The sequence below is a fragment of the Ambystoma mexicanum genome, chromosome 5q (genome assembly GCF_040938575.1).
Source record: "Ambystoma mexicanum isolate Mex_15411 chromosome 5q, UKY_AmexF1_1, whole genome shotgun sequence".
NCBI lineage: Eukaryota > Metazoa > Chordata > Amphibia > Caudata > Ambystomatidae > Ambystoma > Ambystoma mexicanum.
This window is the reverse complement of record NC_090933.1, coordinates 964,642,791-964,714,879: the sequence shown is the minus strand read 5'-3', so window position 1 is coordinate 964,714,879 and position 72,089 is coordinate 964,642,791.

Here is a 72,089-nt window from a genome sequence, read left to right as displayed (position 1 = left end):
GAGTAGCCCCAGAATCCTCGTGAGTAGCCCTGTTGGCAACCCACAATTCAGCAGCCTTAGCTAGCTTCCTGGAATCCAATTCCTTTGAATCAGCCAAGTGCTGTCTGAGCTCAGGAGAGCAGGCATCATAAATTGACTCCAACATTACAAGATTCTTCATTCCCTCATAAGTGTTAACCCTGTAACCTTTAATCCATCCCTCTAAGTTTTTCAAACTTTCACTCACCCAGGTAGCCCAAGGGGTACCATCATACTTTTTGAGTGTCCTAAACCTCTTAAGGTACTGGTAAGGGGTCCTCCCAAATCTAGCTATTAAAGCTAGCTTCACACACTCATAATCCTTCTTATCCGCCTCCCCCAACTCCATTACCACATCAGTTGCAACAGGGGGGAGCCTAGAGAACAACCAAGGAAGTAGCTAATTCCCTGTGATGCCCTGGAGCCCATGATTATATTCAAACATTTTCAACCAATCCAACACATCCAACTCAGGTTCATACATACCCACTAATTCCTTAGGCATCCGGGGTCTTTTGGGACTGGAACACCGAGAGGAACCAGAAGAGAGAGAAGCAGTTTCCACAGACAACTTTTTCATTTCAAGTTCATGATTAAGCTCTATTTCTTTGAGCTTCAACTCAGCTTGCTTCTGCTCAGCTTGGGCATTGATTCTCCTGAACTCTAACTTTTGGTTTCGTTCAGATTGAGCAATAAAACGTTTGTATTCTAATTCAAGCTTCATTTTTTCAAGTTCAAAATACTCAGGATTACATGTGGGACCTGGTATAGGTCCAGTAGGTACAGTTGGTAAGGAAGACAGAGGTTCAGGGTGGCTAACTGCATTAGGCTCACTCTCCTCTTCTGACTCATTATCACGATTATCAATACTTTGATTCAGATCAATACCATCACTGTTATCTACATTTGCTGGGGACGTAGATTCCTCTGTACCACCCAGACTTTGATTTTCTAACAATCTTTCTATAAGTTCGATTTTCTTGCCCTTTCCAGAGAGGTTCTGATGTCAACACAATACTTTCAAGCAATCAGCAGTTTTGGCAGACAATGATTCTAGGGTATAACTTTCCATAGTAGACAGGTTTTGAAAATCAGCTTTTTAGTGCTAAGCATTGTGGTTAGTTGTCCTAAAGTATCTAAAAGCACACTAAAGTGTATACTCAATACAAATCCCACTGTTGTACACCAGTGTTAGGCAGTAACCTGTGCAGTTCCCTTAGGGACCACTGCAAAAAGTTTAAGACCACAGGAGTTAGCAGTAAACCCAATTGGTAGCAGCCTGCACCACCCAGATTTACCTGGTAGCTGTGGCTCAGCAGTCAGACTTCTCTCAAGAAGAGTTAGGCAGTAAACAGAGCATACACAATAGGGCAGATAAATACAGTAGAACAAGCAAACACTGACCAGAGCTTTGGTTTAAAAGAAATATAATTATTTATTTAAAAACACATCTATAAAAACACACTGTCACTAATATCAAGCAATTTCAAAACACAGTTACTAAAGTATATACACTCCCTTTGAAGAATATTAGACAAGTCCTAAGTAAAGCACCAATTATTTTCAGACAGCGGGGAGCGCTTAACGCAGATGGCACTCTAATAATTTGGTTAAAAGGGAGAGAGCATAAATTGAAACAGATCCCAACACTTTCAAAAGAACACAGCAAGAGAGGAAGGCAGAATAAAACCGTGAAGTTAGAGTTCAGAAAGCCGGATCCACTTTCAGACGATCAGAACGAAATGTGTCCAAGGTCACACGGTTGAAAAGTGCACAAAAGTCTCGAAAAGGTTCAGAAAGAAGTTGGACCAAAAGAAAGGGACCAGTTAGATGGTCAAAGGACCAGCCCAGCCTAGAAGGTTAAGGATTTACTGTCACCTTGTAGCAATCTATAGAAAGGGAGGCCAGGCGGACACAGTATCTTGAATGGGGAGAACACTCCAGCGGGGGCAGTTGTTCCTGGCAGCAGTTGCAAGTCAGTGCTTCGTCCGGCAGAAGAGAAGATCTCGTCAGGGAGGGAAACGGAAGGTCGTTGTACTGCCAGGGAAGAAACCAGCCGCAGAGTTTCTCGATTCAAAGGAGCAGTCCTTTTATTCGCGGTTCAGTGGTAAGTGGCTATCCGGTTGCCGGGCTGCTTGGCATGGGCAATTTGACCACTAGACGTCCTGGTAGGCGAAAAGGAAAGCGAACTGGTTGTCCCCACCAGCTCAAGGGGAAGAGACTCTCCGGCAAGAAGATCTCCTGTGTCGTTGGGAAGTGGTGAGACGGTTCAGCAGGGCTCCACCGGTGGTGTCGTCGTTGCAGGTTGGCTCAGCTTCTCCCTCTTTGGATTTTCAGGTCCTGTGGTGACTTCTGAAGTTCCAGTCCCAAAAGCCCTGCTTTTATGCAAGAAACCCCCATTCATTTAGCCTAGCTGTCAATCAAACATGCTAAGTGGTGAGCCGGCCGGCTCACCACTTGGGCCAATCACACAAGAGTGCGACTTGAGTTTCCAAGGCAACTCAGTCCAGGGTGCCTAAACCCCTCCAACACCCCCTGTGGTACCCAGACAGAGTGGCACCACTTTTGGAGGCTTCTGTGGAGAAGCCCGCAAAAAGTGGAACAAAGGGCTCGACTTGGGTTGGAGTCACAGAAGAGAACACAAACGACATTTTAGAATCGAGTTCTGGCAAAAAATACCAACCGGTGAATTAATATTAAATAAATAACCCGGCGGTATGTTCGAGGCTATAGGAAATAAATAATTAAAGTTGGTAGCTTTGAACAATGGGAAAATCCCATAGAGATATATTTGCGGTCGAATATAAAAAGTAGTATCCACTGCCACCAGCCAAAACTCGATCAGGGGGGACGGAGACGTGCCCCCTCGAATAACAGACACCGGGGCAATCGAATTGCCCCGACCAGTACGTCCACATTATGATGGTTTGTACTGGTTTCTGTTCATAATTTGGGACTAGTAAAGCCAATGGTGACTTTACATGCCCTGGGAGACAGTAGTCAGTCCCAGGGTATAGAGTCTATGGTGGGGGGTCATTATGACACCCCTGTGTCACTGCACTGAGGGTGCTGTGTAACACACATAGTAAAAACACATGAGACCCTATGGAGTAAAAGACCCCATAGCCCATAAAACACATTAACAGTCAAAGGAACCCCTCAAATCATGTCCAAGAGTGTGAGGAAAAGAGTTTCACTCTTGGCAGGAGAAAAAAACAAACTCCAGAAATCCAGCAAAGCTGCTGGGGGACTCACTAGGTAAGAAAATTCAGCCTAAACAGAGAATTCTCCCTAACACCAACCAAGAGCAGAGCTTTTATAAAGATTGTGGACCCGCTCAAGGAACTTTGAGATCAATAAAAGGGATGGTCAGGAGGCGGGAGGGGGATTTTGTATTACCGGTTAATGGGGTAGGGTCTGTGTGAGTAACTCTGTGGGAGTAACTCCCTGTGACATTTTTGAAGTGCAGGAGGTTACTGCCACTATTAGTCTTAATAACATTGTTTTTATTGTTGCTAATATTGTTGTCAGGAGAGCTAACTATGACCAAACAATAGGTTGCAGGACCAATCAACAGGGGTTACCACTGAAATTGATCCTAGTGTTCCACTTTCTAACAGGTTCTCTGCATTGTGCACATTGGGCCCTCAGGGTATCATCCCTGCACAAGGTAGAAGCCTACAGGGTAAGCAGAAAAATGGTGGGAAACCCACTACCAGCATGGCTCCCAAGAGGTCTACATTAATGCATGGCAGGACACCCAAGTGTACTAAACAAAATGAAACAGCTCCGCAAGGAGAGGGCAGTCGTGGCTCGAGTCAGGCAATTTCATGCCACACCAATTTTGAATTAACTGACAAGGCCCCTAGTGATTTGAGCACATTGAAGGAGCTTGTAGGCAGCTTTATTATGGGACAGGTAGTTGGTATATTCCAAGAATTGGAGATTCAGATGAGACCCCTGGACAGTATCATTGGTGACTTGGGCAGGCAGCTTCATTGTAAGGCTGGGTATGGATGTAAAACATCCCTAATATATACAGGTAGTGAAGGAGCACTGAGTACTGTAGTGGGCCACTGCCTGGCCCAGCCCCTACTCCAAGTTGCAAAGGTTTGAGACATTATTTCAGCCCCAAAAACGACCAATTGGTCAAATGGGTTGGATCCACCTGATCCATCCACTTCCCTTAGAGATTTGCCACCCACTAATTGCCTGAGGCCCATATGTGAAGTTATTGATTTCCATGTAGCCTGTAACATTCAAACAGACAGTCCACAGAACATTAAGGGTATTGGGAGGGGAGTGGCATTTGGAAGAAGCCTAATGTTATAGTTATGAGACATTCCAGGGTAAGTTTGTCGTTCATGGTCAAGCACAATCTTCTCAGGCTGCCTCTGGATTCTTTTGAATGTCAGGCATCCTTGACAAATAAATGCATCCACTGGATCAGGAGCGTAAAAGGGTGTGTTTCTATTTTTTGGGAGGATTTAGTCAGGTGTTTGTGAAGGAAGGGGCCTGATGCCTTGCATGATTGTATTCAATTATTTGTGGCTAATCCCCACTTTATGGAAGGAGTTTTATCCATCGATTACAGAACATACCCACCCAAGGGAACAGCAATAAGCCTGCATGTGTATCTACCGATACATGAGAAGACCTGTGATATCACAGGCGAGCATTGGGGTAGAACGAGGACCCCTGGAGGGACCTTTGCCAAACCAAGTACGATCCTGGGACAGGGGCTGCATTGGGTGACCCTAGTCCTACCCCAGGAGTCAAAGGACTAGAAGGAGTTGATTGACATCCATTGGGCAGCATGATGGAGGTTATGACCCTCCCTACCCCACCAGTATGCTCCTCTTGTGATTCCAGCTTGTATTGTTACAAGAAACTTGGGCAACGGATTAACTGGAACTGCAGGGTTACCAGATAGTTCAAACTCCTGTACAGGCCCAAGAGGCCACCGAAGTGGTGGGCTACTCATCTGGATTGACCCTGCCCAGAATTGGAGGGTGGAACCTCGCTTAACAAAGTCCCCAGACTTGCAACATCTTACTGTTACAACCCAGGATGGACAAAGTATATTATTATTTATTGTATATAACAGGCTCTGTCACAGGAAGGACCCACTTCAAACAATACATTTACAGTTTCTGCAGGGGACTGTAATATGCAATTGGAACCCCTGATAGAGCTTGAGGGAATGTGGGATGACGAAGAAGAGGCCTGGGACATACCGTCCCTCATTGCATCTCACCCTAAGAAAGGCCATAAACTTGTAATTACCACCATCCGGATATTATACGAGATGGAGCTAACAGCCTGTAATGGGCACTTCAAAAGCGATTGTCCTGCTGATAACAAACATTTTGGACCTATGTGTACATCACTGATTGATCATTTCTTTATATCAGCTGGGGCTTTGAAGAAAACCAGGCCCTGACCACAAGCAGTCACGGCCATAGCACTATTAAATGGGCAAAACTAGAGCAGAGCAATTTCAGACCTCAGCTTTCCCAACATTGAGAAAATTTGCTCTGATGGACCCCACAGAATTGAGGTCATCCACGACTTTAGGAAAGTAATCAAAGAAATTCTCTCCTTTGTAAATAACGCTAGACAAACAAAAGGCATTGTCCAAGGTTGAGTGGATGACCAAAAGTGAACCTCTGCCAAACAAGCCCTTGCAGCCGTTTTGGTCCAGGGACCTTTTTTTGATAGAGAGATGGAGTATGAGATGGTCCCAGTGCGAGGAAATCATCAAAGCAAAGCAAGAAACCTACCTCAAGCGTAAATGGGACTGCTTTGCAACTGCCCTGGATAGTGGGGATAGTGAAATATTTTGCAAACTAGTGACAAGCGCAGATCTTGAAGAGGACATTGATACGAAGTGCAGTGTAGCTGCTGAGGCTTGGTTGAACCATTTTTCTGTAGTATATGGAGGAGGACAGCCGACCCTGAAGCCCTATGTGATGCTTATTCATCACACTTGGTTGTTGTGAGAGGGACGCTGTATAGTGTTGAAGACGTGGCACTCGCCATTAAATCACAGAAGGCCGGCAAGGCGGCAGGACCTGACAAGGTGCCGATATACATCTACAAAGGAGAACCATCTATTTGGGCCCCGGTCCTCTGGAAATGATTTAAAGTGTGCGTTAATACCAACACTGTCCCTGATCCGTGCTGATTAGTGGAAATTGTGCCGATTTATAAAAAAGAGCGAAAGGATCTCCCAGCAAATTACTGCTTTCTATCTTTGTTAGATAATTCACGCAAAGTTTTTGCTAAAGTGGTCCTAAAGTACATACAGTGCTGGGGCACACACAAAAAAATGGATAATCGGCACACTCCAGTCGGGCTTAAAGTGTGATAAGGGTTCCGTAGATCAGAGCTTTCGCATTTTTATCGTAATCCAAAAGTATAGTGTCCTAAGAAAAATGAGATTGTTCGTTTACTTTGTGGATCTTAGGAAGGCATTTGACTGGGTCTCACAGGACCTCCTCTGGCAAGTCCTGACTGAAAGAAACATGGCCCAATGCTTATCTTCCATCATTCAATCGTTGTATAAGAACAACAAGGCAGTTGTCCAAGTGGGGCTAGGTTTACAGGTTACAGCACAATTTGATGTCAGTAAAGGGGTACGACAGGGCTGCGTCTTGGCCCCTCTTTTTGTTTGCATATACATAGAGAAGGTCATTAAAATTGTGCTCGTGGAAGGCACGGATCCCCAAAATTGGTTCTAAATAAATATTCTGCCATCATTTTCGCAGACGATACACAAGGGCTGAAAACATCGTTGGCCTCTTTTACGAAGAGGTGCAGGGAACTAAGGGAACTAAGGCTGATCCTGTATACTGACAAAACCAAGACCCTGTTCTTCAAGCCCAAGTTTGGAAAGCATCAGATACTGGACGTCAGGGCCGAGGGCACTAAGTTGGGGCAAGTTATATCATACGACTATCTTGGAATACGTTACCATGAGAATGGATATTGAACAAGCCAGTTAGCTAAGTCCACAGCCACACTAGAAAAATATATTGGTGGGACCTGTGCCTTTATTACCAGGCATGGAAGAGGGGCAATAAAACCAGCCCTGGATTTGTACACGAAACAGGCCTCAGCAGCTGCCCTCTTTGGGGCAAAGTTTTTTGGGGGGTGTGCTGATGCTAAGACTGTGGCCACTGCTGAAAACAAATTCCTAAAGTCCTAAAGTTCCTAGAGTCTCCTTCTGCTATCACAGGGCACGCCTAATGCCTTACTGCATTTGGAAATCAACCTGTGCCCCATAGATGTTATTGCTGCAACAAAACCAATTGCATACTGGTTATGGTTATAGCAGACACTGGATCGTGCAAACTTTCGGAATGATCTAGTACATGTGAGTATAGAGGGTAGCATGGATTTGCCATGGCTCACTCATGTCAGACAAGGCCTGTTTGACCTGAATGAGTAGGACATATGGGTATGCCCCACCCAGATAAAAAATGGCAGGCCTTTCAGAGTAAAAAGTAAGCTATGTAAAGAACGCCATAGGGAGAACATGGTCGAAGCATGCAGAAACCTGAAGTTGGCTTCTAGCTACCTAAGGATTAAATCCGAGCGTGAGTTTGAAAAATACCTGGACCTCATCAATCCCCCATATGCCTGTGTCTGTATATTATTTTTCGATTGGGCACACTTACATTGGCAACATTTACAATGTCATGTGGTGAAGGGAGCTCAGGCTTATTCTCTCATTGTAGCATTTGCAAGGAGACAGTTGTACACTCCTTGTTTTTTCGCCCCAGGACACGGAGCCTGAGAGCGCTCTTATACCATGTTTAAGAACAGCAGGGACATGTACCACTTCTGAAGCATTAGAGCTATGTATAAGCTCGGATAACATAGATATAATACATAGAGTGGGCACATGTATACATCATGTCTGGTTATTGAGTACAGGAACGGCAACAGGTGCCACGTTTCCCTAACGAAGATGCACAAGTACAGCACTGGCAGGCTACATGCATACCTCGACCAGTACAAGTTTCCCTCACACTGGTAGAGGTACAGCATGTGCAAGGCCAGTCCAGGGTTTTCTCACAAACTGGTACAGGAACGGCATGGGCATGGCCAGTGTAAGTACAGCATGGTCAGCTCAACGCAAGCAAGCATACAAAGCACTGATAAAGACTATAGGTTTGACTGTTGTATGATGAACACATTTCCTGCATGCATGCATTCAAACAAATACAAACACACCTAGATAAAAGGGGCGTATATTGAAGGGTAGTAAATTGTGGAGAAAGGGTGCAGGGGGGTAGATGAATGTATACGGGTGTGAGGATGAAAGAATGATTATGAGGATAGATGAGAAGGACTGTAATGAAGGAGAAGTGAAGTGACAGAGGGGAAGGACTGTGAAGGTCTGTGACAAAGAGGAATGAATGGGACAACAGAGGACTGGGACACAAAAGGTTAAGCTAGTATCTCCTAGACATGTCAGCCATGGATTTGTAGTAATGCATCTACTAATAGAAGTAGGGCATCCTGAAACCATCTATCACAAACTGGTTTACATCTCTTTTGTAAATCATTAAAACAGATGGCATAACCTGCTGGTTACACTGGATTTGTAAGCCTGTGTGTAATGCCTTTCAAACATAATTGTAAGATTTGAAAGGGCAAAGCATTCCTGCAAGACATGACCATGTAGTTGCCAGACCACCAATGCCAAACCACAATACCCACCTCCACCACCTGCACAGTGAGATGTGTATAGTAAGCCTTCTCGCAGTCCACTATGGCATTTCAAAGAGTGGGATTCTTTCAACCCTGACAAAAATCTACAAAATCTCTCCACACAGAGACTAGGCAAGAAATGTGTTAGCTGGTGGAAGCCTGGGACCAATGTATCTTTACTGTCATCCATAACCCAGCACAATGCTCCTCAGGTGTGGGATGAACACACAAGGGGCCTCATCACGAGTTGGGCGTTAACGCTGGTGCTATTAGCGCCGGCGCTGATAGCCCTACCGCCAAACCCCCCGGCGCTATTAGCGCCGGATCACGGGTTTGGTGGAAGGGTTATTGCCCATTCCCCATTGGGCCCATTCGGGAATTCCCAATGGAGAAAAAGAACGTTATTTTTTTTTTTTGATTTATTATTGAATATAGTTGAAATTATATCAACTTTTTCAATTTATACATTTAGAAAATTCTTAAACATAAAAAAAAATCCAAATAAAACAGCCAAAAACTATATCATTCATATTATACAATCATCATCATTCTAGGTTCAAGGCCTGTAAAAAATTAATTGTTGCAATTCTTATACATTCAGTAGCAGCCAAGGCGACCCATCTATTTTTTGGGTCGAGTTGTGCAAAGTATGCAAAATGGTTGACAAAGTGCAATTTTCTTAGTGTACTAAGTGCAGGGCATTCCAGTATTAAGTGTTGAAGGGATTTCACAATCATAACATTTTTACAGAACCGGCACCAGTTATGATCATAAGCAATTTGTTTCCTTCTTGTTTTGACCTCACCGGTAGGCCAGATGTTAAACCTTAACCGAAGAATCGCCGATCTTAGAGCAGCAGATGGTGCTAAAAGCAAATAGGACGCAATGTTTTTATAGCGTTTTGGGCCAAAGATTGTAGGATCAAAGTCTTTATAAGTTAGACACAAAGTTCTAGTGTCGATCCAGTCCATCATATACACCTTCTTCTTTGCCAGCTCTGGATGAGCAATAAGCAGTTTTAGTGAGATGTCAGCATGTACCATGATTGTTAAAATTTTCGTAGTCCAGTATTTTGGAAACATTTCTGTAGAATTAATTAGGTAACTTGAAATAGTGGATAATGTAGAGTCACCATATGTAGACAGTAAACATTTACGAAATAGGGCACATAAGCGCCAGTTATATAGTGCACTTAGAGAAATTAATCCCAATTCATATCTTATTAACACTCCTGGAATACATTGAGGTAGATTTAAGATTGTACGCCAAAACTTGTCTTCTAATAAATTCAAAAACCCTAAAGGGACAATTAGTGTTTCCATACCATAAAGAATGGTTGCTACAACATTCTGATCCAAATAAGTAATGGCAGCTTTGATGGAAAAGTTGCAATATTTAGAAATGATTACTCGTGTCTGACAAATTGCTGTGATTAGCTTCTGCTTAATTTTATTCAGATGTGAGTCTACCGTTGGGGTACCCTCAAAAATCAGGCCCAAATAAACATAATTTGGTACCGTTTTTAGGGATATTCCGTCAATCTGCCAGTTCATTAGGTGTTTACGTGCGCCTTTAGGAACATATGCAACGATTTGTGTTTTTTACCGCCGGCGGTAATCACGCCAAAAATCAGCAATTTTGCCACAGATTTCCCCCCAGCTCATTGCTGGGGGGAAATCCGCCAAAGCCATGATCTGGCGGACCCTTAAATGCGGCGGTAATAGCGCTACTGCCGCATTTAAGGGTTACAGCCAGACTCCTGATGAGGCCCAAGGTCTCACATGCAGCACCTGTGTGGCAGCCATTCATTATACCACCACAAAGCCATAGTTATGTTATGTTATGTTATTTTGCATTTATATAGCGCCTTATATACCATTGGTCGGGCCAGAGAACATTGCGTCCCTGCCAACATTGTTTTTTGATGCAGAGGCCAAGCTCTGCTTCCCTGACTGATATTATCATTGCAATGACAATGTTTTGAAGAGGTTTGATTTTGGACCAAAATTGTACAGCTCACATTCTTTTGTAACAAAAACTTGATTTCCATTGGTTCAATAGTATAGTTGATTAGGTTTTGTTGAATGTTACTTTTTATGCAAGAGTTGAACAAAGAGAATCATTTTGCGATGGATATAGGATGCCCACATTTTATTAAATGAATTCAGCACTGCGATGAAGCCTGGGGTTTCAGTTATACACCCCCATTTCTTTGTAAATGTAGACTGTCTGAGTAGGTTACCAATAGACCTTTAGGTCGATAAATACAGAAGATGGCACTGAGCAAATGATAGGATCCCAAGAAGCTTTGCTGGAACAAGAGGCCCTTAAGGCACCCCCTGGCAGCAAAGCTCTGCTCCTTTCAGTCTACCTTCATTAAATCCAATCTTGTACGATATATCCTCCATTGGCCAGCATGAATATCACATGATCTCTCCTTCCTTATCAACAGTAGCCTGGGGGCAGCCCTGTCTCTTCTTGACCACATGCTGGATGTCATATGGTAACCTGTTCAACAGCTCACTCGTTATCCTGGACAGGGTGCATTAATGGACCTGAAAGACAATCCATGACATCCAAATGTAGAAAGTAGGTTCATATGATGGTGTATCTCTTTAATGTAGTCTTTTTGTGACTACACTCTCGTCCTCCTTCGAATGTGTGTGAAATGTACTTTTCATATTATGGCCTAGTATGATTTATTGAAGCCATATTATCATTCTGTGGTTAACCTGCTGACTCTCTCTGGCCACCATGGAAATAGAAGAGGCGCTCCATATGGAGCCCTGTCTTCCTGATCCATGGCAGCCATCTTGCCAAAGTATTTTCATTCATTGAATGGGACGCTGCGCGTGTCCTGTTCAATGAATCAAAATACTTTTTTTTTAATACCCCAGGTTTCCGGATTGGAAACCCTGGGTGCCAATAGCTTTATGACCCTTTTCGGTGGGCCGAATCGGGTCTTATCGGCCCAGGGACCCTTGTTAAAAACTTTAACTTGGGCCCTGGGCTTAGACCAGGCATGCCGGATCCGGCGGCCTTAACGCGTCTTACCCATTCCTCGTCCTTTTGTTACCAAAACATTTCACATTTTTACATGCCCTACTCTCACACTGTGCTTTGTTGTGCTCTGTCTTGGCCTTCAGCAACTTATTGTTCTGGAGTTTGACACAAATGCCAAGGGAAATAAGATAACATATCTTCCATCATTGACAAAGCTCGCTCTCAAGCCACTCTGAAACCCAGCACTGCACTCTTTTTATTACATTTGTATAAACATCCACTTAATTACATTACTTCTCTCGATAGTTAGGTCCACACAATTTGAGCATACACACATCCATGTTTCCTATTTTTGGGGATTCTAGGACCACTTTTTAAGGCCAGTCAACGCTTTACGTGTTTCTTTTATTGTTATGCATTTTCCCATGCTGATACTGAGTAAAGGTTTCTCAGGTAGGTTCCCTTTTAAAAGCAGAACTGGCCCTCAGAGAAACCTTTCACATGATACAGGTGTCTATTGACGCATCACATCTTATTAATTAAGTATTACAGGATGAGGGAAAGTATGGTTGGCTCTACAGTCTGATAAATCTAAAATCATTTGCACACCAAGGGTCTGCACTTTAAAAAATTGCCTCCGCAGGTTGTTCATTTACAACGTTTTGTTGGCAAACCTGTTACAAATATCTGCAATTACGAGCAAACATTCCTGACCAACCCAGGAATGTGCCTTTATTGCTATCTTGTTTACAAATGACATGATTTCCACATTCGCACTGGCCTTTTTGGAGTATAAATGGAACCCCACATGAGGTAAACAAGCGTGCTTACATTATTTACCGGTGTCTTCGGGGATTTGATGGGGGAGCTAATGTTCCCGTTTAAATTAGGGGCAGAGTTAAAGTTAAGATAACATTATATATTATTAAAAGATATTATGATTCATGGGAAGATTGCATAAAAAAAGGCAAAACCAAATGTACTGATGAATTTGCTGAACTATAACACAGTGTAGCTCTTGTCACCAGGGAGCCCGCCCTCTTAACTGCTCCTTCACTGCAGCAGCTGTCACAGTCGCAGGGTTTGCTTTGCCCCAAATATTCCTACTGTTACTCCCTTGCTCACTGACCCGTGTTGCACCTGGGTCCATTGGTGGGAACTCCATCACGAGCCACATGTGCTCCCATTGGAACTCTTAGCCCGAAAATCGAGGAAAGGGGAGAATTATAAAAAAGGAAGACCGATCAAAAGAAGAGTGTGGGGTTAGGAGTTGGATGGTGAACATGGAGATGGACAAGAATAGGGAATGGGGGAATAGGAAGGCATGCAGTGGTATAAGAGAGAGGGAGAGGAGAAGAAAACAACACAACGAGAGAGAGAAATAAACGAATGCAGCAATACAATGGAGAAGTAAAAAGGAGAGTTGGGAAGTGACAACCATAAGGGAAGGAGGTGGTAAAGTGCTGAAGTCTTCCAGAAGGGTGTTGCAGAGTTGGCGGATTAGCCAAAAGCCAAGAAGCCTTAGACAAAGGATTTTAAAGACTAGTGTCAAAGGGGAATTAGTCTGGTCTTGAAGAGTGGACATAAACCCTTCTAGTAATGGGCAGGGGACGTACAAGAGGACTCATACAGAGCTAGTTCTGCCCTTGCAATGGAAGGTGGTAGCAGATAAGGCAAGACAATGGGGGGCTGCAAAGAAAAACTGGTGGGAGCACGTGTACAGAAAATCACCCACTAAACCACCAGTAACAGGTACAAATAATAACCCAGGGACAGGCTCTCAGACTACAAACTGTTCCAATGTGTGGGATGAGCCACTGTTATTCAACGAACCACTGTGGAGACAGTGGGCAGGGCTTAAGCTCCTTTGCAAAGATGTTCCTTCTACACAACTCCTGTGGTGGGAAGAGCAACCCAGATGGGTAGGGAAAAGTCCCAATCCCAATAAAAGGTATACTAAAAGAAAGGACAGCTGCAGTTGTAGAGTGAGGTCAGTGTGAAGGTGGAGAACAACCAAAAGATGAAAAGGAGGAATGATATTATATGATAGGTTATTTATAATGCGCCTAATACCCAGAGCTTTCTAAGCACAGACCAGGAATCGAACCTGTGGTGCGCTGTGTCGTCTTGATTCCAAGGCGAGCACGTTGCCCCTGAGCTATCCTCTTGAGACTAACGAATGAAGGAGCAGCAGTTGGTGGAAGAGACTGTTGAAACAGCATAGGTATAGGCCTAGGAGTGTATGTGGTTCTGCAGATTGTGTGTGCGTGTTTGTGTAGAGAGAGACTAGAAATAGATTGTGTAAGGAGTGAATGTGAAGTGGATGTAACTGGGTGAAAGGGAGGAGCATAGTAGTGGATGGAGGAGGAGTGTAGTAGCAGGAGGAAAGTTAAATAGGAGGAAAAGTGTAGTAGTGGGAGGAGGAATGTAGTAGGTAGTGGAAGGATGTGTGTAGTAGTGAGATGAGGAGGGTTGTAGTGGAAGGAGAGGTGGAGTAGACAATGAGGGACAGTAGGAGTGAGAGGAACTAGTCAAGGTGAGTCTGAGAAGTGGTTATATGAAAGGGTGGAGGCAAGGAGCAGGAGGCGTGAAACATTGCAAATTGAAGAACTGGTGAGAGGAGTAAGTGGACCGAGTTGTAGTAAGAGCAGGGAGAAAATGTGACTGGGCATGATTGATCTAGCCTGAGTAAATCCGAGCAAGTGCAAAGCACTTTCCCAACTCTTCTTCGGAATACTAACAAATGGATAGAGATGCTAGGAAGTCCCAGAGATGGTCAGTGAGCCTGCATTAAAGGAAGACCAGGAATTGAACCTGTGGTGCGCTGTGTCATCTTAATTCCAAGGCAAGCACGTTGCCCCTGAGCTATCCTCTCAAGACTAATGAATGAAGAAGCAGCAGTTGGTGGAAGCCACCACAATGTAAGACAGTAGGGGTTACTGATTAGTTGCACTAACCAAGGGTTACTGATGCTTGGGTAAGGGAGGGAACCCATGGGACATTGAGAGAGAAAGGGACAGACTTAGGGCCCACAAAAGTGCAATGCAAACTGTTGGGAAGGATATGGTCCTACCTCACCGCCCTAGGGTTCGCCAAATAGAATAAACGTCATCACAGCCATGCGGGAAAAGCCCCCTCCTACACTGAACGGATAAGAGCCCTTAACATCCTGGCTGAGCGTGGTGGAGTATGTAAATTGGTGGGATCTGCTTGCTGCCTTTTTTGTACCTGACTTCCCCGCAACCACATTATTCAAGGGTCTTCCGCTTTATGTTTTTCGTTGCAGTTCAGTCAAAACTTATGTTCGAGGTTTGTTCTTCATTGTCCCAACGTTTATACAAGCATGAGGCTTGTGAGCACAGACAGTTCATATGGAGCGCAAGGTCTCTTTGCCTAGTCTAAACAGTCGGCTGTCGGACAGCCTAAACATTAACAGAACTCAAAGGTCAGAAGGCTTGGCTGCAAGTTGAAAACATAGTGCACCATTATAGAACGAAGAACACACAAGTGGAAATCAAAATGGCGTATGAATCTTAAAATGGCGGCAAAGTTAACCCAAAAATTAGAACTTTGCAATGCGGTTTTCCATGTAACACGAATAGGCTTGGGCCAATATAACTTCTAAGGAGGCACTATATAATTACCATTTAACAAACCCTCCTTTTGGCCTTAGCCAAGAGCCTTAAAAAATATTCGCTTTACTTGTAACTCCACGTTTCAATGCCCGTACATCCTGAATCACATTAATCAGAAATATCAATTGCCATTAAATCTTTGACAGTAATATCCTTCATTACAAATACATTAGTCATCTTCTCAGGTGCATGTATTTTCGGTCCTAATGTTCCTACAGTTTGCGCACAACATCCCCCTAACATCGAACATATGGCAGGAAGACATTGTATGCAACAAAAACAGAACAATAGAATACAAAGGATTACCATTAAGACTTAAAAGAGTTTCCATCCCCAAGACCGTAAAAAGTCCCAGAACCAAGCACTAAGATCCCAGTTTCCCTCGGGAACATGTACTTCTGTACTTAGTATGTGCAGATTTTGTATTGCCTTAAATATGGTAGCAGGGGAGTCAGGTACAAAAAACGCAGCAAGCAGATCCCACCAATTTACATATTCCACCACGCTCAGCCAGGATGATGTCTAACACCATCCGGTTCTGTAGAGCCACTAATCTAATCGCTTTCCGTTCTAACATCATATTGTAGAGTATGTCGGTGGTCCGTTTGATGGTTCTCTCCAATACTCTTGCTAGTCTCCCAATATCCTCGGAATTCATGATCTGTCCCCAAAATGGCACAAAGGATTTTGCTACATCACCCATGACTTGTGAAGGAGTATCAGCGTTCTCGTCCTGCCTTGGACGAGCCCTAGAGACCTCAGAGGTGCTAGCTACATATACCCCTGGTAGCAAGATACCAAAATAGGAAGTACCCTGCCAATCCCTAGGTAGCCAAGGATAAGCTTCATTGCCAAAAATTAAATAAACAGGATCACCTACATACAAAGGTCTGTCCTCACTCGTCAAGTTCGCAATATTGGTACAACCCTCAAAAGTACCCATTGAATGAGAACCATTCCTTTGTATGCAGAAGGAAAAAGAGCTGGGGCTGTGATTAATAGTGTAAGAAGGAGGCGTTGCATCCCGGTAGCCTACGGGAGCCATCTTGAAAGAAATTAGTGATTGGAAAGATCTAGAAAGTTTATCGGAATACCTAATAGATGCAACATTCAGCCTGCTCCTATTTGCGAAAAGGGAGCATCCCTGAGGCGTTAGGACTCGCCTTTCATATTAATTCAAATTAGTCCCGTCAAAATTCCCTGAGATGCTATCATTCCAAAGACCAAAGAATAATGCCCTTAGAGAGGCGTAGCATGCAGTAGTTAGAGGCAAAGGATGAATATACCAGCCCAACCCTTTTTCCCCATGTTGTGGCAAATACAAACAGATCCAGCAATTAGTTCTGTTTAAGATCGCATGAGTCGCAATCATAATTAACAAAAGCGTATTGTTGTGATAACTCTGTTTTGGGAATCCGTAGGAGATAGGGTGTGCAGATGCACGAAAGGAGAAGACATAGTGGGAACACTTTCAGTAGGTATAAAAGTTTCAAGTGCACGCACCCCTTCAATAAACCAAAACCCAAGAGCAATTACTACTGTTAGACCGATTAACATAATTACAAGGAAACAATACGTCCATAGGGACCATGTATTTTTCTGTCCAATGTCTTTGTTAGCCACACAATCGATCGGTTGCTCCGTATGAGTAAAGATAGCGACAGGCATTATTCCTCAAAAGCTCTTTCGCGTAAAGTTTCTGTGCTAGACACTGTAGTTCGTTTGCTGGTGATCTCCTGAACAATTGATCTTCATTGAAGATAAGTTTTACTGGTCCCAACCACTTACTTATGTTTCAGCATAAAAGTGGCAATGGACGAGCTCAACAGTAATTTCCTGTGGGCACAGCTATGCTGTGCTGTAAGTCTTGTGCCGTGGACGCAGATCAAACCTTAAGACTGAAAACAGTGTGTCGTTGCTTCCTGTTGGAAGTGATGAAACAGAGGCAAGGTCGTTCAAGGGTACAGAAAGATCTGAAGAAGTAGTCAGAGACAAAGCAGCAGTCTCCCCAGGCTAATAGGACCTGAAATGGTCCTCTCCAGCACGTTGCGAGGCTGGATGCTCTCTCAAATGACTTTGTGAGCACCCAGTCAACGGGTCGAATTCTGTGACCTGGCTCCTCATATTTAACTGGGAGGGCTTCTTGCACCTGTTGGTAAATCAAATACAAGTTTTGAGTTAACTGGTCACAGTATTCTTAGAAAAGTAAATGCACCACGTGTCTCAATTTCTGAGCTTTAGGCAAGTTCCAAATATTAGCTGGAATCCCCATTATTATTTGATAGGGCGAGAGCCCAGTTCTAGTCTGTGGGGTTGTCTGCATGGACAGTAGTGCTAGAGGTAAGGCGTCTGGCCATTTCAGATTACTGCTGGCACAGACCTTGGCAATCTTGTTTTTCAAAATACCATTGTGGCGTTCTACAATCCAGCACTCTGAGCGTGTCTATCCGAATGGAACCGTTTATCGATCTGTAATCCCGTGCATACTTGTAGAATAACAGCAGCGATAAAATGTGGACCATTATCCAACCAGATGACCCTTGGCAACCCAAACCAAGGGAAATATTCCCTAAGCATGGTTTTTGCCATTGTCGTAGCTGTAGCATCTTTCACGGGGAAGGCTTCAACCCACTTGCTAAAGGCACAAATGACTACCAAGACATATTTGTAGTTATTACAGCGCTCCATCTGGATGACGTCGAAATGAATCACTTCAAAAGGCACAGAGGGGGACCAAAACTACCTCTAGGTGTCGTCGTACCCTTCCCCGCATTATGCTGTAGGCAAACCATAGAACTCTGGACAAAGCGCTCAGCAGTTTTTGAGATATTGACATTCACCCAGACAGATTCTAGCATTTTACAGATTTTCCTAGCACATATGTGAGTGGGACCATGAGCCATTGTGATCATGGCAGTGACATATGCATCAGGTAGAATCCATCTTCCCTTTGAACGGTATACCCAACACCCTTCCTCATCCATCCTTGCCAAACCCTCATCCCAGTGTTTAAGCACATCTAAAGTGGCATCAGCTTGAATATTCCTTATCGAGTCAATCCCTTCATCTACTGTACAAGTATTTGTGGCTTCCTTAGAAACATACATTTCTGAATATAGGTCAGTAGCAGCCTGTTTAGCTATCTTGTCAGCAAAAGTGTTTCCTCTCCCTACATCATCTAGTACTTTCTGATGTGTGGTGCACTTCATGATTGCTAGTTGAGTAGGAAGCGCAAGTGCTGAGAGTAGCTGAACTATTAAGGTGCCATGTTGGATTTTTTTCCATGTGAGGTCAAGAAACCTCTTTCAGCCCAAAGTCTACCAAAGTTGTGAACCACCCGAAAGGCATACTGGCTGTCGGTAAATATATTCACTCTAAGCCCTTCTGAAAGTTCACAAGCTCAAGTTAGTGCCATAATCTCTGCAGCCTGCGCCAGTTATGAAAAATTCTCTTGGTTTACATGATCCTGCTTAATGTAGTGATGGCATAAGCAGCAGTGGATGCCCCATCCAGAAGTTTGAAGCAGGAGCCATCGCAAAACAGCTTCCCTTGTGGATAATTCAAAGGTGTATCTTTCAAATCAATCCTGCTTTTAGTTTCTTGCTCTGTGGTATAAAGGTAGTCATGTGACATTTTGTCACTGCAAGCAATATCTTGCGGAAGAGGTAACAATTCAGCCGGATTCAATAAGCAACACCTTTTAATTTGAATATGCAGTGCAACTAGGATCAGTTCATATCTTGTTAATCGTGCGCAAGTAAGGTCTTGTGTTTGCGTTCTATTTAATAGAACATCTACAGAGTGCGGTACTATGACGGTGAAAGCATGGTCTAGAACCATACCCTCACTCTGCTTTATGGACACAGCAGCAGCAGTGACAGCTCTCAAACATCTCGGTAAAGCGCATGCAACAGGATCAAGTGTGGAGGAAAAATAAACGCATGGTCTATTCTTCCCCCCATGTTCCTGTGTTTACACAGCCAAAGCACATCCATCACGTTCATGCACATACAACACAAAGGCCTTAGGATCAGTTCATATCTTGTTAATCGTGCGGAAGTAAGGTCTTGCATTTGCGTTCTATTTAATAGAACATCTACAGAGTGCGGTACCATGACGGTTAAAATATGGTCTTGAACCATACCCTCACTCTGCTTTACGGACATAGCAGCAGCAGTGACAGCTCTCAAACATCTCGGCACAGCCTATTCTTCCCCTATGTTCCTGTGTTTACACAGCCAAACCACATCCATCACGTTCATGTACATACAACACAAAGGCCTTATCATAATTTGGTGTGCCCAAAACCGGTGCTGAACACAGTGCAGTCTTGAGCAGATACAAAGCTTTCTGGTGTTCCAAGTTCCACGGTAGTGGCAAAGAAATGCCCTTCTTTGTCAATGCTAACATTGGTTTTTATCACTAGTGAGAAGTTAGGGATCCACTGTCTACAGTAAGAAGCCATTCCTATCAAGGCTCTGACTTCCTTCTGTGTATTTGGGACAGACATGCCAGAAATGCTCTTAATTCGTTCAGGTGTCAATCTTCTTCCCTCCTTTGATATGATATGGCATTTGTAACGCACCTATACACAAGTGTTTCAAGGCGCAACAAGGCAGGGAGGGGGGACAAAGGGAAGACAGACAATGATCTTACTAGGCCAGGTGTCATTCAGATTGTGCAAGTGCATGGGAAGAGGGGAAGGGAAAGTGCAAGGGGAAAGGGAGAGGGGAAAGTGCAGTACAGGGGTAGTAGAATAACAAGATAAATAATAAGGGCCAGCTGGTGGCAAGTGCAAGGTAAGTGCAGACAAGAGCTGGGAAGGGGGCTGTAGGGATACAGAGACAGTCCCGCAGTGCAGGGGTTGCCAGGGAGGCAGTGCAGGGGGAGAGTGGCTGGGCCAGGGACCGAGATCGGTGAGAGAGGCCCAGTTGCAGATTCAGTTCAGTTTCAATCAGGAATTTAGCAGGGGAGAGGGGAGAGAAAGCAGAAGCAAAGGGGAAGGTTTTGAGGTGCTTCCGGAACCAGAGATGGTTCTCATCAAGTTTCAGGGAGGCAGCAAGGCTGTTCCAGAGGGAGGCCCCTGCTGCAGAGAGAGATCTACCCCCAACTCGTTGCTTGGAGAAGCGGCTGACCCTGAGGGAGTTGGCGGCGGATGAGCGAAGAGCTTGAGAAGGAAGATATTTAGGAAGAGAGAGTTGAAGGTATTTTGGCCCCAGGCCCCAGAAGGCCTTGTGGACAATGCAGAGGGTTTTGAACTTAATCCTCGCAGCCACTGGGAGCCAGTCCAGAGATTTCAGTCCTGGAGAGATACGGTCCCTGGGCTTGAGGCCAAGGACAAGTCTTGCAGTCCTGTTCTGGATGAGTTGCAGAGGGCGGAGAGTAGAGGCAGGCAGATTTAGATAGAGGCTGTTACAGTAGTCCAGCTTAGAGAGAATCAGGGCTCTGGAGACAGTGAGCTTCTGGGGGAAGGAGAGGAAAGGAAGAAGACCTCTGAGGAGGTGCAGCTGGTAGTGTGACTTCTTAGAGACGTCAGATATGTGAGGAGAGAAGGAGAGTGTGGAGTCGAAGATGACCCCAAGGTTTTTTGCCTTGCAGGTAGGAGCAGGAAGAGGGCCAAAAGAGGCTGGCCAGAGAGCTGAAGGGAAGGAGGCAGTGGTTGTGCCGATGAGTAGAATCTCAGTCTTACTGGCATTAAGGCAGAGGTCATTGGCGGCACACCAATCCTGGATAGCAGACAGACAGTCAGAGATGAGGGAAGGAGAGGAGGAGGCCGAGGGTAGCCTGAAAATGAACTGGGTATCATCCGCATAGCACTGAAAGTTGGGGCAGAGAGTGGCGATGCGGTGGGCAAGGAGTACCAGATATTGGTTGAACAGCCAGGGAGAGAGGTTAGATCCCTGGGGGACACCACTGGTAGAGAAAAAGATGTCAGAGAGGAAGGACCCCAGTTGGACGTGGGAGGGTCGATTGGAGAGGAAAGAGGTCAGCCACGCCAGAGCCTGACCAGTGATACCCAGGTTATCACGGAGACGGTTGAGCAGGATGGCATGGTTGACAGTATCAAAGGCAGAAGAGAGATCAAGCAAAAGGAGAACACACAGAGTATTAGAGTCAAGGTTGGAGAGGTCATGAAGACAACCAACAGATTCAGCATTCAGATTAAGCTGGGAGATGGCCAGTTTCTCCAGGAGCTTGCCCAGGAAGGGAGTGATGGAGATCAGGTAATAGTTAGCCGGGCAGGAGGGGTCGGAAGAGGGTTTCTTAAGAAGAGGGTGCACAAGGGAGTGCTTAAGGGGGGATGGGAAGACTCCAGAGGCGAAGGAGTGATTGCAGAAGTCACCCAGGGCAGGTGCCAGGGAGTCGATGTGGTCCTTGATAGTTTTGGAGGAACAGGGGTGAACCTATTTTGACGAGACTTTCATAGATCGGACTAGTCTGGAAACCTCATCAGCAGAGAAAAGGGGAAAGGCAGGGATGAGGCTTGTGAGTGCAGACAACACTTAGATGACAGTCCATATGGAGCTCAAGTTCTCTTTGCCTACTCTAAACAGTCGGCTCTCAGACAGCCTAAAAATTAACAGAACTCGAAGGTCAGAAGGCTTGGTTGCAAGTTGAAAACATAGTCCACCATTTTAGAATGAAGAACACACGAGTGGAAATCAAAATGGTGGATGAATCTTAAAATGGCGGCAAAGTTAAAACAAAAATCAGAACTTTGCAACGCGGTTTTCCGTGTAGCGCGAATAGGCTTAGGCCAATATAACTACTAAGGAGGCACTATATAATTACCTTTTAACATTTTAACATTGTAACACGCAACCTACACCCTCCTTCTGTTGGGCCATGGATCAGTGCTGGGGGGAGAATGGAGCTGTCAGGACATTATATGGGGGTTGAAGTCATGCGTACCAAAAGATGCATGATAGTGGGTGACCTCAATATGTCAATTGGTGTGGAATAACTGGTGCCATGATAGGAAAGGATGAGCTGTGGCCTATTCAGAGGGGGAGTCACAAAGGTGTTGTCAGAACTACAGTCAACATCACCCATGATGCTCCTCGAGTGCATGCAATTGTAGGGTGGTTACAGGGGCCCTATGCTTTTTAATTAATAAAGAATGACTATCACTATGTGTTATGCAAAAAGGTCTTCAGAAAATGTTTACATGAAATATAACACAAGCAGCTATACAATCATATTAGTAAAACAAGTTTACAAATTATCAAACTTTTTTTCCACAACGTACCATATTTTTTTTCCTGTCAGTACAAAGTACCAATACTGTAGATGTTATGTCCAGTGTTAAATTAAACATTTAGCCACATACAGCTAATTCCACTCTTCACAATCGCTAACCTTTCAGCCATGACCAATTGTATCAGTGTGATATATTTTTTCTACTTTTGTTCACTCGTTACGTCTCTCCAAGTACATCATCATCAATTCTCACAAATCTCCCTTCACTGCACCTTTTACCATCCTTCAACATCACATACAGTTACTGATACCCACTTTCAACACTTTTTTTTGGCCTCTGATAAACTGGTTTGAAGTACACTAAAGCACTGTACAGTAGTGTGTATTTGAGGATCGGAGCTCTGATACCGCTGTGTTGCTGTTGTGGACAAGTATGTTCACCTCTGATCAATTGACCATGTAATGTGTTCTGTGTTCACTGCAGTGCCATAATGGTTCACAGGATAATTCAGTATCAGCACCTTCAATATTCAGTAAGCCCTAGGTCATCCACCATGGGAAGGCTTTCAAAATATCCCTGCACCAGTGTCTGCATGCCAGTGTTACATTCAAAGTCCCACTTAAGGGTTGAGTACACGACCTCTGTCATTTGTAACGCACCTATACACAAGTGTTTCAAGGCGCAACGAGGCAGGGAGGGGGGACAAAGGGAAGACAGACAATGATCTTACTAGGCCAGGTGTCATTCAGGTCGTGCAAGTGCATGGGAAGAGGGTAAGGGAAAGTGCAAGGGGAAATGGAGAGGGGAAAGTGCAGTGCAGGGGTAGTAGAATAACAAGATTAATAATTAAGGCCAGCTGGTGGAAAGTGCAAGGTAAGTGCAGACAAGAGCTGGGAAGGGGGCTGTAGGGATACAGAGACAGTCCCGCAGTGCAGGGGTTGCCAGGGAGGCAGTGCAGCGGGAGAGTGGCTGGGCCAGGGACCGAGATCGGTGAGAGAGGCCCAGTTGCAGATTCAGTGCAGTTTCAATCAGGAATTTAGCAGGGGAGAGGGGAGAGAAAGCAGAAGCAAAGGGGAAGGTTTTGAGGTGCTTCCGGAACCAGAGAAGGTTCTCATCAAGTTTCAGGGAGGCAGCAAGGCTGTTCCAGAGGGAGGCCCCTGCTGCAGAGAGAGATCTACCCTCAACTCGTTGCTTGGAGAAGCGGCTGATTCTGAGGGAGTTGGAGGCTGATGAGCGACGAGCTTGAGAAGGAAGATATTTAGGAAGAGAGAGTTGAAGGTATTTTGGCCCCAGGCCCTAGAAGGCCTTGTGGACAATGCAGAGGGTTTTGAACTTAATCCTCGCAGCCACTGGGAGCCAGTCCAGAGATTTCAGTCCTGGAGAGATACGGTCCCTGGGCTTGAGGCCAAGGACAAGTCTTGCAGTCCTGTTCTGGATGAGTTGCAGAGGGCGGAGAGTAGAGGCAGTCAGATTTAGATAGAGGCTGTTACAGTAGTCCAGCTTAGAGAGAATCAGGGCTCCGGAGACAGTGAGCTTCTGGGGGAAGGAGAGGAAAGGAGGAAGACCTCTGAGGAGATGCAGCTGGTAGTGTGACTTCTTAGAGATATCAATTATGTGAGGAGAGAAGGAGAGGTCGGAGTCGAAGATGACCCCGAGGTTTTTTGCTTTGCAGGCAGGAGCAGGAAGAGGGCCAAAAGAGGCCGGCCAGAGAGCTGAAGGGAAGGAGGGAGTGGGTGTGCCGATGAGTAGAATCTCAGTCTTACTGGCATTAAGGCAGAGGTCATTGGCGGCACACCGTCCTGGATAGCAGACAGACAGTCAGAGATGAGGGAAGGAGAGGAGGAGGCCGAGGGTAGCCTGAAAATGAACTGGGTATCATCCGCATAGCACTGAAAGTTGGGGCAGAGAGTGGCGATGCGGTGGGCAAGGAGTGCCAGATATTGGTTGAACAGCCAGGGAGAGAGGTTAGATCCCTGGGGGACACCACAGGTAGAGAAACAGATGTCAGAGAGAAAGGACCCCAGTTGGACCTGGGAGGGTCGACTGGAGAGGAAAGAGGTCATCCACGCCAGAGCCTGACCAGTGATACCCAGGTTATCACAGAGACGGTTGAGCAGGATGGCATGGTTGACAGTATCAAAGGCAGAAGAGAGATCAAGCAAAAGGAGAACACACAGAGTATTAGAGTCAAGGTTGGAGAGGTCATGAAGACAACCAACAGATTCAGCATGCAGATTAAGCTGGGAGATGGCCAGTTTCTCCAGGAGCTTGCCCAGGAAGGGAGTGGTGGAGATCGGGCGATAGTTAGCCGGGCAGGAGGGGTCGGAGAGGGTTTCTTAAGAAGAGGGTGCACAACGGAGTGCTTAAGGGGGGATGGGAAGACTCCAGAGGCGAAAGAGTGACTGCAGAAGTCAGCCAGGGCAGGTGCCAGGGAGTCGATGTGGTCCTTGATAGTTTTGGAGGAACAGGGGTGAACCTGTTTTGACGAGACTTTCATAGATCGGACTAGTCTGGAAACCTCGTCAGCAGAGAAAAGGGGAAAGGCAGAGAAGGAGGGAGGAGGGGTGGCTGCAGAAGGGCCAGAGGAAGAGCAGGGAATAGAGGGAGGGAAGGATGAGGCTTGCGAGTGCAGACAACACTTAGATGACGGTTCATATGGAGCTCAAGTTCTCTTTGCCTATTCTAAACAGTCAGCTCTCGGACAGCCTAAAAATTAACAGAACTCGAAGGTCAGAAGGCTTGGTTGCAAGTTGAAAACATAGTCCACCATTTTAGAATGAAGAACACACGAGTGGAAATCAAAATGGCAGATGAATCTTAAAATGGCGGCAAAGTTAAAACAAAAATCGGAACTTTTCAGCGCGGTTTTCCGTGTAGCGCGAATAGACTTGGGCCAATATAACTACTAAGGAGGCACTATATAATTACCTTCTAACATTTTAACATTGTAACATGCAACCTACACCCTCCTTCTGTTGGGCCGTGGATCAGTGCTGGTGGGAGAATGGAGCTGTCAGGACATTATATGGGGGTTGAAGTCATGGGTACCAAAAGATGCATGATAGTGGGTGACCTCAATATGTCAATTGGTGTGGAATAACTGGTGCCATGATAGGAAAGGATGAGCTGTGGCCTCTTCAGAGGGGGAGTCACAAAGGTGTTGTCAGAACTACAGTCAACATCACCCATGATGCTCCTCGAGTGCATGCAATTGTAGGGTGGTTACAGGGGCCCTATGCTTTTTAATTAATAAAGAATGACTAACACTATGTGTTATGCAAAAAGGTCTTCAGAAAATGTTTACATGAAATATAACACGAGCAGCTATACAATCATATTAGTAAAACAAGTTTACAAAATATCAAACTTTTTTCCACAACGTACCATATTTCTTTTCCTGTCAGAACAAAGTACCAATACTGTAGATGTTATGTCCAGTGTTAAAATAAACTTTTAGCCACATACAGCTAATTCCACTCTTCACAATCGCTAACCTTTCAGCCATGACCAATTGTATCAGTGTGATATATTTTTTCTACTTTTGTTCACTCGTTACGTCTCTCCAAGTACATCATCATCAATTCTCACAAATCTCCCTTCACTGCACCTTTTACCATCCTTCAACATCACATACAGTTACTGGTACCCACTTTCAACACTTTTTTTTGGCCTCTGATAAACTGGTTTGAAGTACACTAAAGCACTGTACAGTAGTGTGTATTTGAGGATCGGAGCTCTGATACCGCTGTGTTGCTGTTGTGGACAAGTATGTTCACCTCTGATCAATTGACCATGTAATGTGTTCTGTGTTCACTGCAGTGCCATAATGGTTCACAGGATAATTCAGTATCAGCACCTTCAATATTCAGTAAGCCCTAGGTCATCCACCATGGGAAGGCTTTCAAAATATCCCTGCACCAGTGTATGCATGCCAGTGTTACATTCAAAGTCCCACTTAAGGGTTGAGTACAAGACCTCTGTCTCAGTATGTGTAGAAAAACAATTTGGGGATGGAAGGATTGCATTGCAGTATAAACGTGATCTTGAACAGACGTTCTGTAAGAATGCATTACTTGCCATATTAAAGATATCAGTATTAGTGTGTAGTATATACTGTGGCAAGCTGCATTGTTTTTTCTCAAACTATATCCTATAGAAATTATATCCCCATTTTAGCATTATTTGTAAAAGGAACTCTACCAATAATGATATGGTCCTGAATGATGATTTTGACTCATGTTAGGTGATGTGCTTCCGATGATACTTTGGAAATCAAACTGCTTTATTGGCCACAATCGCTATGCAATAAGGAGCTGGGGTTGTTGTTCCTGGCATTGTACCGCCAAGCAACATAGTCCTCCCTGTGTGCTGAGTATTGTACATAGCTCACACCAGGCATTCTCCACTCAGCGACCTTCACTAGCTGAAAGCACTTTTAATGTTCACATCTCACATATCACTTGCAAAAAAGTCGGACATTGTTGTGTTCTGTCCTCTATGCTGTGTGCAACTCTTTACCTGACCTGACAGGATGGAAACAATTAACTGTATATTGTGCACTACTGGAGAGCCTGGCCACCAAAATGTACAGCCCATGCTCAACACAACACTTGGATGGAGGTGCATACATCATCTAAGTGCACAATACACTCTTTTGGGACTTTGCTCCTAGTTGACTGAGTTCTCAATGACAGACTATTGTACAAATCATTGCTGCCATGAGCTCAGGTTCCTCCCAAGTTTCAGCATTGACACCTTAGCAAGGACACAATGCTTTGCGAAGATCAGGTGTCACCTGAGAAATACAGTGTTTGAGCTTTGGGATGCTGGTCACATTGTTGTGTAAGTACAAATAAATGTTTGGGTGGGTGGTGATAGCTCAGAGACATGGCCACTTTTGCAAACATCATATTGCTCCCTTGTAGATGTGCGACTGTAAAGTATTGTCCTTTGGAATGGTTGTAGGGATGCAGGGATGTATAAATTAGAGGATGCATTCGTGTTTCAGTGGGATGTGGACATTACCACAATGTAGCACTGTTGCTTCACAATAAACATATATACTCTTTTACCGGGACCAGGCCCACCCCACCAAATCCTAATTCAAACACAGAAGTAAGCATGCTGACTACATGTACATGTGGTTACTACTGTACAATGGTGTTACGGCCATCTGTGTAAATTATTCATGAAAAATAACAAAAATTGATGGTGTTGGGGGCATTGATGACTCTGCATACTTGATGAGAGTCACCTAATGTATGTGGCATTTGCCCACTCTATTGATGAGCAGCAGCCTTGAAACTTTGCTCCCAAAATCTATTGCATGGATCAGGCAGCTATACCTCAGAGCCACCACCACTGCCACCACGCAGAGCAATGGGAGTCTGAACGCCTATTTGCTTGAATGGAAGCCTGCATCACCCTCTCCTCTTACTCACACTGCCCATGTGGCCAACAAAGATGATCAGGTGTGAACTCGTAAAGATGGGGTTTGGCATTGAAAGGCTGGCTGCTTTGTTGAGGAGGTCACATTAAATGCATGAGGTTTCGGGATGGTGCAGGTTCGGACAAATAGGTAGGGCCTCATTACGAGTTTGGAGGCAGCCATGCCCTTAATAAGGGCATGGCTGCCTCCAAACTCAGGTCTGAGTCCGGGTTCCCTGAATGGGGAAATACCGGGCCATTCCGACCTTGGAGGGCCCGGTATTTCCCCTTTCAGGGAACCCAGACCTTCCCCATTCCCATTCGAGCCCCCATAGGGCTCCATGGGAATGGGGATGGAGCTAACAACGTGCCTGTTAATAACGGGTCAGTTGTTAGCACCCTGGTCCCCTCGCGTGAACCGCTCTGGGCGTCTGGTTTTAGCTCCCTGGTCCCCTCGCGGGTCCCGCAAGGGAACCTAGTAATAGGGCGGAATGGGTTTAATGGCGGTGGCACCTTTACCGGTTCTGTTAAACCCATTCCACCCGCCTCGTAATGAGGCCCATAGCCAATACCATAGGACATGTTGCTCTCTGGTACATGTGTGGTACAGTAGTTGTTATTTTGGAATGGATACAGAGGTGCAGGGACGTATGCAAGATATCTGCATCTGTTTATGCACAGGCCCTCTGTGTATTTTGCATGCCTTGGGCGTGGTTCCGGACATCCGAGATGGCATACTCTGCCTCTGTAGCCGTCGGAGCCCCATCAGGACATCGGATCGAGGTGTTGGGCTGAGGGATCACAGGCAATATAGTTTGTGGATATGCGGAGCAGACTCAATCTGAGTCACGCAGGGATTGGCCGTTGCCCACGTCGGACATCAGGCCCATGAAGCGTGTGTCAGTCGAGGCTTTTGCTGCCACCTTCTCACCCCCTCCTTCACCCCAGGCTGATTCACACCCTGACACAGCACTGTCTCTGCTCTACTCTTCTATCTCTGCCACTCTTGATGTTCTTGCCCCTGTCATGAGGATCCGTTTGAAGCCCAAAGTCAAGTGCAATTCTTGGTATGACTCTGTCCTAGCTACACTTAAGCGTAAGTGTAGGGCGGCCGAGAGGAAATGGAGGGCTTCTTGCTCATCCTCTGACAAACTGGCCTGCCACTTGCTCCAAAGGCAATACCAACTCTCTGTATGCACTAAGAAGCGAGTCCACATTCAAGCCCGTGTCTCTGTGGCATCTAACAACTCGGCCGAACTCTTTAAAATCAGCAAGGAGCTGGCCAACCCTCCTGCAGTAGCCACCCCTCCTCTCGCCTCTCAGGCTCTTTGTAACGCCCTGGCTGCACACTTTGTCTCGAAAACCCAGGACATCTTGTCCACTCTCTCCTCCTCTCCCACTCCTCTCCCTTCTTCTCTGCTTGCTGACCCACCCTCAGCAAACCACCCTCCCTCTTTCTCCTCCTTTCCTCTCTTCTCCCCGATGAGGATGCAAGACAAGTCCGATCCATGAAAGCCTCATCAAAATAGGTCCATCCTTGTTCCTCTAAAACCATTAAGGACCACATCGATACCCTTGCTCCGGCCCTTGCTGATTTCTGCAACCTCTCCTTTGCCTCTGGGGCTTTCCCCTCCCCTCTGAAGCACTCCCTTGTGCATCCTCTCCTCAAGAAACCCACAGCTGATCCTTCTTGCCCGGCTAACTATTGCCCAATTTCCATAACTCCCTTTTTGGGTAAGCTCCTGGAAAAGCTTGCCATCTCTCAGCTTAACCTTCATTCTGACTCTGTTGGCTCTCTCCACGACCACCAATCTGGCTTTAGATCAGCCAGAAGCACGGAAACTGCTCTCCTGAACATCCGTGAAGACCTGCTCTCCAACCTTGACTCTAACATTCCCTCTGTGCTCATCCTACTTGATCTCTCCTCTGCTTTCGACACAGTCAAGCATACCACCCTGCTCAATCATCTCCGTGACAACCTGGGTATCACTGATCAGGCTCTGGTCTGGCTGACCTCTTTTCTCTCTGATCGACCCTCCCAGGTACAACTTGGGTCCTTCCTATCTTCTATCTCCCTCTATACCTGTAGTGTTCCCCAGGGCTCTAACCTCTCGCCCTGGCTTTTCAACCAATACCTGGCAACTCTTGCATACTGCATTTCCATCTTTTGCTCAAATTTCCAGTGCTATGCTGATGACACCCAACTCATTTTCACGCTTCCTTCAGCCACCTCCTCTCCTTCCCTCATCTCTGACTGTCTCATCGCCATTCAAAATGGGTGTGCTGCCAACGATCTCTGTTTAAATGCCAACAAGACTGAGATCCTCCTCATTGGTACACCCTCTCCAACCTTTCCCCTCACTCTCTGGCCAGCCTCCCTTGGCCCTCCTCCTGCCCCTACCTGCAAAGCTAAGAACCTCAGGGTCATCTTTGACTCCACACTTTCCTTCTCCCCATACATCTCTGATGTCTCTAAAAAATCAAACTTCTTATTGCACCTCCTTAGAGGTACTCTTCCTTTCCTCACTTTCCCTCAGAAGCTCACAGTCTCCCATGCTCTGATTCTCTCTAAATTGGACTACTGTAACAGCCTCTTTCTAAATCTACCTGCCTCTACTCTCCGCCCTTTACAAATAATCCAGAACAGGACTGCAAGACTTGTCCTTGGCCTCAAGCCCTGGGATCGTATCTCTCCAGCTCTGAAATCCCTTCATTGACTCCCAGTGGATGCAAGGATTACATTTAAAACCCTTTGCATTGTCCACAAGTCTTTCTGGGGTATGGGTCAAAAATACCTTCAACTATCCCTCCGTAAATACCTACCCTCTCGAGCCCTTCACTCCTCTACCTCTAACTCCCTCACGGTCAGTCGTTTTTCAAAGAAACGAGCTGGAGGTAGATCTCTGTCTTCAGCCGGGGCTTCCCTTTGGAACTGCCTCCCTGCCACCTTGAAACTTGAGGAGAACCATCTACGGTTCCGGAAGCTCCTCAAGATCTTCCTCTTCACTTCTGCCTTCGCCCCGCTTTTCCCCTGCTGATCTGCCTTTTTCCCTCGGCACTCTGCACCTGGCCACCTTCTGCCCTTCGGGCCCAGGTACCTTCTCACCCTGCCATCCTCCTGCACTGCCTCCGGGCCACCCCTTGCACTGGGGCCTGTGTCTGTACCCATACAGTTCCCCACCCACTCTTCTTCTGCACTTATCAGATACTCCCTATCTGACTAACCTAGCACCTTTGCCTCTTACAGGCTGCACTACCACTGCTAACACTCTATTTAATTATTTATGTACTTACTATTCATTTTGTTTCTATCCTATGCTCTGCACTTTCCCCCTTTTTCCCTTCCCCATGCACATTACCCCTTTTTGCCTTCCCCATACACTTGCGCGTTCTCAACGTCACTGGGCCTAGTAAGATCGATGTTTTTGTTTCTCTCCTGTTCCCCTCCCTTTGCCTGGTCGCGCTCTGAAACACCTGTGTAAGAGTGCGATATAAATAAAATATCATATCATATCATATCATTACAGTATGCATTACACTTTCAGTGGAAGTTGTAATTACCACAATAAAGGCTTTACGGGAAACTACTTAACACATATTGTTCAGCAAACACAATATACTGTAGTATAATTTATTGTATTTTGGAGTGCAGTGCCACTGCATGGGATCACATTATTGCTATAATGTGGCACATATAGCCAGCCAGATGTTGCCAGTGTAACATATGGATATGCAAATGAAGACAGGTTACAGATTTAAAAGCATAATAGAATTTTTTTTTCTCTTTTCTCACTTGAAATGCCTCATTCACAGAAGACCACATTAGTTATCAAATTGACTAACTTAATTAACACATGCTAACACTAATTCTAACTAAATAACATTATAATGCACTCTCCATGTGGAAAGAGAGGCAGAAGAGATGTGATCTGAGAGTCATTTTTAAACGTGCATTTTTCTCTGATTTTCTCTGGCTGCGTTGAAATGTGAAGGACGGAAAGGCAGCAGGAAGCAAGAAACAGAAACAGTTATTGCAGTATGAAGATCCCACTGTTTGTGAAACAGGGGTGGCAACCTAATACAATTTCTGTTAATATGATTGGAGGGAAGTATATCTGAAGACATGCTGCATAAGCAACAGAGCTGTGCTGGACGAGCTCTGACAGAATTATAGTTAGATCACATTTGCGGAGCTGCTGTGAGGTTGCCTTTGCTGGGCTACTGGGAGGAGTCGTGCCAGCTGCACTGTTGACCTTCAGAGACTGGGGGTTCCTGGTCACTTTGCACCGGCTTGAGAACTGCAGATTGCAGATTGAACTGCATGTTCTCGCTGTGTGCTTTAAAAAAGAAAACCCCGGGCCCACTTCTCGGAGGAGGCAAGCCAAGGGATTTTGTGTGCCAGAGAGCCACAGATAACTGGTAATTATCACGTAAAAATTGAGGGTTTGCCGCGTGGATGAAGTATTTTTCAGGAAGGAAAGATAGCGATAGGGAATCCCTGTGTTTAACTTCCACATTATAATGTTGCAATGCAAATGCTGCCATATTGATGTAACTTTTATTTTTCTTGTTGCAAATGTAAAGTGAAATTCGTTGCATTATTGCATTTGTTTCTCTTCTATTTATTTCAGTAAGGACTGTCTCACCAAAATCGTAATGTATCATTTTGAAATGAAACTGTTATAACACACAGTTTGTGTAAGAGTATTTTTTTTTCCTTTGTTGCATCTAAAAAGAAATACCCTGCAAGAGAGGGAATGGTGTTTAATGTGCCAAGTTTCCTATACAGATGAAGCAATGTCATTAGCAATTATAAATAGCTGTGTGCGTGATTCCACTCAGTGTATGTGTGTGTGTTTTCTGAGTGGAATATAATAAAATAGTTCTTGCTGAGCGTACATGAATCAGCAAAAGAGGCCTATGGAAACATAATCTCACTAATGTAAATAAATTAGTGATAATACCTCAGGGGATTGGGAATGCTATTGGTGAAAATTGTGGTATCCGTGAATGCAGGTCCGAGGCCTCTAGTGATCACACGAACAGTTTAAGCAAAAAGAAGGGTTTTTTATATATTGGGGCCACAAATAAAACAGAAAAATATGCTCACCAAAATACCACCAACAAAATGTATTCCACTATAAAGCCAAACCCAATCTAAATGCAAGGAGTAGTCATTGTCAAATTACCATTATTTTTGGTGGCAAGAAAATACCGCCAAGCTCCAAATCTATACAAAATACCCTACAATACCGTACAGCATATTCCCAATCGTTTACTGGTACCAGACCCACCCCTCCAAATCCGAGCTTCAACACAGAAGTAAGCATGCTGACTGCATGAATATCCTATAGTTACTGCAGAGTAGTGGGCTCTATGACATTAGGCTCACAGTGTGAATTATACATAAAACTAATGAAAAGAATAATAGTGGTGGGGGCATCAAGTACTGTCACCATTTCACCTGGTCCACCCAATTCATAGGCAAACAGCAGCCTCAAACCTTTTCTCCCAGATCTTTTGCATCAAGCAAGGCAGCCATAACTCAGAGGCACCACAGCCGCCAATAAGCAGGGTGCTAGATGCCTGAACACCCACTTGCTTAAAAGCAAGCCTATGGTACACTCCACTCCCACTCGCACTAACCCAGTGGAGAGCCCATTAAGGAATTTGCGCTCAAGCACCATCAATGGCAACGAACTGGCCAATGGTGAAAATGACAAACAGCATCATGGGAGCGAGAGTACGGCTAGGGCAAAAGATTCACATAAAGAGTTTCCTTAAGCAGCTTTTTCGGCAGATAAAAAAACTGCAATATTTTAAGATCTCAATGGCATGTACTGTATGATGCATAGAAGGTTAATTACAGAGACCTTGTGTATTGTTGCACATGGTATATTAGCCATTTGATTCAATGGCATACTTTATCGATTGAGATAGAATTGGAAAATACAAATCTCTATATTCCCTTCACCAAAGTGGAACTAAATAGCTTGGAAAGAATTTGATTTATTCAAAACTGGCCATGCTGAAATCTACATCATAAAACTGAAGGTGGGATACTTTGTCATTCATCTTTATTACAGGATTTCATGAGACTGCATGCAGTAGATTGACAAGCAAGTAACTGACAGTGAAGATGGACTCAAATGTAATCCTACCTAGGATAGAATAATTGGATCATGACGAGTTAGAATAGACTAGACAACTAGTACGCTACTCGCATGTCACTTCCACCAAATTGTCATCTTGTAAACATCATGACCAATTAGGATTCTGCTAATCTTGACAATCATACAGACTGACCAGTTCCCTGCATCGACTTAATTTAGTGTGACTTTCGAAAAAATGTGAGTTAGCCCCATCATGCTTGTGTAAGGACAATCTAAGCACAGAGTTGCACCTCCACAGACTTGCTGATTATAAACACATAAGCAGGGCTTCCTTTTCGAAACTGCCTACTTTTCGTTATGCAGCGTAACCCATGACTTTCTTTCAGCATACTCCTGATGGAGGGGTTTGGATATCCTAAAATTCGTTCAGCCATGAAAGATGTACTTGGATTGACAATGAATATCTTTTTTCAGCCTGTTTTGATCTTTTTAGTTTTTCTGAAAGTTTGAAACATCCTCTTTGATTAATTATCAACCTTAATTTTTTTCTGTCAGCATGGATTCTTTCTGTGTAAATGTATTTGCAATAGGATTACATGTGAACCAGGACTACCTTGCTGACTCCAAGCATACTTTCCTATGCTCACATTTGAAATTATTTTTGATCAATTTATCGGACAGCAAGTCACTCCCTCCAAGGGGTGCCATACTCTTTTCCACACAGTGTTCATGCAGAGGATTTTGAACACAGGATTTAATGTGATGTTCAGCCACTAAATTTGAGATCATGTTTTTATTGTATTAGGAATTTCAAGTACACACACTATTACATTGACCAACATTTGGTGTGCGCTGCTAACAGAGTTTTTGGGAACATGCTTTTCTTCCCCAAGTTCTGCAAACACTACGATGGTAGAATTAAAATGTCACTTACATCTTAGATCTTAATCTTAGTACTCCTTCCCCCAGGTTACATGTTTAGTGTAATTCCATCTATTAATATCATCAATGTATTTAAAATACACCACAACTAATTAAGTGTACATTTCAGTAACACAGCCACTAACCCAAGACAATTTAACATTTTCATTTGAGTGGAATGATACCGTACTGCACTTTGGAAAGCAAGATTGAGATTCCCACTTCTGAGTATACTTCACTGTGAAATAATTCAGAATGAAAAATCCTAAATAGCCCATTTGTGTAGTTAAGTTGAGCATTAATGGAGTTTCTGTATCCCTGATATATTAGAAAAGATACACTTGAAAACAAACCTTTTTAGTAGGCAATGCACACTTTTTTTCGATTATATACTTCCTCAGAGTTGCCAGCACTCAGCTAACATAGGGTTAGATAGATATATTGCCACACACACACATGCCTATACTCATACAAACATCACAGTTTGGCTTAAATGCACACTTTAGTACATAAAGGCACATTCACACAGTTATAGGCAAGGTCAATTAAAAGGAATGGCAAATGCCAATTGGTTACGTCAGGCACTATAAGATTTCAATGGTGGTGATGGGCGCAGTATAAATACTTAGTAACATAACATAACATGCCAGCCATGTTGCGGTGAGCAGGTAACAGTAGTGCTTTGTTGTGTTACTTGTTTTTTCATCTTTTCAAAATGTTTTAAAGAATGCACAAAATGAGGCACCATTTTAAAGTGTAGTATGGGTACGTACATGACGAGCAAATGGTCTCCAATGGTACAGTCCCTAGGAGGACGACACTGGCAGGAAACTGGATTCTGTGCCCTGAACTATTAAGCCAACCTGCCAAGAACTGGCTAGCCTGGCAACAAGGGTTTAGACGATATGCCCCCCTGCCTCAATAAAGGAGAGATTTGGCCATTTTCCAGTAGAGAGAATGAAGGGGAGCTGAAACCCTCAGGAGGCAGCTGTGACCAATCAAGCAAATCTGTCACTTCTCCCCAATGGGGAGCCTTTCCCTGTGAGGCCAGGGAGTTGAGCTTGCTCTGCAATACACTCCCTATGGGTAGAGGTAAGTGGGGCCTCATCGGAAGAGACTCCTCATTTGGAGACAATGGGCCTCATTACTGGTAGGAGGTGGACCAACTTGACGAGTACAGAGGAAAATCCCAAGCCATTAAACGGCCCAGTGACATTACCCCTGAGCACAAGAGGTAACAGGGAAAATAACAGACCCAGGTGGGGGACTTGAGAGAATCATTACTGGCACGCTCATACTCATCCCTGGCAAGACAAGTTATTTACATTGAGAAAAGAGTAATATAATGATTACTGGCATGATCATACTCATCCCCGTCAAGATAAAATATTCTCATTGAGTGAGGAGAAAGAGAATCATTATTGTCATGCTCATTCTTGTCCCAGTTTAGGTCAGATATTGAAACTGAATGAAGATAACGAAAAGCATTACTGGCACGCTCACACTCGTCCCACTACAGATCAACTCCTGAGATTGATTGAAGAAAACGAAAATCATTATTGGCACGCTCATACTCATCCCAGTTCAGATCAGATATTGAAACTGAATGAAGAGATGGAACGTCATTACTGACACCCTCACAATCACTGCAGTCCAGATCAGCTATTGAGATTGAATGAAGATAAGGAAAATCATTCCTGGTACACTCAAACTCATCCCAGTTCAGATCAGAGACAGACATTTACTGAAGATAAGGAAAATCATTACTGGTACGCTCATATTAGTGCAAGACCAGATCAGATATTGAGGTTAAATGAAGAGAAGGAGACTCATTATTGGTACTATCATACTCATTTCAGTCAAGAAAAGAGATTGACACTGAGAGAGAAGAAAGAGAATCACTACTGGTACGCTCATTCTCATTCCAGTTGAAATAAGAGATCAGAAAAGAATCATCACTTAAATGGTTCTCCTCGGCCCGTTGGAGATAAAGGGTTACAAGGTACTCATTACTGGAAAATTCATACTCATTCCACTCGAGAAAAAGTATCAAAAGGGGAATGGAGGAAAAGGGAATGCCTCCTGGAATACTGAGTGTAGCTCTAGTTGAGGAAAAAGGTCAACATGGAATAATAATCCTTACTGGAAAGTTTATAATTCTGGAGGTCAGGAAGACAACCCAGAGAGATAATCAAATAAGAAATAATGTGAGAAAGATAAGTTGATAGAACAAAGGGTAAGAGACACTAAGAGATAAGACTCAATTGAAACCAAAATCTGTGATATCAAGGTTAAGAATAAAGGAAGTCAAGAAATGCATCCTAACCATTAGAGACAGTCATGTAAAGGAAAGGAAAAGGATAAACACAACTGGAGTGAGAGAATAAAAACATAAATAAGAATGAATTAAAGATTAATCAAAGGAAAGTGAAACTTTAAACCTTGCAAAATCCAGTAGTAGAACTATCTAACTTAATTGAAGTAGTTACCAAGAACTATTAAAAACTATTAAAAATGACTTTATTGAATGGATTTGGTGAAGAACCAACTTGCAGAAGAAGAGAGTCATTCTCATGTCTTTTATTTTAATCTTATAATAATGGTAGGGTCAGAACAGGTTAGTTTTGCACAGTGGACTGAACATGATTTGGTCTCTCACTGACAACTGATGAGTTAATTTTGTTAGGCGGGAAACCCTTCGCATAGAGTTAATAAAACGTACTAGTGAGATGGAAAGCCAGAGTCTGTGTCCTTCTTCTGACCTGCCTCACAGCCCCCCCAGAGGGGCTTTAGACCTGTCTACTGCCATTTTTTGCAGGCCCTGTTTCTTCCCACCTCTGGAAAGAGAAAGCTTCATGAACTATGATGAAACAAAAATGAACCACCATGCTGTCTATCAAAAGTGGGTCGCCCGTGGGCAAAGAGTTGGGCTCCTACAAAGGAGAAGAGGAAGCCGCTGGTGTCCTGAAGTACCTGGCTCCCACTCCTGCAGCACCCTGGAAAACAGAGAGGAGATTGCCTCAGGGTGGAGTAAGATCGCTGAAGGTACACTTAGCACTCAACTGCAGTAGGAACACCGCTTTATTAAGCTGATTGGCCATGGCATCTCCTCCAAAGAGGGAAAACAAGTTGTTGATGTTCTTGGGTCTCCCAGTTACCATCTGCACCCTTGGATGGAGATGGAGCCACAGTGACTAGCATGGCTACCAGCATTCTCAATGCAGAGTGGGAAAAAATGAACACAGCGTGGATGTCTTCTGTGGCAGTCCTGTGGTAGAAGGGAGAGTGCCACAGGAGAGGATCAGTGATCTGGGCCAAACCTGTAATGTACCACCTCAGGCCTGTAGAAAAATAATCCAAGGAGACCTGCATTCCTCCCAAGCCACTCCATCTGCAGCCGGAGAGGAGGAGAGGTGCCTCTTGTTCATAACTATGCGTTCCAACACACCAGGAAAAAAATACCTGACAAGTCCCATCAGGTCAATGGGTGAAATGTGGAAACTCCCGCCTACTCTTGTCAAATAAAGAAACCCTCAGTACTTGCTTCCTGCTGAGGTAGTAATCGTAAGAAATGATAATAATGATAAACAATTGCCTTTGCTCCAGGGCTTCCTCAAACTCATGCTCCTTGGGAACAAATGAAAATGAACACAGTAGGCCTAGTCTCCGGGTATTGTCATTCTTAATGTGTTTGTCTCCTCCTTGATGCCTGTCCTGTTAAAAAGTTATGAAGTTGCACAGTTGTTTCAGGGCTACTCAGGGAGAATGAAAGAAAATGCAAGTCATATTGAGAAGAAAGCAGACCCATCCCCTCTGGCTAAAACAGATTCCCTGTGCAAATAAGAAAGTACATCCAGCTACAAACAAAGTACAACATGGCTTAAGCCGTCTAGGATTTGCACTACAACTGCTCAGCTCTCATGAGCTTATTACACGTATTTGTAGACTTTGTTATTTATGTATTTATTTATTTATTTTATTTGCTTGAGAAATTGAATAAAGGAAACAATAAGTTAAAGTGCCTGCTATCTGGTACCTGAGCAGTGACCCGTTTACTTTACTTTAGGACATTTATTCTGAGCAGCCATGAATCCTTATGCTATAGGGCGCAGACGCAAAACAAATAGGCAATAGGTAGCCAATTAGAGAATGCTAAACAGAAGATTAAGTAGCTTGGAGGCTTAAAAGTGCCATTCAAGACAGGGCACATACATTAAAGTTATACAAGATTAACTAAAAGAAAACAAGTAATCGACGCCATGCCACCCATGATTAGCAGGGGCTCCAAATAAAGGAGGATGTTAATGAGTCCCCAATTCCACCTGTAGTTTTCAGAGCAGTTCAGATGGAGAAAAAATAAAGAAAGGAAACAGAAAAGAGAAGTAGATAAAACACAACCCCAATGCCATCCACGGTTTGTGTGTGGGCGGTGGGGGGGGATTCACAGGGAAAATATGTAAAAAGTAAGTAAACGGAAAGGAAATAACACCCAAGATGCCCAACTCCACTGGAGCACAGTGGTTTATCCACCAGAAGGAAGTGATCTAAAATCCCACGCCCATCATCTCGCCCTCAGTGAGAATTGAGGGCCTACGATGAAGTCTCTCTACACTGCCTACTGGTGCAGAGAGGGCCTTGGGGAAGAGTTTAGAGCAGCAGCCTTCTGAAAACTGCAGGAGGCACACCCGCAACCGTGATTCCTGTTACTGCACCCAAGAGGAGGGGGACACCCCCGCAGCCCCCAATCTGCTGGGCTCATTAATGGGAGTCAGTATTTTGTGCACACCTAAAGGTGCAGCAAAGTAGTGGTCATAGTTATGGGGTCGAAATGTTAGTATTTTTTTTGCAAAAATAGGGGGAGGGCCTGTATTGGAAATAATGCATGTAAAAAGTAATGAGATTTTTTGGGAGATTATGAAGAAAAGCAGATACCTCGATACCTGGTACCAAGGGGACAGAAGGGAACATACAAAAGTAAAGGGTATTAAGGATTCCTGAGGCAAGGCCCACAGAAGGCAAATATATCAAACTCCAAAATGGAGGGAAACAGAGAAGGGATACACTTACTAAGATAGTAAAGGAAGGCGTACGCAGTAAAATTTAAAAAAGTTCACATGTGTGGGATTATAAAACTGTTAATATACATTTTTATTGTGTCTAGACTGATGACTATAAAACGATAGTAATAAATTAAAGAGAGTGGTGAAAAAGTTGAACTAAGATTGAAATCAATCAGGAAGTGAAAAATAAAAAGAGTAATATTTAAATAAAGAAGAGACTTTTCTTATTAATAATACAAATTACCTAGAAAGTGTAAACGAAGGAGGAAACAAAATATAATTGCATAGATTTTTTAAATAAAAAAGTGAGCAGTTAAAATATATCCGTATTGCGATCATAAACAGTGATTAATGGTGCCTGTGCCTGCGCCAATTGAACTGCATGGTACATTTGATAACATAAAAAATAAAATAAAACAACAGGTATGTATTGACGATCAAAACTGATCTGTCATCATGGGAGATATACCTAGTTTACATTTATGTAGGACATTGCCGAGATACTCAGCGAAGATAAGGAAATATCATTTGGAATGGGTTTCAGGCACAACTAATAAGACACAGAGTTGTGCAGCAGAGTCAAGCAGTCTTCGCTGATGGAAAGTCTGCTTTCTATTTCTTTTTCCCATTGAGAAGTAGAAGGCACCGTTTAAAACCCCTTCTGGTGTGCAGAGTGCACAGCGGAGTCATGCAGCAGAGTCGAGCAGTCTTTGCTGGTAGAAAGTCTGTTTTCTAGTTTTATTCCCCATTGAGAAGGAGGAGGCACCATTTAAAATCCCTTCTGGTGCGCAGAGCGCACTGCAGAGTCGTGCAGGAGAGACGAGCAGTCTTTGCAGTCTCTGCAGGTTCAATCTTCATTTCCTCTGCCTAACTGAGACATGGATTCCTCCCCAAAACACCTCTGTCCCTGCTTCACTAACAACCTCGTCTTCCTCTTTCATCCATACCCCTTGTTCCTCTGGACGAGGGGGCGGCGTAGGTCTCTTATTCCACCTGAAATTCATTCCCTCCTCTTCTTCTCCAACTCTCCCCTCTTTTTCTACCTTTGAATTCCTCTACAAGTCCTTCTCTTCTCCCTACTCCATTTCCTTCCTAATCATCTATCGACCCCCTGGTCCTCTCTCCTCTTTCCTAGATGATCTGGATCACCTCCTCTCACTTTTTTCTCCACCTACCTCTCCTTTATTGGTACTTGGTGACTTTAACATCCATCTGCCTTCTCCCCCGCAATCTTCTCCTCTCCTCTCCATCCTTGACTCCTACCTCCTCTCCCTCCTCCCCTCGCCCTCTACTCACTCCTCTAGCTCTACTATTAATGTTATCTTTTCCTCCTCCCACTCCTCCTCCCCTGTCTCCTCTCTCCCTGTCTATCTCTCAGATCATGCTCTACTCTCTTTCTCCCTTTCTCCTCTCTCCACTCCTACCACCACTAATCCTTCTCCCCCTATCTACTCGTGTCGTGACCTCCGGGACTTCGATGCTACCCTCTTTTTTAACACCTGCTCTTCTTCTCTTCCATCTCACCAAGACTTTGCATTACTGTCTGCGGATGATGCTCTCTCTTCCCTTTCATCCTCTATCTCCACTACCCTTGACCAACTTTACCCCCTTTCTCTCTTCCGCCCTACACGCAAGCCTTCTCAACCTTGGCTTACCCCCCATCTCCGCTCTATGCAACGCCTTCTCAGGCGATTGGAGAGAGTCTGGCTCAAAACTCCCTCACTCTCCAATCGAACCTCTTACTTTTCTTATCATGCTCTCTACAACTCCTGTCTTGCAACCACTAAGTCCTCTTACTACTCTAACCTCCTCCAGTCTCAAGCATCTCATCCTCGGCGAATCTTTCAAACTCTTACCCGTCTTCTCAATCCTCCTACTCCTGATCCTTCTTCCAATTCTACGCTCTCTCCCTCTGATTTTGCTAACTTCTTCTCCTCCAAAATCATCTCACTCCGCCAAAAAATGTACCTCCCCTCTAACTCCTTCTCTTCTCCTCCCCCTCTCCTCCCTCTTCCGATATGTCTGTTTTCTCACCTGTCTCTTCGTCAGATGTCTCCTCTCTCCTGTCCAAAGCTCACCCCACCTCCGCCCCTCTGACCCTCTCCCTCTGTTCTCATTCCCAAAATCTACCCACTTCTTATCCCATACCTTACCACTTTCTTTAACTCCAGCCTCTCCTCTTCTACTTTTCCCTCAGCCTTCAAACATGCTACGATTATCCCTATCCTAAAAAAACCCTCGGCTGACCCACTTCTCACCTCTAACTACAGACCCATCTCCCTTCTTCCTTTCCTTTCCAAACTCCTTGAGCGTCTAGCTTATTCCCAACTCTCTTCTTTTGTCTCCTCCTCCTCTATTCTTCCTCCCTTTCAATCTGGCTTTCGACCTAAACATTCCACTGAAACCACTCTTACTTTGATCCTCAACTCTCTCCTCTCTGCTCAGCATGCCAAGCAATCATCCATCCTTATTCTCCTTGACCTCTCTGCTGCCTTTGACACTGTCGATCATCCACTCCTCCTGCACACTCTCTCCTCCTTTGGTTTCAAGGGCTCTGTTCTCAATTGGCTATTCTCCTACCTCTCTTCTCGTTCCTTTACTGTCTCTTGGGGTGGTCAGATCTCTTCTTCCTTCCCTCTAACATATGGTGTTCCTCAAGGCTCTGTACTTGGTCCTTTCCTTTTCTCTCTTTATACATCACTCATCGCCCCTGTTATCTCCTCCTTTGACATCTCCCATCACTTTTATGCTGATGATACTCAACTCTTTCTCTCTTTCTCCTCCTTCACACCTGACCTTCATCTTAAACTCTCCTCCTGTCTCACAGCTATCAAGAACTGGATGTCCTCCCGCTTCCTCTCTCTTAACACTGATAAGACAGAAGTCCTTTTCGTCCCTTCTAACTCACTTCCTTCTCCCTCTCCTCCCCCATTCATTCACTTTCCCCACTCCGACCTCCCTATCTCCTCCAAGGCTCGCAATCTGGGTGTTATTTTTGACTTCTCTCTCTCCTTCTCACAACACATTTCACTTACCTCTCGCTCCTGCCGCTTCCATCTATACAACATTCGCAAAATCCCTCCCTCCCTCACTTTCCATGCAACCAAACTCCTTATCTCCTCTCTCCTCTTTTCCCGGCTATTTTACTGCTCCCCTTTATTCTTTGGACTTCCTACCTCCCAGCTTACCCCCCTCAAATCCATTTACCACTCTGCTGTTCGTACCCGTTGTCTCCTTACCTCCCGTGATTCCATCTCCTCCTCGCTCTCTCTTCTTCGTTGGCTACCTTTCCACTCTCAGTTAAAATTCTGCTTTCTCTGCCTTGTTTTTAAATCCCTATATGGTCTCGCTCCTCCTTATCTCTCCTCACTTCTCACCTTCTACTCCCCCTCACGCCCTCTTCGTTCCGACGACCGTTTCCTCCTTACTGTACCTCCTTCCCCTTGTGCTTCTTCCAGGTTTCGTTCCTTCCAACTTCTTGCCCCTCTTCACTGGAACGCACTCCCTCTCTCAATCCGCTCTTCCACTACCCTTCCCTCATTTCGCACATCCCTTAAATCCCTTCTCCCCCACTCTCCTCCTTGAAGATCTTCCCATTCTCTCTTCATCCCCCCTCTCCCTCGCCTGACTCCTTAATCCCCTCTCCCTCCATTCTCCCACCTTCCTATTCCTCACTTGTTCTTTTCTTTTCTATTCCCCCTCGCCAATCCTACTTCCTCTCTACCTCCCCTTCTCCACAGTTAACTGCTTTTTGCACTGTTTTACTGTCGAATGATTCATCATGTAATTTTGCTCACATTGTTTGTTTATTGTTTATTGTTGTTCACTGTATTAGTTGTTGCATTGTACAGCGCCTTGGCATAAAGCGCTCTATAAATAAACAAATCAATCAATCAATCAATCAATTAAACAGAGGCGGGCGGACCTCGGAATGGACTTAAAAGCATTAACACGAGGTAAGAACGTGCCTCTTTTAAGTCTCCCCATGTACAAACACATTCTGATATCTACTGCTACACCCTAATTTGACTAAGATTATAAGGTGGGGGCATGTTGCACGGCTGCTCTACATGTCAACAGGCAAAAATATGTGAGGAGGCTGCTTTAATGCAAGCCTCAATTAATGAAGAATAAATGCCTGATGTTGCACTACCTAATATCGTTCAGGTAGCCAGAGAGCGTCATAAAGTAAAGGATGTCCAATTTCAAGAGCCCAATAAGCAACTCACCTCCATCACACTAGAATCCCAGGGAAATGAGAAGGCTGACAGAGTGGTGAGGGATATGAGCCCCCCAGCACTCAGTATGTGGCCCTTGAGGATCCTACCTGCTTGTGTGTGACGCCCAGCAATATGAAACATTCCTCGGACCTCAAGACCACCTCAGATAAAAATGTTAATGTTTCACCACTTAATACTAACCAAAAAGTGGTGACTCAACTAGTGACTCTACAGAGAATTGCTGTAATGTGGACCCACTAATCATGGAAGAAGCCACACAAATTTTGAAAACTCCAATGCTGAATTCCTTACTATTATGAATTCCTGGATGGCTACAAACACCAGGACAAAGGAGTGGTAGATGTCTCCCTGGAGGTTGATCCCACTTACCTGGAAGAAGTGTTTACCAGCCTGGTGTCTCCTGAATACACAAGTCTCAACGACACGAGGCGTCTACATACATTAACGGCAATGTGCGTCCTCCATTCCAGCCAGTCATATTTAACATTCTGGAAGACAAGCACTTAGCTTTAGTGGCTCGGCTTTCCCGAGATATTGTGGATATGAAATCCATTATAGATTGGCAAAGAAGACCGAGTGGCTCATGGCAAAATAAACACCCTCCAAGGTACATGCCAAATATTGTGGATATAGATCCTCAGGTAGAAAAAATGGAGTCCCAACAACTGATCAGGGAGGAGCATCCAAGCCCTGAGCCCGAAACCAACCAGCCCAATATGAATTGGGAGGATTTGATTTACGATGACCACGACCAAGGCCTAAGAGGAACTAATCTACAGACCTCTCAATCATCTGCTTCTGAGTCATCTTCATTTCTACAAAGGAGGCTGTCTTCTTCCTCTCCTAAGAACATAAACGAACCAAAATTGCCACGTCCTACCCTTTGCCAAATACAAAATACCATAATGGCAGGCCTGGCTGTAGCTCTTAATCCATACATTAAAGTGAATGAATCTATGAATGACTCAATAAAAGACCAAGAGATACTTCTCACAAAGATCCAGACAAAATTAAGTCATTTAGAGTCATTTTCAGAAGTAATGGAGAAAAGAATCGATAGAGAGACAGAACGGACAGTCCAGTTGCAGAATCGGTTATATGACCGTGCTCGAGGAGAGGATGCAGACAAATCTATTCTGATGGCCTCGGCCCTCGAAGCTTTGAAATGGACAAGGGTACACAAACAAAGAGAGTCTGTATTGAATAAAAAATGAGGCAACAACTGTACAGACTGATGAGAGAAATGTCCATGGTCGGGGCAATCACATCCAGATCTTAATGAATCAACGATAGTAGGAGCTAATGCGAATCTAGACCGCTTGCAACAGTGCACAGGCAGAAAGGAGGTGGTGTTTCCACCTCAGCACTCAGATCCAGAGGAGTGTGGTGAGGCCATGGTTGATCTAACGGAGGAACTGGTTCCGCCATCTATATTAAGCATTGGAAAATCATTTCCCATATTTGAAAAAGCAACTGTTGTAGATAAAGGGGGAAAGCAGAAAAGAAAACTAAAAATATGACTATGATGTTTAAACCCAAATCCAACATATCGAGAGCGTTTCTCCGAAACCTAACCACTCCTCAAACCAAGAAAAAGGCACATGTTTTGAATAAAAAAAGACAGGAGTTTCCTACGATCATGAACCAAACAACGACTACCCCGCCTTCAGCCCATGCCATTCAGTTGCAAGAATAAATGGAAGATAGAGACTTACTTCAGCTATTAGATCTATCAACCTACTCAGAGGTTCAGATGTCAAAATCAAATCTACTCTCGGGCAGAGGCTGACACTCCTTTAATCCTGCTATGTCGGGACAAGCAAAGTAAATGGAGGGTGGGGTCTACCATCTCAGTGTAACACATGGACCTGACAGAAACAGTAACTTCATTTCAAACAATGGAGGAGAAGCAACCTCTCTTTGCACTGAAAGTCTACCCCATCACTAAAAATTCTAAGGCAGAAAGGAAAAGGAGGCACTTCACTCTTTTGGCTTAAGCAAGGAAGTAAAATCGCAAGCCTTGACAGGAAGGGCTATTGATGGGAGATCAACCTCATTCTCCAGAAGAGACTATATGAGTGAAGGACGTACCTTGGAGGATCCCTCAATGTCAATCTACAAAACATTGGTGACAATTGAGAGGATCATTCCTTCGAAGGATGGACTAATCCTTAACCGGAAGAACGTATTGAAGCTACTACATTGTACTCTGGGATTGCGTAACATTAACTAAGAGGACATTAAAATCCTTCAATTTGTAAATGAATCACGTCTGAATTGGGTGATACTCCCACTATCCTCAATGTTGATTAAAAATGCTCTCATGGAGGCCTCTCATGGAGGCTGCATCGGACAATCTTGAAATCACAGACTACCCCGCCCCCCAAGAAAAAAAAATATTGGGAGGGCAGACTATTCAGGATGCTCACATGTCTAAGTCCTCAATTTCAGTGGCAAAGGGGCCACATTCATCAGGGCTGGGCAGACGTTTTTAGAGGTTGGTGTATCTACATCTAGAAGGCTGGTTGGATGATACCAGAGGGTCCCACCTGCAAATGAGAGGGGGATGGGAAAAGAGGGAAGGGGACAAAAGAAGGATGGCACCATTATGATCTCAGTAGTATATTACAGCGGTTCTATCATGTAGAGAGTTAAAAACTAGGTCTTACCTAGTTAGAGGGGTCCCCATGGATGTCCGTGTGGTTGGGGAGAATAGGTATTGTGCTTCCCAAAAGGGCATGAGACATTGGTCATGCTCTAGAACCTGGAAAAGAGGGGCGTATTTTAGGCTCTTGGCCAGCGAGGACGAACAAAGTAACAATGATTATTACCAGTAGTTAAAATCAGTGCTCAAAATGAAAGGGTCGTCTTAGAATGACCCCCGACAAATTTCTTACAAAGGGCTCCAAAATTCCTTCCCAAAATATTTTTGGCCATACCCAAAGAAAGGGGTGGGAACCTGCCATTCAATGTAATCTACTAAGATATATGGGAAAAAGGGCATACTTGCTCTCCCCTCATTACGTGCCAAACTCCCCTGGGGTGGAGCTTCCAAAGCTGGGTAATATGGAAAAGGGGAGGGTACAGGGAAAACACAACCTCAAAGGGAGCGGGAATATTACTCCTACACCTGCTGGCAACCAGACATTGTAGTAAATAGGTAGGTGATAGCTAAACAGGCGCGATGCTGGAAAACCGATGCGTGCGCGTCTATTCCGTTTTAAACTATTTCTAAAGGTTCTCGTAACTCGGGCTTACCTGCTCCGTTTACTTCGTTTAGATCAGAGTTCCAAATACAGGGTGGTGCGGCTTGCTGTAAATGATGCCGGGCCATGTGCAGTTAGTTGTGGCTGTGTGTTAGTCCAGTCGCGCTTAAATGATGTGTGTGCTATGCGTCCGAAAAGTCTTGGAAGGGCGAGGGACATCAAGGAAGGACTAGTTCCTGGACCACACCATCTTGCATGGGTGTGTACACACGCCTAGGTAGACAAGATGAATCTAGACGGGTCCGCTAAGTTACTAACGTTAAACACAGGTTATATCTGAATATGGAGCCCCGATGCATCGGGAGAATGTGATAAGTAGGCATTATTCATGCACAAAGTGTTGAAGCCATTGTCAGAGAACACACGAAGAAACGAAAAATTAGGGAATGCGGGAAAATCTCCTGAGTGATGATAAATTGTAAATTATATGTGTTTGGTCCTAAATGTATCTATGTCATAAGGCATGTTGTATAACTACAAGTAGGTGCCAGTTGGTTCATCAGAGCATATTTCATAAATAACAAAGCAAACCACAAGGTTACCAATGGCATGAGTCCAAATACGTTCAGTTACATAACATCATTCAAAAAGCATACATTTCAGACATGCATAGGAACGGCCAAATGCGGCCGGGATAGTTTTTTATAAGGTAGCCAGAGTCTGCCAACTGGTCGGTTCGTTTAAGCCGGACTTGTCTGTTTGTAAGCAAAAGATCCATAGTTGTTCTCTTCTGAAAAGTAAGTCGTGGATGTTTTCCCCTTCGTTTTGGGACATTGACTTTTTCAATAATTGTCCATTTTAGGTCCATCGCATCATGTTGGTTTTGAACAAAATGGGTGACCATAGGGGCAGTAAGTTTCTTCGTGCGGATACACGACCGATGTTCAGCCAGTCTGATTTTGATAGACCGGGTGGTCATACCCACATATCGCTTATTGCAAGGGCAGGTAATTAAATAGATAACATTCTTACTATTACAGTTTGTGAAATTTTTCTGCAGCCATGGATAGTGCCAACCAATGTTAATAGATGTAGTTCTGGTAGTTCCTGTGCATGCACTGCAGGACCCACATGGTGCATGTCCTGTGGGTTTTGCCTGATTCCATAGGGTGTTCACGATGGGTTCCCTTGGTTCTCTATGGGTGTGAATAAGAGAGTCTCAAAGGTTTTTCCCTCGCTTAATTGCAAATCTGGGTTTTTCAAGATTTGACTCACTCACATTCAGGAGTGGCCACAATTTCATCACTTCTTTTTTAATTTTGTTGGTTAATGGTGAGAAACTGAAGATCGCGGTCATTTTCTCTTCTTGTTCTTTTTCTCTAGTGTGTTGTTCCAAGGTTGTGTCTCGCGGGATGTTTTTTGCTCTTTTTCTAGCTCTCTTTATCGTGCGTTTAGGGTAACCACGATCCTGTAATTTGCAATAGAGTTGGCCTGATTGTTGTTCGTATGCTTGCAGAGTTGAGCAGTTTCTGCGGTACCTCAGGAATTGTCCAAAGGGTAAGTTATTTCTCAAGCAGGATGGATGGTAGCTCGTATATTTCAACAGAGAATTTCTATCTGTGATTTTGTTATATACCTTGGTGTTAATTTGATTGTTTCTTATCTCCAGGTTCAAGTCTGGAAAATGCACTGACGTCTTACTATGTGTCTCAGAGAAAGTGAGGAAAGGGTTCTGTTCATGATCATGAAAGTGATGAGTTCTTGTTCATTGCCTTGAAAAATCATCAGAACGTTGTCAATGTATCTCTTCCACAGTTTTATGTGTGTGCCCCAAGGGTTGGTAGTGGGGTAGATGGACTTCTCTTCGAAATCCGCCACATACAGGTTCGCCAGGCTCGGTGCAAAAGTAGCGCCCATAGCTGTACCAGATGTTTGTTCAAAGAATAGAGTTTCGTACATGAAATAGTTTTTAGTTAGGGCAATCTCGGGTAACTGCATAATGAGATTAATGGGCGTGTCAAGTGGGGGAATAGTGTCTCTCAGAATTTTCTCCATCACTTGCAGGGTTGCCATTTGTGGGATTTTGGTGTATAGTTGTTCAATGTCCAGCGTGACAAGTAATTGGCCTACTATGTCAAAAGGGAGATCTTTGAGTAGCCGAAGGACGGCAGTGGTGTCCTTCAAATATGATCTCATTTTGCTCACTTTGGGTCTCAGAAAAAAGTCAACAAACTCTGACAGTGGCTCCAAAATGGAACCGATGCCTGACACTATGGGTCTCCCCGGGATTGAGGTGATACCCTTGTGAACTTTGGGGAGAGCATAAAAAGCTGGCCTCCTTGGTGTTTTCGGGTTCAGATAGTCATACTCTTTTGTGCTGATATGACCCTCTCATATCAGGTTAGGTTAGGCACATTCATCAGGCCCACCCCTGATGAATGTGGCCCCTTTGCCACTGAAACCGGTAGGCTTTTTATGGCTCCAAATATCAGGAATAATCCCAGACGAGGAATCAATCAGTTCACAACTCGCCGGACTCCCTGATCTACGATCTCTCATAAAACAGACGGGAACTCCTAAAACATTTCCAAACTGAATTCTGAGAAAACAATGATAAAGACCAGAACTGAAGAGGAATATGGGATATTTCAATCCTGAAGCAAAACCGAAAAAAACTGGACGCTACCTTTAAGATAAATGAACACAAGTACACAATAGAAATACGTCTATTTGTACTGTCTTTTTTAACATCCTGTGGATAAAGAAACCCAATAAAATCATCTTTTTTCATCTATGAAGCAGCTTTTTAAGAAACTCTAAGTACCTCATTTGAGGGGCGAACCTAAAAAACAAAAATTAAACATTTTTATTAAAATATCCCCACAGAATTGATCAACCTGAGTTTTTCATTGTGTTAACATATAAGGGTACACTCAGGTCTGAGACCCTGTTGTTGGTCCTTTTTGTGTCTAGTGATTTTCTAACAGCTGCTTGCTGTGGATCATAGCTGTAAAACGTTTATAGCAATACCTTTCTATTCAGTGCACTGCACATTTTCTTCTTTGGAGTCTTCAAATCGTTTTCCTTTCTTTGATTGAAGTCTTCAATTTTTCATCAATTTTTCATCAATTTTTTTACAATCTTTCTTCACAAAAGACGTTGACTTTGAAAGAAACACAACTATACAACTACCCAAGATGGCAGAAAACTTGTACCTGGCATATGCAGAAGATCTAGTGGAGAATCTCCTAAGCAACCCCTCTATATGCTGGGCACAGATGGGATCCCTGAAACTGGGACCAATGGAAACGACTGGAATGAACTCGAAGTTTAAAAAAAACAGTTGATTCGAACTGAGCTCCATGGAGCAATATTGACCGAATATTTACGGGCTTATGCAGCCCCGATGGGTCTGATAGTTAGGATTGAACTGAGGATATTCCTGGAAGAAATTCAGTTCAGGAAGGACTGGTCGTATATTTCAAATAAATGCACACGGGACTGGCTGGTGCTGATTATCAGCACAGCCAAAATAGTATCTGAGAAATTAATGAAGAAGATCGAGGAAAAACAGGATGCCTTGAAATTAGCCCATGTCCTCGAGTCCTATAAGAAAAGTATTGAAGAGTTGGAGGCCTCTATGAAGGAATTCAAGGAACTCAATCTTAACAAAAAAGTGTTGAAACTCGGGAAAGATCTAGCTTCCTACACCCAAGAAAAAATACATCCCTACATCACGGATGCTCACTACGAAGATCAGAGCCAGATTCTCTCCATACCAGGCCAACTTTTCAATCAATTCAATAGGAAAAGGATACAAAACAATCGTCCCAAACCTCAAAACTGGACTTTCTCTAGCGGGAGATCTAATGGAAGCAACAGCAGTACAGCAAGTACCAGCAGCGCCGCCAATAATCAATCTAACCACAGCTCCACCACAGTACCCCAATATTTTCATCGGGGACAAGGAAAGACCAGAAACAGAGGAAGAAGACAATGGCAGGTACCCTGGCAGAATCAATCACCACGGGTAACACGCAGCAAGGGACAAGGACAGACATCAATGGCCCCTTAAGAAGTGCCCTCAAGAAAAAGACAGTGACTTGGCACGATGAGCACACAAATTTAATACATGACAGACAAGAAATACCACAGAGAGCCAGCACTAGTATTCCCCAGATAGACATCGATCTGACTCCTAATAACCCAAGATTTCCAGAACAACCAAGGGAGAAATCCCTAGTGATGAACTTTTCCAGTCGTAGATTGACCAAAGACCAGCAGGACCTCCTGGAAAAAGGGCTATCGTTTGTTTCTACCACCACACACGACCCTTTTCAAACTCGAATTGAAGTATCACAACTAGTTTGCAAGATCAGACTGAAGCAATACTTTGACAATGTCACCTACACAGAACTAGAAAGAAGTGCGACCAACCTCAGGGGGAAATCCACCTTTTACCCACACCCGCACAGAATAACTCCGGAGTCCATAACCTTCGAAAAAGCACTGCTCAGGAAGATCGAAGAATTGGAGAAAGAACAACCAGAAACATTAAACAATATCTCGAAAAAAGAAAAACTGGCATTACGAGCATTGACCGAGAATGAGCAAATAATGATAAAACCGGCTGACAAAGGTGGAGCCACAGTGCTCCTAGACATTCAGGATTACGAACAAATGGTACAAACCCTCCTAGAGGAATGAACAAGCTACAGACAATTGGGAAAAGATCCAACGGAAGACATCAGACAACTGATAGTACCGATCCTGGAAGAAGCCCTAATAGAGGGTCATATCAGCACAAAAGAGTATGACTATCTGAACCCGAAAAAACCAAGGAGGCCAGCTTTTTATGCTCTCCCCAAAGTTCACAAGGGTATCACCCCAATCCCGGGGAGACCCATAGTGTCAGGCATAGGTTCCATTTTGGAGCCACTGTCAGAGTTTGTTGACTTTTTTCTGAGACCCAAAGTGAGCAAAATGAGATCATATTTGAAGGAAACCACTGCCGTCCTTCGGCTACTCAAAGATCTCCCTTTTTACATAGAAGGCCAATTACTTGTCACGCTGGACATTGAACAACTATACACCAAAATCCCACAAATGGCAACCCTGCAAGTGATCGAGAAAATTCTGAGAGACACGATTCCCCCACTTGAGACACCCATTAATCTCATTATGCAGTTAGCCAAGATTGCCCTAACTAAAAACTATTTCATGTACGAAACTCTATTCTTTGAACAAACATCTGGTACAGCGATGGGCGCTACTTTTGCACTGAGCCTGGCGAACCTGTATGTGGTGGATTTCGAAGAGAAGTCCATCTTCCCCACTACCAACCCTTGGGGCACACACATAAAACTGTGGAAGAGATACATTGACGACATTCTGATGATTTTTCAAGGCAATGAACAAGAACTCATCACTTTCATGATCTGGATCAATGAACAGAACCCTTTCCTCACTTTCTCTGAAACACATAGTAAGAAGTCAGTGCATTTTCTAGACTTGAACCTGGAGATAAGAAACAATCAAATTAACACCAAGGTATATAACAAAATCACAGATAGAAATTCTCTGTTGAAATATACGAGCTACCATCCATCCTGCTTGAGAAATAACTTACCCTTTGGACAATTTCTGAGGTACCGCAGAAACTGTTCAACTCTGCAAGCATACGAACAACAATCAGGCCAACTCTATTGCAAATTACAGGATTGTGGTTAACCTAAACGCATGATAAAGAGAGCTAGAAAAAGAGCAAAAAACATCCCGCGAGACACCACCTTGGAACAACACACTAGAGAAAAAGAACAAGAAGAGAAAATTACCGCGATCTTCAGTTTCTCACCATTAACCAACAAAATTTAAAAAAAAGTGATGAAATTGTGGCCACTCCTGAATGTGGGTGAGTCAAATCTTGAAAAACCCAGATTTGCAATTAAGCGAGGGAAAAACCTTCGAGACTCTCTTATTCACATCTACAGAGAACCAAGGGAACTCATCGTGAACACCCTATGCAATCAGGCAAAACCCACAGGACATGCACCATGTGGGTCCTGCAGTGCATGCACAGGAACTACCAGAACTACATCTATTAACATTGGTTGGCACTATACATGGCTGCAGATAAATTTCACAAACTGTAATAGTAAGAATGTTATCTATTTAATTACCTGCCCTTGCAATACGCGATATGTGGGTATGACCACCCGGTCTATCAAAATCAGACTGGCTGAACATCGGTCGTGTATCCGCACGAAGAAACTTACTGCCCCTATGGTCACCCATTTTGTTCAAAACCAACATGATGCGATGGACCTAAAATGGACAATTATTGAAAAAGTCAATGTCCCAAAACGAAGGGGAAAACATCCACGACTTACTTTTCAGAAGAGAACAACTATGGATCTTTCGCTTACAAACAGACAAGTCCGGCTTAAACGAACCTACCAGTTGGCAGACTCTGGGTACCTTATAAAAAACTATCCCGGCCGCATTTGGCCGTTCCTATGCATGTCTGAAATGTATGCTTTTTGAATGATGTTATGTAACTGAACGTATTTGGACTCATGCCATTGGTAACCTTGTGGTTTGTTTTGTCAGTTATGAAATATGCTCTGATGAACCAACTGGCACCTAATTGTAGTTATACAACATGCCTTATGACATAGGTACATTTAGGACCAAACACATATAATTTACAATTTATCATCACTCAGGAGATTTTCCCGCATTCCCTGATTTTTCGTTTCTTCGTGTGTTCTCTGACAATGGCTTCAACACTTTGTGCATGAATAATGTCTACTTATCACGTTCTCCCGATGCATCGGGGCACCATATTCAGATATAACCTGTGTTTAACGTTAGTAACCTAGTGGACCCGTCTAGATTCATCTTGTCTACCTAGGCATGTGTCCACACCCATGCAAGATCGCATGGTCCAGGAACTAGTCCTTCCTTGATGTCCCTGGCCCTTCCAAGACTTTTCGGACGCATAGCACACACATCATTTAAGCGCGACTGGACTAACACACAGCCACAACTAACTGCACATGGCCCAGCATCATTTACAGCAAGCCGCACCCCCCTCTGTTTGGAACTCCGATCTAAATTAAGTAAACGGAGCTGGTAAGCCCGTGTTACGAGAACCTTTAGAAATAGTTTAAAACGGATAGACGCGCACGCATCGGTTTTCCAGCATCGCGTGTGTTTAGCTATCACCTACCTATTTACTACAATGTCTGGTTGCCAGCAGGTTTAGGAGTAATATTCCCACTCGCTTTGTGGTTGTGTTTTCCCTGTACCCTCCCTTTTCCACGTTACCCAGCTTTGGAAGTTCCACCCCAGGGGAGTTTGGCACGTAATGAGGGGAGAGCAAGTATGCCCTTTTTCCCATATATCTTAGTACATTACATTGAATGGCATGTTCCCACCCCTTTCTTTAGGTATGGCTAAAAATATTTTGGGAAGGAATTTTGGAGCCCTTTGTAAGAAATTTGTCGGGGGTCATTCTAAGACGACCCTTTCATTTCCAGCACTGATTTTAACTACTGGTAATAATCATTGTTACTTTGTTCGTCCTCGCTGGCCAAGAGCCTAAAATACGCCCCTCTTTTCCAGGTTCTAGAGCATGACCAATGTCTCATGCCCTTTTGGGAAGCACAATACCTATATTCCCAAACCACACGGACATCCATGGGGACCCCTCTAACTAGGTAAGACCTAGTTTTTAACTCTCTACATGATAGCACCGCTGTAATATACTACTGAGATTATAATGGTGCCATCCTTCTTTTGTCCCCTTCCCGCTTTTCCCGTCCCCCTCTCATTTGCAGGTGGGACCCTCTGGTAACATCCAACCAGCCTTCTAGAAGTAGATACACCAACCTCTAAAAACGTCTGCCCAGCCCTGATGAATGTGGCCCCTTTGCCACTGAAACCGGTAGACTTTTTATGGCTCCAAATATCAGGAATAGTCCCAGACGAGGAATCAATCAGTTCACAACTCGCCGGACTCCCTGATCTATGATCTCCCATAAAACAGACGGGAACTCCTAAAACATTTCCAAACTGAATTCTGAGAAAACAATGATAAAGACCAGAACAGAAGAGGAATATGGGATATTTCAACCCTGAAGCAAAACCGAAAAAAAACTGGATGCTACCTTGAAGATAAATGAACACAAATACACAATAGAAATACGTCTATTTGTACTGTCTTTTTTAACATCCTGTGGATAGATAAACCCAATAAAATCATCTTTTTTCATCTATGAAGCAGCTTTTTAAGAAACTCTAAGTACCTAATTTGAGGGCGAACCTAAAAAACAAAAATTAAAATTTTTTATTAAAATATCCCCACAGAATTGATCAACCTGAGTTTTTCATTGTGTTAACATATAAGGGTACTCTCAGGTCTGAGACCCTGTTGTTGGTCCTTTTTGTGTCTAGTTGAAAGTAATTAAACCAGAAATCCCAAACCATACATACAAATGACTGTCCTAGAAAGGGACGTGGCAGGATCCACTCAGGCAATCACTATTTTGGTGCTTAATGTATATAGGAACCCTGCCAGGATTGGGGACGAGCAACTTGTTAATAACGTTATATTGCTTATTGATGAGGCATACTCCGAAAGAAATGACCCAAAGATCCTGATATGTGGGGATCTTAACATTAAGTGTTTAGATAAAGAGGGAGTGTCCCTTATGCAGGATGTCCTGTCTAAGAAAGCAAAAATTTGGGTCATAGAATTAAATGAGCAAAATATATACATGATGAAAGGCCAGATAGACAAGACATACCAGCTAGGCCAACCTAGACAAGAGGGGGCCAGAAGGAGGGAGTGGCTTTTTCTTTGCATCAGGGAATGTATTTACATCAAGCACCTCACTGAGGATCACACCATTGGTTAATAATGACCATCACATCTTAACCCTAACTTGGTCAGACAAGGGCTCTCGGACTGAGAACATAATGAAAGAACAGGTGGAGATAAATCAAGCAGCGACTCGTCTAAGAATCCCTTCCAGAGCAGTTGCCAAAATTGTGTATCGATACAGACAAGACCAAAAAAATGAAAAACATGTTCTTGAGTATGGTGGGTTGCTAATGAGTTTTCGTACCGAATCAAACAGGGAGCCTAGATATGGGGTCAAAGAAATGCATCATTATGACAAAGAACTGATGGACAGGAAGGGAGCCTATCAAACGGACTTAAGGTAATTAAATCAGCTACAGTTGTCTGATAGATTCTCTCTCATGAAAAAAAGAAGACAACAATACAAACATTGGATCTTTTCAACTAGGGCTTTGAGAGAACAGTCTGATGCTGAAACTTTATTATAAACTTTAGCTAAGGAAAACATGTGGGATTCATGGGCATTGCTTAATAATATTAATAATAATAATAATATTACCGCTTAACAACCGGCGAGTGGGGCCTCGTTGGTGGAAGTCCCATTTCTCCTCATTGTTTACAGATGTAGAAAAAGCATCAAGGGAAAAACCGCCCTATGTATCTAGATAGTGGGATAATGACTTATATCATGGTGACATTGTATTGTTGATCAAAAAACAAAATGTATCACAAGCAGCCGGCCCAGATGGTGTTAACAATAACATTCTGAAGCAAAATTCCAAAGAATGGGCAGACTTTTGTAATATCCTTTTTAATCACATCCTGCTGACTGGAGAAATTCCATCCTCATGGAAGTCTGCTTTGTTTGTCCCGATCTTTAAGAAGGGCGATCAAGTGATCCCAACAACTATCGACTGATCGGCCTTCTGGACTCATTGGGAAAAATCTTTGCATCAATCTTATTGAGGCATTTAAATCACTGGGCCAAAACAGTGGGCCATAGCGATGACAGAAAAGCTGGCTTCGTCAAAGGAGTGGATACCAATTTGAATCTCTTCTTACTAAATATACTCAAGCGAAGGGCAAAACAAAAATCTATTTAGCATTTATAGACCTTGATAAATCCTTTGATAGTATCTCCATAGCGTGCCTCTGGGACAAACTAACTTCTTGGGATTTCCCAGGAGATCTCTGGGATGTAATCAAGGCCTTATATACGATTGACACAGTACAGGTGAGATTGTCAATGGAAGGTATACTTTCAGAGAAAATCACAACCTCAAGAGGTCTCAAAGAGGGGTGCCCTTTTGCAACCACCCTATTTAATCTCTATTTATCATACCTTTTGTATACCCAAATGGAGATTAATGCATCCCCCGCCTCAAAGATATATGCTCAACAGCTCCCATGGATAATGCATGCAGACAGTTTGGTCATAATTGACCAAACTCTGATTGGTTTGCAACGTCATCTGAATCAGCTAATGATATACCTGGAGGAAAACGGCCTTAAGATAAATGTAAAAAAAACAAGATAATGATATTATCTAATGGGCATGGGATTAAAAGACCCAAATTTAGGTGGGGTGTGGGTGCCGAAAAGCTGGATTGGGTAGAAATAATGACATACCTGGGAGCAGTTATCAACTGGAGCATAATTGGAAAACAATGGATGGAGGTAAGAGTACTCAAATGCAAACTTTTGACCACACAGACACACATCTTCCATAAGCTATATGGGAAGTACTCACTAACACCAACTATTACCTTCTTCAAGAAGAAGGTGATTCCCATTATGATATGTGGACTGGAAGCAGCCATGTCTCTCCCTGCTAGACATTGGGAGAGGATGGAAGGTACATTTTGGAAAAAGGTACTCACACTTACCGAATAGTGTTCCAATTCCATTCATCATATATGAACTTAGATTGCAATCCATCTATTCGATTATCTGAGGGAAAGTATTGACAATATTTCCGAAATGTACTGAACCAGGTAGACATTTCCACTGGAAAATTCTAAAGAATAGAGATTTAACTAGTTGAGATTTCACTCTTGATAGTTGGAAACAAGACTGTGCTGAAGAACTGAGCAATTTAGACACAACTTGGGATATGTTGGTGACAGGCCACTGGGAGGTAAAACAACTGATTATGAGGTTAGGTTGGATTGGGACCCATGCTAGAAGACTAACATACAAAACAGCCCTTAATATGGAGTGGGACATTAGACCAGCCAACCAAGCTCCAGCGCACCTTTCAAAATTCCCAAGTCCTAAGTACCGTGACTTATTCATGAGATTAAGGCTAAATATCTTGCCAACAAAAGAGGTACTAAATAATAGAAGGCAATATGATGCAACAGGCCTATGTGTAGATACCGTAAGGCTCATGGGATAATTGAGTTGATAAAACAACTTATGATAGAATGTCCCAAATTAACCCCATTGAGAATGAAACATCTTTCTGATTGTGGTGATCAGTTTAAAACATTAACAACGGAAGAATGGTGCAATTTCTTTCTAATTGGGGAAAGCCCTTCAATGATGTTTGCTGCTTTGAAATGTATGGACATTGATTTAAGGATGTAAGGTAAAAAAATTGCTAAATTGGTATACAAATATTCCTTATGGCAACCAAGAGTGAGCTCTTAATATAAGCTTAAGTTAGTGTTTTTGATTGTTGGGCTGCAGGGGTATGGTGCTTTTACATTGAGGCTGCCCAATGTGCTGAAGAAATGCAAAATGTTGATAGAATCACCTATATTTCTGCGCCTCAAGAACTTAAATTTGGTGATAAGTAACAATGATGACAATTAAAAACAAAGTTTTTGCAGACTTTTCTTTTTAATTATTGAAAGGTGTTATGCCTTGTTGGGTGTAACCTAAGATGTTACTTCACATCAAAAAGTTAGTTTGTCGCAAATTCCTCAAAAAACTTGTTTGTCGCAAATCCCTCATTTAAAGTCAAATGCTTGATAAGGAAGAGGCATGAGTTATGAATTGTGAAGGATGAAGATACCAATTTTCATATTATATTAAATCAAAACTCAATGCTAAATATTTTCATTTCACTCCTTATGGCTAAATAGCCTAAGCGTCTGGGATAACTTTAGGTATTGCTTGATTTGTAAAGGACACAGATTATTGTCTTTGCGAGATAAAGTGAGTTGATATTTAGGGGGTAATTCATAGAATCCCGTGCACAAGTGGTGCACGCGGCTGGCGCACAGTGTGTGCGTGCAGCAGTCTGCGCCAGCCGCGTGCGCCAAAATCCATTTCCGCGCACAGCGTATTCATGGATTTCAACATCCATAACCAGCCATGGCCCAGAGTAGTGCAGCGACCCTGCAGCAGTGCCAGTTACACCCCCAACCCCTCCCCGTGCGCCATGAACAGCGCACAAATCCCGTACATGGCGCACAGGCCAGTGGACCAGCACCAAAACATCTGTAAAACTCCCCACGCACCCCTCTGAAAACACGTACCCCACTGCGTGTGAAGTTTCACACGCGATTGGGCCTGTGCAAGCGGGGTACATGTATTTCTGGGGTGCGCAGGCAGTTTTACATGCGATTGGCCCTGTGCGAGTGGGTTATGTGTATTACGGGGGTGCAAGGGCAGTTTTACACGTGATTGGCCCTGTGTGAGCGGGATACGTGTATTTCTGGGGAGCGCAGGAACTTTCAAACACGATTGGGCCTGTGTGAGCGGGGTACGTGTATTTCTGGGGTGCGCAGGAATTTTCACACGCGATTGGCCTTGTGCAAGCAGGGTACGTGTATTTCTGGGGTGCGCGGGCAGTTTCACACGCGATTGGCCCTGTGCGAGCAGGGTACGTGTATTTCTGGGGTACGCGGGTATTTTCACACGCGATTGGCCCTGTGTGAGCGGGGTACATGTATTATGGGGTGCGCGGGCAGTTTTACACGCGATTGGCCCTGTGCGAGCGGGGTACATGGATTACTGGGGTGCGCTGGAATTTTCACACGTGTTTGGCCTTGTAAGAGCGGGGTACATGCATTACGGGGGTGCACAGGCAGTTTTACATGTGATTGACCCTGTGCGAGCAGGGTACGTGTATTTCTGGGGTGCGCAGGAATTTTCACACGCGATTGTCCTTGTGCGAGCGGGGTACGTGTATTTCTGGGGAGCGCAGGAACTTTCAAACACGATTGGGCCTGTGTGAGCGGGGTACGTGTATTTCTGGGGTGCGCAGGAATTTTCACACGCGATTGGCCTTGTGCAAGCAGGGTACGTGTATTTCTGGGGTGCGCGGGCAGTTTCACACGCGATTGGCCCTGTGCGAGCAGGGTACGTGTATTTCTGGGGTACGCGGGTATTTTCACACGCGATTGGCCCTGTGTGAGCGGGGTACATGTATTATGGGGTGCGCGGGCAGTTTTACACGCGATTGGCCCTGTGCGAGCGGGGTACATGTATTACTGGGGTGCGCTGGAATTTTCACACGTGTTTGGCCTTGTAAGAGCGGGGTACATGCATTACGGGGGTGCACAGGCAGTTTTACATGCGATTGACCCTGTGCGAGCAGGGTACGTGTATTTCTGGGGTGCGCAGGAATTTTCACACGCGATTGTCCTTGTGCGAGCGGGGTACGTGTATTTCTGGGGTGTGCGGGCAGTTTCACACGTGATGTGCCTTGTGCGAGCGGGGTATGTGTATTTCTGGGGTGCGCTGGAATTTTCACATGCGATAGGCCCTGTGCGAGCGGGGTATGTGTATTTCTGGAGTGCGCAGGCAGTTTTACATGCGATTGGCACTGTGCAAGCGGGGTACATGTATTACGGGGGTGCCCCAACGAATTGGCAGTGTGTGTCCTCCCAGGTGTGGCCTCTCACCCCTCCCCAGGGCCTGCAGCCAGACCACAACACAGGGGAACACACTGCACCCCTGGCCATGCCCCACAGGCAGCCCACATTTCACCACGCACAAGTGAGCACTGACTCATGTCCCCCAGCACCCACATCCACCCAGCATTGAGGTTCAGGCCCCGACTCATGTCCCCCAGCACCCCCATCCATCCAGCATTGACGGGCACCCTCCAGCAGGCCCCGACTCATGTCCCCCAGCACCCCCATCCACCCAGCATTGACGGGCACCTGCCAGCAGGCCCCGACTCATGTCCCCCACCACCCCCATCCACCCAGCATTGAGGTTCAGGCCCCGACTCATGTCCACCAGCACCCTCATCCACCCAGCATTGACGGGCACCTGCCAGCAGGCCCCGACTCATGTGGGGTACGTGTATTACGGGGGTGCACGGGCAGTTTTACATGCGATTGGCCCTGTACGAGCGGGGTACGTGTATTACGGGGGTGCACAGGCAGTTTTACACATGATTGGGCCTGTGCGAGCGGGGTACGTGTATTTCTGGGGTGTGCAGGAATTTTGCACCCCTGGCCATGCCCCACAGGCAGCCCATCCACCCTGGCGAAGCCCCCCAGCCAGCCCACATGTCACCACGCACAAGTGAGCACAGACTCATGTCCCCCAGCACCCACATCCACCCAGCATTTACTTTACTTTACTTTAATACATTTGTATAGCGCGACCATGAACCCGAAGGGGTGAGGGCACTACAGAACACAGATAACAAAAACAGGAAATATATTCATAATGTAGGGCTGAACGAGATTATATCACTGGCATATCGGTCGTTTAGTGGAACAGGTGGGTCTTTAATCTTTTTTTAAAGAATTCTAAGGAGTCCATGGATCTTAACTCCAGCGGGAGAGCGTTCCAGGCTCTAGGTCCATTAGAGAAGAAGGCTGAATTGGTTGTTCTGACAGTGTGGCACTTAGGTTCAGATAGAAGAAACAAGTAATTTGACCTACGTGCTCTTGTGCTAGTTCTTGTGCTAGTTCTTATGGATAATAGCTGTTGTAAATATCCAGGCATCTTCCCAGATCTGCACTTATGTACAATAGTCAGGGTGCGGAATAGAAATCTAGAGGCCACAGGCAGCCAGTGCAGCTCACGTCTCGCTGGTGTAACATGGTCTCTGTGTTTGAGTTTCATAACGGCTCTAATAGTCCCATTTTGGCAGATTTACAGCCTGTTACATTCAGATTTATTAATTCCATAAGAAGGCTCGAGCAGTAATCTATTTTAGAGCCTATTATTACTTCTGCATTGTCCTGTGAGATAAGAGGCCTTAGATGTGTTAGAAGCTTAATGTAGTATGCACATGGTGAGACAATACTACTGACATGCTGTTTCATAGACAAGTGTTGGCCGAAAGTCACTCCCAGGGTTTTTACTTTTTTTAGAGGTTTGATGGATTCTTCTCCCAGCTGGAAGTTGTTATACTGTGGACCAAGTTTAATAATAGTTTGCGGTGAGCCGACTACCAGTAGTTCAGTTTTGGATTTGTTCAGTGCTAACTTATTATGAACCATCCAGGTTTCAATTATAGTAAAAACTTTATTAATGGCAATTTCATCCAGTCTGTGGGACCCTTGAAGCAGGATGACACATTGAGTGTCATCCGCGTAGTTGGTAAATATAATGTTCTCATGGTCGAGCATTGCAAACAAAGGAGCCGTGAATATATTGTAAAAACAGGGGGAAGTGCAGGCACCCTGAGGAACACCACAGGTTGTAATAATAGACTCAGATTCGGCATTGCCTTGGAAGACTCTGCTAACTCGATTCTTGAGAAATGACAAAACCCATTTGCAAGCTAGTGGGGAGAAGTTGGCCACTTCAGACAACCTGGTGGCCATGATATCATGGTCCACCAGGTCGAAAGCCGCGGAGAGATCTAGCAGCATAAGTAGAGATGCCTCCTTATTATCCATACGTGCCATCAATTTGGAATTGAGCTCAAGAAGCGCGGTTTCGGTGCCATATCCAACTTGAAATCCCGACTGATGGTCATTAAGGATGGGGTATGTTTTTAGATGATCAGCAATTTGTATATACGCCACACGGTCCAGAATCTTAAGCAAGAATGCTGTGTTGGTGATAGGGCGATAATTGTTAGGCATGTCAACTGAGAGGCCAGGTTTTTTCAAAATTGGCATAACCCAGGATTTCTTAAGATCCTGAGGTACCGTGCCGGTAGATATAGAAGTATTGACAGATTGGCATATGGAAGTAATTAGGGAAGGGGCACAGGTCTTAATTATCATAGTAGTGTGCATGTCATTTTTACATCTTGTGGGCTTAAGTTGGGTGACAATAGTCTCTAAGTCCTTTTCTGTTATGGGGGAGAGATTAAAGATAGGAATCATTGATGCTCTCTGAAAGGACCATTCTGAAGGTGTAGTCATAGTGCATTTTAAGTTGTTACTTTTCTCTAGTATATTTACCTTGATGGTATCTAATTTTTTATGCATGGCTTGTTGCATAACGTTGCACCAAGTGACATCATCCGGCATGGATCTATCTGGGATAGTATGGTTAGTCCTTTCTTGTTCCTTCAGGATGCAAAAAAGCTCTTTAGTATTATGCTGGGCATTTTGTATTCTGTCATTAAAAAAGCAGGATTTAGCTTTAGTAATAGCTTTTTTGTAAGTCGAGATGGAGGCTTTGTATTTGTTGAGAAGCAGTGGGGTACTATGCTTCTTCCACAAATAATATGATTTGGTAGCGAGTGATTTCAACGACTGAAGCTCAGAGGTAAACCATAGATTATGTTTAGTGTCAGTTTTAGTCGTTTTCATCTTTATAGGTGCAAGAATTTGAGCAACATTTTCAAAACTGGAGGAGATCCTTTTTTCTAGGTTTTCCGGAGAGTCAAATATAGGGTCAGTTGTAATATTAAGAATTGATTCTACCTTATTCATCTTGATGTTCTTTAAATTTCGATGCAGTACTTTAATGTGGTTTTGACATTTACGTTTGATAGGAAAATCTACCAGAATGTCAAAGTGCACAAAATAGTGTTCCGACCACGGGCAAGGTGAGAGTATTACATTATTAACATTGTTTTCATGGCTCGCAACCCAGTCTAGGATATGGCCCAAACTATGTGTGGCCTCTTGAACCCATTGTATGGGTTCAGGCCCGACTCATGTCCCCCAGCACCCCCATCCACCCAGCATTGACGTGCACCTGCCAGCAGGCCCCGACTCATGTCCCCCAGCACCCCCATCCACCCAGCATTGACGGGCACCTGCCAGCAGGCCCCGACTCATGTCCCCCACCACCCCCATCCACCCAGAATTGAGGTTGAGGCCCTGACTCATGTCCCCCAGCACCCCCATCCACCCAGCATTGACGGGCACCTGCCAGCAGGCCCCGACTCATGTCCCCCAGCACGCCCATCCACCCAGCATTGAGGGTCAGGCCCCGACTCATGTCCCCCATCACCCCATCCACCCAGCATTGAGGGTCAGGCCCCAACTCATGTCCCCCAGCACTCCCATTCACCCAGCATTGAGGGTCAGGCCCCGACTCATGTCCCTCAGCACCTCCATCCACCCAGCATTGACGGGCACCCGCCAGCAGGCCCCGACTCATGTCCCCCAGCACCCCATCCACCCAGCATTGAGGTTCAGGCCCAACCCATGTCCCCAAGCACCCCCATCCACCCAGCATTGAGGTTCAGGCCCCTACTCATGTCCCCCTGCACCACCATCCACCCAGCATTGAGGGTCAGGCCCCGACTCAGGTTCCCACCCAAGATGTCATGAAGATGCAGATTCATGGGCCTCATGTCCAACAAAATTCACAATGCACGCCACCCCAGTCTTTAGACACAATCAAGTTTCCCATCCACCCCACGCTGAAAGGCCTATTACTTGTCACTAACCAAAAGTTTAATATGCACATCAACACATGCCCGTGATTGTGTAAACCCACATTGTGACATGCAGTAAACCAAACAGCAAATACCACACATGGAAGTAAGAATTCAAAATGTATTGTGCACAAAAATGATAAAAATGATTCAAAGCATGTAAATAAACATAAACCAGAAAAAAGAGGCATGTCCAAAACCAAAAAAAATAATAATGATGCCACAATCCAAATGAATCCAAAATAAAGTTTGTCAGAAATCCTTCTCCACCAAAGTAAATCCAAAGGAAACCAAAATCCAAAAAATCCATTGATCCATGGTGAGGGTAAATGATGTAATAAAAAAAATCCACTGTCCAACTATGTACAAATATTGCAACAGGGGTCCATGAGCCCAACAAATTAAATGAAACCTATATACAAATCCCTACCTAATTTACAACTATATACAAAAACGTGGGGCATTGTCCAAGCATCCCAAAAAAAAAAATGAAAAGAAAGGAAACCTATCACTAACTAACTATATACAATGGCGGCGGGCAAGTCCTCTGGCTCACTCTGTGATGTTGTGGGCCAGAGCATCATCGAACTCCATGTCTATCTCCTAGATGTCCTGGCCCCGAGGTCTCGCAGGGATGCACTCATTGCCTGTTCGAACTCCCTGCAAGTTGCCTCGAGGCACTCAGCCCGCCTCAACGCCCGACGCATGGAGAACTCCGCCCTGACCATGGGGAGCCGCGCCTCTTCCGCCCGCCGCCACTCCCCATCTATACGCTGGCCCAACCGCAGCCATACGGAAGACACTCTCATTCCAGGGTTCTCCTGCCCTCGGGCCAATGCCTGCCCCTCTGATGTTGATGGCCCGAGCCATCATGGCACCCACCTAGAGCCTGCTCCTGCTAATGTCCATGTGCCCTGTCCGATGATGCTTGCACATCCTCCATCTGCTGGTCTCCAGTTGTTGGCGTGTCCACCCCTGCTGGACCGCCGACTCCCGACTGTGGCAGGGATGGGATCTCCACCAAGCTGGCTGTGTTTGTAGGGCAAAGTCCACAGGGGGCCCTGATGGAATCTGGGCTGGAAGACGGCAGGGAGAACGACTGGCACATAGTCTCCACAGAGGAGGAGAGGTCCGCCAGAGTGCGCGACACATGTAGGAACCCACTGACCAGGGCCCCTCCCAACAGTGCCACGTTGTCATGCAGCTCATCGTGATGGCGTGCATGCTGCCCCCAGGATGCACGCACGTCATCACGAATGTCACGTGTGTGCAACGTGACACCAATCAGGACGTAGCCCATACGGTCATGGGACCCCTAGTCCGCAGGTGATGAGCCAGATGACGTGGGCCTCCCCCCTACCTGTGTACGGGCCTGGAACGGGGCATCCCTGCTGGTGCATGGTGGTGCAGTCACAGGGTCAGGGACAGCGACATGCACAGGCCCCTCCACGGTGACCTGTGCTGCCTCCTGACCCTGCCCCTGGACTGCACCACTTGCACCAGTGGTACTACCCCCACCAGGCCCCATGTGCGGCTCAGTAGCGGGCTCCTCCTCTGTGGAGACCACCAACCTGGATGTGGGGGCTCACCCAGCCCTTCCGCTACAGTCGTAGTGGCAGATGCGGCACCAGTCCCCTCGCTCCCAGATGATGGCAATTCCTGGGAGGGTGGCTGGGCTTTGCTTCGCCTCCTGGTGGAGGCATCCCCGCCAATTGGCTCCACAGCGCCGTCTCCGCCCTCTTCTATACTCAACGCTGCATAGAGGAAGACATAGAACACAAGCATCAGGGCACTGTACAATAGACCCCTAGACAGGAAGCAATAACACATGAGTGGCACTGTCAAACGTCACTTCCATCCTGTCCCTCCAGAACACATTGGTCAAGCACGCAACACACATGCAGGAACAGGCACGACACATGCAATCAACATCAGCATCCATGTACAAGGCCCTCCATGGACATAAATGTTGCCTTCAAACTCACATGCATCATGGCTCATACTGACCCCATGCACACACATCACCGGAGGGTCATGCATCATGGCTCGTACACCACAGACACAGTGGATACAACAGTGACCAGACTGCATGAGTGAATCTACACATCGTCACGCACATGTGCCATGCATCCATGGCGTTTCAAAGTCACACACACACTTCGCAGACACACAGACATGCACACCATACATGTACATGAGAGCAGCACACAGCTCTCATCCCCCACCCATGTCCAAGAACAGTGACTGGCTTGGATTCATGTGTGCATTCCGCATGCAGCTCCCCATGTCTCATTGGAACACATGCACCATCCATGTGGTTCACGCATTACTGGTCTCACATGCACTACCATGATGTCCCGCTCACACACATCCATACATGGCCTATGTTACACATACAGGCAAGTAGCTGACTACCAGCACACTGCAACATGCCCTGTTTCACACAGCAATGCATGGCCACTTACAGCTCGACTCCAGACGGGCCTGCATCCTGAGGATCTGGTGGCGAATCACTGGGCGAATGCGCTCCAGGACCCTCATCTGCTGGTTGGTAAACTAGCCCCTCTGCCTCTAAGAGGCGCCGGGCCTTCTTGAGGGTCCTGAACTTGTAGTTCTCCCAGTGCTTCTGGACATGTTTCAGGTCTCGGGGTGCCACCCCCTCCGCGTTGATGGCACCCACGATGTCCGTCCAGATCCTCCTCCGTCCTTCCTTGTCGGCGCGCAATGGTGTGAAGAGGGCATCATAATGCCCCAGGACATGCTCCACCAGGACACCAACTTCCTTCTCACTGAAGCTGGTGGCCCTCTGCCTCTTTGGCTGGGGGTTGCCAGTGGTCTCGGATGGTGTTTGGCCAGAAATGGCGACCCCCGAGGCAGGCGTGGGTGGGCAACTGGGTCCTGGGACTGGGCTGTGGAGCGATGGTATGCCAGTTGGGAGTCTTCTGTTCCAGCAGGGGTGGACACAGCAACTGGACCCCTGCAGATGGCTGACGTGCAGTCACCAAATAGCAGGGCACGTGGGCAGCAGGCAGCAGCAGATGGCAGGTGAAAGCGTGCTTGGTGCTCTTGGGGGCAGGAAAATGGCCTTTTGGGCAGGAGCGTGGTCTTCTGTGTGTTTTTGCGTGGTCAGCTTGATACGGAGTGATTTGGCACATGAAAAAAGTGCACGTCAGCGTGAAATCCGAGGAAAGGCCCTTAGCGCGTAAGCGCATCTGTGACGTTACGCACTCAGGCGTTTCCCTCATGACGTGTGCTTAGTGGTTCAGCGTGTGAAAAAACTGCATGTCTGCGAGTGAATGCGTGTAATCTGAGGAAAGGGCCTACGCGCGTAAGCGACGCGACGCGTGCAGGCATTTCCCTCAGCACGGGTTACAGGTGAGTGGGGCCAGCAGTTCGCTGTATGTGCCTTTCGTGGAGACCAACGTGTGTGTTGCTACTTCGTGTTGTTTTGCGCGCCATCACAGCTTCACAGCGGATCAAGGGCGTATCTCTTCTTTTGGCGGGGGTATTGGCTACGTGTGTTTTTCATCATCGCGCTAGTCTGACGGTGAGTCATGCACACTATTTTTCCCACTGCGGGTGCCCCTGTGTATCGCGTACCTGTTCCCGAGGTCATAGTAGCCTGCATGTCCCACGCGTACGCGTTTTTCATGTTCCTGGGTGCCACCGCGTACTGCGGGAGGTTAATTCCAAGCACATAGGCTGCAGGGGTTGCGTGCACGGTTTTACTGCAGTTTTGGGGTGCCTGAGCGTTGCGTGACCCGTCACTACATCACCCGGGTCACATACAGCCTTGCAGGTGTAGGGGTGCTGTTAACATCTTGCATCCCACCCACTTCACCCCAATTGCCCAGGACAATTGTGGTGTACACCTCCCATTGGCACTCCTCCATCTGTGCCGGCACTACTCCATCTGTGCCATGGTTGGGAGACCACCAAAGGTGAGGGGCACCTCAGCTGGGCCTACTCCACGTGGCGGGCGTGATCAGGGACGTGGCCGGGGTGACCAGGGCGTAGGGGTACTCCAGGTTGTCCAGGGTGGCCGCAGAGGGGGAAGAGGCAGGGGTGCGCCACTTGTGCACGATGTTGTGCCATGTGTCTGTGCAGTCATGCCACCACCCCCTATGGTTCAGTCAGATGCAGTTTCTGTATCTGGCACTGGCGCCCGTGTGACCCGGCAGTCCGTTTCATCGACTGCCACGGGCCCAAGGGTAGTGATAGCTGCAGGTGCAGCTGTGGACACCACCACCCAGGCTCAGGGTCTTCCAGCGCAGGCTGCGTTGGCACTTGAAGAGTCCTTGGAAGATTTCCAACAGGGCAGGAGGCAAACCGTAGATGCACGCAGGGCTGCCCTGACCGAGACACGTGTCCCTGGGGCAGTAATATCATCTGCTGCCCCGACTAGCCGGGTGTTGGCAAGTGCAGGGGCAGATGCAGCCAACAACACCCCGGTTGTGAGTCTGCCAACCAGGACAGTTGCGGTCAATGACCCTGCCACAGCGGATGTTGCTGCACAGGGTCCATTAGAGGGCACCCAGCTGCCACTGACGCAAGTCAGGCCTTTGGTCGTCCCTCCACCTGCCACTCCCTTGGCTCAATCCACCGGTGCCACTGGCCATACTGATCAGGGCGGACTTTGCCAGCCAGGGTCTGCGCCACAATCCAAGAGGAGGAAGGTCGCACCTGCGGAACAGGCTGGGACCCCACACACAGCCACGACCTCCTGCATGTCAAGGAAGAAGCATTTCTGCAACCAGGAACTGGACTTCCTCGTGGACTATGTGCGGGACCACAGCCATGACATGCTAGTGGGGCCTAATTGTCAGACTACAGCTGCCCACCGTGATACCCACTGGAAGCAAGTTGCAGAACATGTGAGTCCATTCGGCCATGAGGTGCGCATGGCGCAAGAGTGCAAAAAGCGTTGGAATGACCTAAAACGCAGCACTAAGGCTAAGCGTGCCTCAAATTGCAGCTTGACTCTGGTGACTGGCAGTGGGCCTGCACCTGAGGAGGAAGACCTCACTCCGCACGAGTCACACGTTGCAGAGTTCATACCACCTGAATCGGTCGAAGGAGTGGGAAAGATGCCAGACTTTGATGCCCAGTCCAGTGAGTGTTGCTGTGTGTTTGTTGAGGACTTGTGTGTTTTACTTGTGTGATGTGTTGTGCATGACTACCACTACATCTCATGTGTACATGGTTCTGATGTGCAAGTAATGCAATGCTTCACTGATGCATGGCTACTCTGAAGGATGGTGGACATGTCGAGCGGACGGGGACTGTACGCATCACCACTATTGCACCCTACTCACATGCTGGTCACCAGGATGCCCTTCCGGTCCATGTTCCAGCTCACTGGCCCTTCTGCATGTAGCCTGGGGTGACCTTGCATGACTGACGTGCATGTGTCCTCTGCCTGCATGCGGGTACTCCACGTAGGCATGCTCCCTTGCCCCTCCACCCCCCCCTCTGCACCCCAATTTCACCTTTGCACTGGTCTGCTTCAATTTTGCCGTTGAGTACTTGCCTGTTCATGCGTCCTGTGTACATGCTAACTTCCACCAGCCAATCTGCCAGACATATGCTGTGGGGTACATCCTTTGTACTTGATACAGGGTGTCTCACTTGGACTGTGCAGAGGTCAGATGCCCCGCAGGGACATGAGTGCCCATTCATGCTCCATGTGGATTCCATGCATGCCCCTATGTGTCCTTGATTGGATGATCATTGTAGTACGTGTCCAGGGTGACCTACATTGCATGGCATTTTATCAGCCTTCCCATGACCACTGTGGCTCAGTCCTGTGTCGCACACATGTTTAGGGTGTGACAGTCTGTGTGGGTCACAGGCCTCAGCCTGTTTCATGGCCAATGACTCTGTCCAACTGGTGTAGTGTCTTCTTCACGCGTGGGTGTACTCCAGAGGTTTCATCATGTGTCCTGATTACTGTCCCATCATCATCTGCTGTGTTGTCACTTGACTCACATGATGCAATTGATGCTAGTCAACACTGTCTGTCAATACACAGGTCTATAATCATCCTTTTGATACCATACAAGGCATCCCTGCATTTGCACTTGGGGGGAGGGGTGGTTTGCTTGTAGCCATGCTACCCATTGCATGCACATTGCACGTGATGGCTGAAGTTGACCTTGCACTGCCTTCACATTTTCTGATACACATCATGAAGTACATGTACATGTGGACAGTGAGTAACCTACAAATGTGCTGCTCTGCATCGACCCACTTCAGAGTGATATAACACCCTTCTACATGCCTAATCACAGAAGCAATGTCAAGTTGACCCAGCATGCATGGCAGGTTCTCTTTTGTGTGTGACATGTCTGATTCATGTGTTTGGTGTCTGTGTGATGTCTACATGTGTGTGTGTTGTGTGCTTCTAACATGTGTAGTGACCTTTTTTCTCTCTACTTTTCAGACGATGACGCAATGGACCCAGAGGATGGTGTTGTCATGCCAGGCACAGACTTGTTATCACTACAGCAACCCGGCACAAGTGGGGGTCGTGGGGTGGTAGGCCACGAAAACCCACATGTGCTACAGTCCATTTTGTCTTTGGCTGGCAATGAGTCCAGCCCTGATGACCACTCTGACGTCCATGTCGAGTTGGATGTGCATCAGGTCCATATGTCAGGGGTGAGTGATTCTGATGTGGGCACTCCTCTGTCCGTGACACCTGCACTGAGGGGTCAGACAGTCTTGGAACCTCTGCCTGTGGTGGATCGGGTGGCAGGGTCACCATCCACACCAGTCACTGATGTGCCTGGGCCATCACGTCGATGGGGGCATGTAGTCGTGCAGCCGTGGGCGGTGCCAACGCAACAAGGACACCCGGCCGTTGGGTCCCGCAGGTGTCAAGCCCAGCAACGCAGTTGCCACGAGCAACCGC